At 46.4% G+C, this 71564-nt stretch overlaps 4 protein-coding genes and 1 pseudogene across 6 annotated transcripts; 2 read left to right on the plus strand and 3 right to left on the minus strand.

The window, feature by feature from the left end:
• The first annotated feature begins 11204 nt into the window (after nucleotides 1-11204).
• Nucleotides 11205-12049, plus strand: LOC117835297 (protein CDI-like; annotated as a pseudogene).
• A 2028-nt stretch (nucleotides 12050-14077) lies between these two features.
• Nucleotides 14078-19928, minus strand: LOC117838782 (electron transfer flavoprotein-ubiquinone oxidoreductase, mitochondrial). Of its 2 annotated transcripts, none has more exons than XM_034718940.2 (18): nucleotides 19563-19921; nucleotides 19391-19467; nucleotides 18870-18976; nucleotides 18700-18781; nucleotides 18520-18628; nucleotides 18253-18299; nucleotides 18087-18161; nucleotides 17610-17726; nucleotides 17104-17172; nucleotides 16882-16974; nucleotides 16456-16558; nucleotides 16054-16178; nucleotides 15851-15900; nucleotides 15700-15766; nucleotides 15500-15579; nucleotides 15017-15145; nucleotides 14829-14895; nucleotides 14078-14446 (listed from the first exon to the last, which is right to left on the minus strand). In XM_034718940.2, exons 1-18 carry the CDS (start codon nucleotides 19828-19830, stop codon nucleotides 14363-14365), a joined length of 1749 nt encoding a protein of 582 aa, XP_034574831.1. In that variant the 5' UTR covers nucleotides 19831-19921; the 3' UTR covers nucleotides 14078-14362. The 2 variants fall into 2 exon arrangements, 1 of the variants encoding a protein (XP_034574831.1); XR_004636722.2 differs by lacking the exon at nucleotides 14078-14446 and adding an exon at nucleotides 15232-15296 and having other exon boundaries at nucleotides 19563-19928.
• A 2963-nt stretch (nucleotides 19929-22891) lies between these two features.
• LOC117836828 (probable methyltransferase TCM_000336) lies at nucleotides 22892-23875 on the minus strand. 2 transcript variants are annotated; one of them, XR_004636168.2, is made up of 3 exons: nucleotides 23473-23874; nucleotides 23121-23388; nucleotides 22892-23031 (listed from the first exon to the last, which is right to left on the minus strand). XR_004636168.2 is itself a non-coding variant. In XM_034716339.2 (2 exons), exons 1-2 carry the CDS (start codon nucleotides 23815-23817, stop codon nucleotides 23197-23199), a joined length of 537 nt encoding a protein of 178 aa, XP_034572230.1. In that variant the 5' UTR covers nucleotides 23818-23875; the 3' UTR covers nucleotides 22894-23196. The 2 variants fall into 2 exon arrangements, 1 of the variants encoding a protein (XP_034572230.1); XM_034716339.2 differs by having other exon boundaries at nucleotides 22894-23388; nucleotides 23473-23875.
• Nucleotides 23876-36104: 12229 nt separating this feature from the next.
• On the plus strand, nucleotides 36105-37870 carry LOC117841022 (salt tolerance receptor-like cytoplasmic kinase 1). The gene is made up of 2 exons (XM_034721590.2): nucleotides 36105-36671; nucleotides 36772-37870. The coding sequence occupies exons 1-2, from the start codon at nucleotides 36302-36304 to the stop codon at nucleotides 37467-37469; spliced, it is 1068 nt and encodes a 355-aa protein (XP_034577481.1). The 5' UTR covers nucleotides 36105-36301; the 3' UTR covers nucleotides 37470-37870.
• A 12270-nt stretch (nucleotides 37871-50140) lies between these two features.
• LOC117837039 (cytochrome P450 89A2) lies at nucleotides 50141-52231 on the minus strand. The gene has a single exon (XM_034716596.2). It carries the CDS (start codon nucleotides 51917-51919, stop codon nucleotides 50366-50368), a length of 1554 nt encoding a protein of 517 aa, XP_034572487.1. The 5' UTR covers nucleotides 51920-52231; the 3' UTR covers nucleotides 50141-50365.
• Between the last annotated feature and the right edge of the window lie 19333 nt (nucleotides 52232-71564).

Below are 71564 nucleotides of genomic sequence, written 5' to 3' on the forward strand. Positions count from 1 at the left end.
GCAGTTCTTTCCACTTCCTTCAATGCTGATATTATTTGTGGGGCTTGATACCTGATAGGTTGCACACTCTTTATTCGACTCTCCCAATGAGTATTAGACAAGGGTTTGACAATAAACCTCTTAACATTATCAGTCAAAATTTCCACCTTTTAGTAGAGCGTGCAAACAAATAATATGTATTTTGTATAACACCGAAGAATAAAATAACTATCTTGCAAGATTTTGCCATATCACAAAGAGTGAGATCCAGACTATGAGATGCACATGGTATATATAATGCTCTTAGATTAATTTCAAGCAAACGTGTCTTCACACCTTGATGTTCTCCCTTCATATTTGAACCATTGTTATAATCTTGACCTCTCACATCATCAATGTTCAAATCAAGAGACCGAAATGCATCCAACAAAACATTAAAAAGCCCTAATCCGGAGGTGTCATCAACTTGTAAAAACTCCAAGAAAAATTCCTCTACTCTTGGAATGGTACTTGACATATTAACACAACGTACAATTAATGTCATTTGTTCTTCATGGCTCACATCTGGGGTACAATCCAAGATAACAGAGAAATACTTGGCATCATTGATAATCTTTAACATATGATTTTTCACAGTATCAGCAAGAATAGTAATTAACTCATTCTGAATATTATAGCTAAGATAATAATGATGAATTTCATTACTTTGAATGCGCCTAATATGTTCTTGCATTACATGATCAAATTCAGCAATCATTTCAACTGTGGCTAGAAAATTATTGAAAGAGCATCTAGGTCCCTAGTGAGTTTTGGTGTATTGAATGATAACATGATTAAAGGTCTAATGAACTTGTTAAGTTTATGAGCAGGTTATTTATATTGATGAACAATCTTTGTGGGAAGAATTGTATTAAAAGGCTCATACAATGAAAAGAACAAAGTGGAAAACTTATGTGAATCCCATGATGGTTATATGAGATAGATGACAAGCAAATTAAAGAAAAGATGGAGGCACGAGGGCATTGACATATTGGTTGGTCTCTAAATAAGATGTTGTAAGTAATTGGGATATAAAAGTCAAAAGAAGAATTGATCTCAAGTAAGTTTCACTCATGATGTCAAAGCATAGCTAGACTCAAATACGGCAGCGATTGGATGAAGAAATCAAGCAAGTGATTAGTACCGAGGGACTAGGTAAAGTATGGTCAAGTGGTGACTTGGGCCATAAGGTTTGCTAGGGTGAAGGGGCTAGTACTTGGAAGATTTTGAGGTATCAAATCAAGCCTTGCCGAGTATAGTAATGGGATGCATCAAACGTTTATTGAGTCATATGGAGAAGTGACTTGTGATCTAAAATTGGTTTTTTCACTCAGATATGATTGAATATTGATCCAAGTCACTAGCTCAAGGTTGCAGTGCTCAAACAAAAGAGACAAAGGTTGATGCAGCTCTTAAGAAGACATGATTATCAAGTATAGCATGATTAAAGAAAATGATGCTCAAGAAGATGAACATGGTATATTTATTTTAATCTTGAGTTTAGGTGTGCTGTACTATTAAGAGAGATGCACCATATGATCATTTGACATAGTCTCAGTGCTCAAGTATCCTATGTGAGGAAAGAGTCACAAAAGCCACATGTACACACTAACGGTCAGAAAGTTCCAGAAGTTTCCGGAAATATTTTGGAAAAAATCCGAAACTCAACTTGCAACGGCTAGTTGGTTTGAAAGCTGGAGGTTCCGGTTTTGGGAAACCGAAAGTTTCGATTTTGGTCTGACATGTCTAACGGCTAGTTTTTGGGGAGTGGAGTATTTCTACCCCACGACCCCCTCAGTGACTGGTTGCTGTTTTTGTAGTTGGTGGTGTGCTTCTTGCCTGTTCTAACCTGAGCCAAAGTCAAATAGCTCTCCCCAAACCCCCTTTGTGAGGTAGTGTGATCTTTGTTAAGATCTTGTGAGTTGGGTAGTAGAGAGGAGTTATTTGAGAGCACTAGAAAAACACTCATTCGCTTGAGCACGGATTTGCCTTGTCAAGTTACAAGTGAAGCATTTGTTACTTTTGGAGGTGTTCCTCCTAAACAGCTAGGCGTCGCCCAAGAGCAACCAAGGTGTGGTGAGCCACGAGACAGTTTGTGCAGGTCAAGCTTCGCCTCCGAAAGGGAAAAAGCTAACTAGTGAAGTGGGGAAAGGGTTGAGTGCAACCCAGCTTCCTTGGAAGCACCCAACGGAGATGTAGGATTCGCTCGATGGTGAATCTGAACTTCAGTGAAACAAATCATTGTGTCTCATCACTGGTTTGCATACATTTGCCCTGCACTTCTACTTAATTGTTGATCTCCTTACATTGGTTGATCTACTCAGGTGTTAGTGTTTGTGAAGTGCAGGAACTTTGTGTTTCTACTAAAGATACATCATCTGAGCATACTCTTTGAGACTGGTTTGATCTTTACATCTCTTGCTCAACATAAGGTTTAAGGGGTTGTCACTGCCAGGGATAAAACCGGAGGTTCCGGTTTCCAAGCAGTGAGATATTCTTCCGCTATTTAAGGCATGTGTTTCATATCTTCGGAAAATTTCGGAGAGTTTTTTGGAGATTCCGAAAGTTTCGTAATTCTCCGAAAGTATTTTCGAAATATTCCAAAAGTTGCTGATTAATTTGTTTTAAGTGGTGACGATTTTAGATTACGCCTATTCACCCCCCCTCTAGGCAACATCAATATCCTTTCAATTATCATTGTTGCGTTCATAAAGTTTCTCATTTGATCCTCGGAAGGCTAGATTTTGTTTAGCAAGAAACTTCACAGCAGAAACTATTCTTACCAGGACCTGTCTCCAATGCTCCTTTTCCTTTGTAATTTCCCATTGCCTTTCATCATCAATTGTTTGATTTTTGCTTAATCTAAGCCGAAGCTCATTCCATGTACTCATGTTTGTCAAATGCTCCACACTGTTCTCATATATTTTTAGTTTCTCACTGAGATGCTTCCAATCCCTTATTTCATCAGATGCTAACAATGACTTGTTCTGATTTGATTTGAACAACTTGCAGCAAAAACAATAAACCTTGTCCACATGTTTAGAATAAACCAACCACTTCATGTCAACAAACTCACCATTAGATAATTTTCTGGAGTAGTAAGCATAAGAAAAACGTCTGCCACTGGGATCACAAGGGAATTGTAAATTCATTTCTCTCACAGATCCTTTCTCAATTAATATATCTTTTTTTGCTATTATCAAAATTTTCCCATGTCCTAGGATCAAAAATAGTCAAAACTAAATCTTCTTGTTCATCAATATTTGCAGTTTCAGTATCATCTGAAGGCTGTAAAGTGTCACCTCCCGGAGCCTGAGTATGATCATTGACATCAGCTTGAGCATCTAAATTATGCTCTTCTGTAGCACCTTCATTGGCATCAACTTCTGCAACTTGTTCTCGCCATGATCTTGACTGACTTTAGCATTATTTGAAACTGGAAAAAAAATTATGTAGAGCACCTCTCTGCGATTCTACAAACTGATCTTCTTATTTTCTTTTTTTTCTTTTCTGAGCACCCGACAAATGCTTCTTAGGCAACATCTATCATATTCAAATAAATAAATTGAATTAGAAATTTTAACCCTAGCACAATTGGTATAAGCATTGAGCATAAAAAACAAATAAGAAAAATTTTGGAAATACTAATCAATCCGTGTGTTGCTTACTGTGACGGTCAAACGGAACGTTGCTTGCGGGCTACGACACACGGAAGCAAAAGGCACTGCTCCTTCAAGGTCTTAAGCGCGATTCTGCCAAGATTCTCCTTCAAGGCCGTACAGCACTGCTCCTTCTACGCAATTGACGAAGGATGGAATTACTACATGAATAAATAATATTAATTAGATGATTGCTTTTTTCTGGAAAAAGAAAATGAATATTGAACTTCAAATAAGCGCTCGCCTCTGACCCTGACGCGCTCGCCTCTGTCCTCTGACGCGCTCCTGAATCCCTAACACACTCCTGACACGGTGCTCGGCACTCGCCTCCTGCACCTGCGCGACGGTGGCTCTGATTGGATCGGCAGCGGCACGGAGTCAGGGACGGAAGGCACAGGCACGGAGTCAGAGCAATTTGGCAGGGAGCTAGGAACGGGGGGCGGGCCTGATTTGGCAGTGACGGGAAGCAGGTCGCAGTTGTTACGCGGGCCATTTAGAAAGGTCGAAACAAAGTTCACCAACCAAATTATATGTACTAATTACCTATATGGTTTTGGCCCCAGCTTCATGGGCCCGACGGTCGCAAATACGCCAGCCTTTTATTTTGGTTGACGTTTGCATTCAGCTGGACCAGCAAGAGTACATGTTTGGTTGCCCGCCTGCCGACGCGACCCGATTTTCCTGTTGCACGCCATGCATGCAAGCTCACGCTGGCCAAATCTCACAGATGCAGTAGCATTTTGTTTTGGTTGACGTCTGCATTCAGGCAGACCAGCAGGAGAACATGTTCCCTTACCCGTCTGCCGACCGCCAACCCTGTTGCACGCTTGTCCACGCGGGTTTGCTTGCACACGACGTAAGCTTAGCAAATCATGGCGGGTAACTGATTTTTAACCGAGCACCCAGACTTAGTTTATTATAGGCAACCAATCATGGTCAAGTTGTATCCGGTAATAAGACTGGATGGTCTATATATGGGGGACCGATGTATAGCTTGAATTGCATTGTTTTTCTATTAAGATAGAGGAAGTACCTCACAAAGTAACTAGTATTGATGGGAAAGTTAGATGTGAACATGAAGAAGGGAAACGCCATAGTTACCATTACAAAGTCACAACTCGAAACTTGGGCTCCCTCCGTTCCAAATTGTAGGTCGTTTTGACTTTTCTATGTGCATAGATATTATTATGTATCTAGATATAGTGTATGTCTATATACATAATAATATCTATGAATTTATAAAAACTAAAACGACCTAAATTTCAAATGGAGGGAGGGAGTAAGCGCTAATTGTAGAAAAAGAAAAACTTGGGCAGCTCCAGCATTCATTCCAGCAGTTTCCCTTGACTATAACGATGACGACGATCGATGACGGTGATGACACGAGGAGTTGGTATTGGCACACTGCACGCCTCCCCCCATCCCCCAAAGCATAGGGCCCGGCCAGCATCCAGTCGCGGGCACAAAGGCGCACGGCGGCGACGCGGCACCCCCCGATCCCACGCGGCCTACGCATTCCGTCACGTTCGACGCGCACATGGTACAATCCAAATGTCCAGTCCGCAGTTCCACATCCATCCTCGGAAATCCCACGGCGGCAGCCCGAAATAGAGGTATGCTACTATCCTTAAACAAACTGAAAATGAGCTCATAATAACTACTCCATCGATGGTCTTGTGACGCTCGGAGCATGCCCAAGTGGCCAACACTATGGCTCCATCGATGGTCTTGTCAGCCTACCAAGGTTCGAATCATACACAAAACTTTGGTGCTACGCAGATGTCCCACACAAGGTTGCTTAGGAGAGAGAAGGTTGAGAGATAGAGGACAATGTGTGCGTCTGGGAGGTCACCGAGTCTACGGGAAGGTAGCGGTTTGGCTAAGAGCGTGTTCGGATCAATTAGTAGTGTTAATAGTCAGTACTCCCTCTAATTTAATTATAGGTCATCATGATTTTTCTACGTGTCTAGATATATATTATATCAAGATACATATTAATATCTATGTACGTAGAAAAGCTAAAACGATATTTGAAATGAAAGAAGTACGTGAAAATATGGCATAAACATGGGTGAGGAAATGGGTTTGAAGACCGTTAGTTAAAAATGGTAACGGTAGTCAATAAAACCGTTACAAATAAGATATCTTTGGGTCTCGATCGAGGTACAACAAAGTTACGTTACCATTAAGAATTCAAAAGTAACGAACTTTGTTCCGGCTCATTAATTACTAAAAATATAGGTGACGATCATGGTATAAGTCCATTACCTTTGGTAAACTCAAAAGTACTATGTTTTCGCCGGACACCTGTATATTCCCTTTACGTTACAATCTGCTCCTCCATTTGAAACCGATGAAGTCATCAGAATGTTATCCATTCCTTTCCTAACTCTAAAGCATGATGTCCGGGCACCGCCACCACAAACAACGTTGACAGTATAAAGTTATTAGTGTTCAAATGACTAGATGACATAAGGACACATTGAAGATGACATCATCGGTTATTTTGTCTATATCGCCTCAGACAACAACGAAGGTACGTTAAGGATTCAAAGGTAACTAATTTCGTTACGGCTCGTTACTGAACGGTCATGGTATAAGTTTGTTTCCTTTGGTAAACTCAAAGCTAACGTACCTTGTCGTCATCGATATCTCTATGTTTGTCCAAATTATAAGATTCTCGTCCATTCTGAAACCGACAAAGTCATTAGAATGTTATCCATTTCTTTCCCAACTCCAATGTTGAAGGAGCAGGATACCCGTGCGCCTCCACCGCCGCTAGTGACGGATTCATCACCAAATCGAACAAGTGCAAGTAGAAAGGCGGAAGAAAGGGATCTGTTTCACCTTGCGCCGGGGTGTTATCAGATTTTAGCTAGGTCGAAACTGATGTCATGGTATCGCTACGCAGTTGCTTCAACCAAACGGTCCAAACATAACACCATAATCATGTCACCCTCCACACGACGAAATCGCTTTGCCAAATTCAGTTTGCAAAGTGCTAAAAAGATCGTTGGGCCAGCGCGGCGGTGATGACACGAACGGAGTCGGCACACCTCCCTCGAAGCACATGGCCCCATCCAGCATCCAACCGCGCAGGCGCACTGCACACCCGCTTCCAGCGACGCGGCACCCCCTGGATCCCACGCGGCTTGCACGTTCCGCCGCGTGCGACGCGCACACAGTACAAATGTCCAATCCGCATTCCCTCATACATCCTCAGAAATCCCACGGCGGCAGCCCGCAACCCCGTCGTGCACGCGCTCGGCGCTCCACACCACTGACATCTCCCCGCGGCTGGATTGGATTACATGCATACCACTGCCAGCGCGAGACCGCCACCGCTACCTCCCAACGCGATCCCTGCCCCCGTGCGTCGTTGACCACTAGACCCCACCCCTGTGGCGGAACCGCCCAAATTAACCTGGCTAAAGCACATTTAAGTCGCCTAACACGCGATCCTGCGCTTTAATCAAGTTAACCTGGCAGTCCATCGGATTTCATCCGATAAACCACTTCACAGGACCGAGAAAGCATAGCTCACACGAAGGTGAGTGGTTCCAGAGAATACAAGAGATCATCCAAATTAAACAAGTACATTAATTTATTACATCATCAGGTTCGAAATTCAAACATAATTTGCAGAGTTCTTAAGCAGCAGAAATAAACAAACGCAAGCTAGCGCCGATGGCGGACGTCACGACGAGGCCAATCATGACATCAATGATTCCCATCCTCGCCGTCCGAGGAGAGATCTCACTCGACCATCCACCCAGGAGGAAACTGGGGAGGCCAAGTGCCACTTGTAGCAAACTCAGAGACGTTAACATCACCTGAAAAGATGTGCCACAACAAGGCTGAGCGACTACGCTCAACAAGACTTAACCGACCGGTGGTACTACTCCACCAACTTCAAGACATGCAAGGCTTTCTGGCTGAGGGGTTTGTTTTTGCCAAAAGCGACTACAGTAGGTCCTTACTTTCAATATTTTAGCCACAGGTTCTTTGTTCATTTACCAATCTAAGTTAGCCACTATACTAACCAAGCAAAAGTTTCCAAGCAATTTCTTACTCAGTGTAGCATATCGATCAAGTAGTCCCAAACTGTGAGAGGCACACGAATCGATTCGAATTTCTTAACCATGCATGGCGAACCTAATCTCACGACATCCGCACACCATGAAGGGTCGCTTCCTTTGTCGACCATCCCCATCAATTCCCAGACCCGTGTCGGGCCCACTTCCCTTGGTACAAGGCTCCATAGACCCGACCTCTGCCGTTCTATGACCGCACTTGTCACCACATGCGGCCGCAAGGGAACTTCATTCTAGAGACATTGGATCGAACCGCTCACGTCCTGGTTCAATCAGGTACTAGGCTTCCCCATCCCATACTAGGTATGAGATTAGTACTTTCAACACTTGATCACGAACACCATCACCTTTCGACCTTAGTCCGATTTCACGTAGACAGATGGGGAAATCCACCGGCCACCAAAATAGTTCACAGAACCCTGCCCGTCCATCGTCCTTATAGTTGTAACAAAAAGGAGAGCAAACAACTCCTATACTCGCGAGTGACAGGAAATCACTCGACTTTTACCGAGTCCTATTTAAGCATTGCAACTACTCGGCCTATCATACTGGTGTTCAGATCAAAGGAAAACTAATTCATGCATCTACGGTTTCAAGCAGTTCCTAAAAACGTAAATGCACAATCAAACAACCAAATATATTGTCAGGAGTTAAAAATGCGAATTTATGCTCCAGGGCTTGCCTTCAAGCGGGGCGGTAGCGACCTGATCCTCAGCGGGCTCGGGCTCGACTCCTGCAAGCGGCTGCTCAGCTACGACTTCGTCTTCCGGCGCCGAGTGAAGCTCGTAGGTTCCGTCGGCGAGGTTTAGCTCTACACGAATGCAATGCAAGGATAAGCTACTTAGACAGGGATTTCAACAATATTTGCAAGGATTTAAACTCAAAACTGTAGCAACACTAAAGGAAAAGGTGCAAAATCTACTTTATTGGATTCTACTCAGAACGAGGATTCCAACCAAAGTGATTTCACATTTTTCTGATTTTCCTTGATTTAAGATGTAATTTCCAAGTTTCTGTCGATTTAAAACAAGTTAAAAGAGCTGGATCGGGGGAAAACTTACGATCTGACCCTTAGACCTAAGGAATAACTGTACCGGGATCCTCAGATTTAACACAGAGAAGTCCTCGGAATTTAACACAGATACCCTCAGTCAAAAGAAAAGACACAATCGAGCCTTCGGGCGAGGCGGACAGCACTCGGGTGAGGCGGACAAGGTCCAGTCGCTTTCACGGACGATTCAGGGTCGGGAAGAGTTGGAAAGGGGTTGGCAGCTCACCTCTGGTCTTACTGACGAGGTCTCCGGGTCAGGAAGAAACAAGCCGAGGCGGAACGAGAAAAAATGGCGGCTCGGGTCGGTGTCGCGGAAACTGGCGGCGGCGATCCGGCGAGACAGGGGCCTCAGAGGCTCCTTGAGCAGGTCGGCGAGCTCTTCGAATGGGTCGGCGAGCTCTAGGCGACCAAGGCGAAGTTGACGGTGAAGGAATCACTGCGCGGGGCTGGCCGGAGTGGCAGCTCCAAGCGCGACAATGAGTGCGGTGGAGAAAAATAGAGCAGGTAGTGCGGCAAAGGCGGTGGTTGCTAAGGGAACTTCGGTAAGAGGCTTCGGTACCTTTTTATAGATGCGCAGAAGTGTTCCGAGGAAGGAAACGAGCTCAAGCGAGTGAGAGGGTAAGATCGAGGGAGAAGGAAGTGCTCTGTCGCGGCGGCGATTGGTCAGCGCCTCCATTGGCGAGGTCGGACGCAATCTTGCCCTGGTTGGGCAGCAAGGATTTGGGGGTTGGGGCAAAGCGGGTTTGCTAGGCACACGGATCTGCTAGGTCTGCGCGGGTGTGGGGTCGCGTCACGCTGGTTACTGGGTGAAGGCATGCGCCGGTGGGCCGGAGAAGGGCGGACGCGTGCTGTCGCGGCCATCGATGGCGATGGCGGCATTGGCGGACAAGAGGGAGGGAAGGGCACTGCAGGCGAGGTGACAGGGCGAGCGGTGTGACGCGAGCATGCGCGGGACTAGCGGCTCTACCAGGGCACGCTACTAGCGAGGTGGGGCATGCTACTGGCGAGGCGGGGGAAGGAGCTGTCATTGCCTGTGCGGCGGTTGGCGGAGGCGGCAGCGTCGAGGGGGCGCGCGCGTGGGCAGCGCAGCCGAGGTGTGACGGGAGGGTCGTTGGGGCGCGCGGCTGGGGATCCGGGTGGGGCGGATGCGCGCAGGAGGCGAGGCAGCACCGGAGGGGTAGCGGCCGGTCTTCGGTCGCGGAGTGGCCGGGGCGGCGGTGGAGCTGCGGGCAGCGCGCCTGGCGTGGCCGGCGACTGGGCGAGACGGCACTCGCCGGTGAGGCCACGCCACGCGGCGGCGATGCTCTGGAGCACGGCGCACGCGCGCTCTGGCGCTGTCTGGCCGACGGATCCGCGAGATCCTTTGCCGGGCCCATCTTCAAGCCTCTGGATTTCCCGATTTTCAAACCGCACCACGTTGACTTCCTTTACAAGAGTTGTAGAACACAGACCAAGGTCCAACTTTTGTAATGACCGGGCTCAAAAACGCGGTGGATTTGAAGATTCAACGCTTTAAAGTTTGGAGGAACGCCTGTTTTTAGGACTTAGAGAAAAGCGGCGTTTTTTACTGGTTATCGGGGTTATGGGCTGACTTGAGCTGCAGATTTGGGAAGCTTCGGAGGTGAATTGGACCAAGGTCCAATTAACAAAGTTGTTGTAGGAACTTAGTTCTCCAACTTTTAAAAAAAGAGTTTTCAGATGTCCTGCTCAACATTTAAAAGATTTAAAAGATAAACCCGCCCTAAGGCGCCAGGTCAGGCTGATTTTCCAGACTTAGCCGGAATGGCTAAAGGAGGCTGAGTTGACCAGACTAGGGGACTTTGACCTGGATTTGGAAGGCTTTCGGGGCAGATTTCAAACTTGCTCCTTAAAGCAAGGTTGTTAGGAAAGTTGAGTTTCCCCCACTCTTAGTTGGACAGATTTTTAAGTTCCCAAGCGAAAATTTGAGTTATGGTTTGAGCAGTGTTTTAAGCTTGTGAAGGGCAAAAGAGTACTTTCACTTACCTTAATGTTGCCCAAGCTCTTCTTTAAGCACAAAGGACTTGTTTAAGATTAAAACATAGCTTAATTAATCTAGGTTGTTACAACCCCCTCCTGGTTCCACGCGTCATTGACCCATGCGGGTGGACGCGCCTTATTTTTAGGAGCGAGTGCCTTAGAGCGAGTGCCCACTGGAAACAGGCCGCGGCACCGGCACGGCAGATCCTTTCTCCATCTGCCGGTGAAACTGAAAGGAATCCCCTCACGCCCCCCTCGCCATCTTAAGCTCGAGCCCCACCTCCCAATCTCCGGTCCCCCGCCCATTAAAGGCCCGGCACCCCCGCACCCGTTTCGTCTCTGTCCCAATCCCATTCCACCCTACTCCACCTCTCGCACCAACCCATGTTGCCGGCGCCACCGCCGTCGCCGCCGGCTGGGGAGCCATTCCGCGTGTTTGTGGGTACGACCCGCAGGAGCACGAGGCGTACGAGGTGTGCCGCCGCAGCTCCGGCACGCCACCATCCCGCTTGACGTGCGCCCCGTCCGCCAGCTGGACCTCCACGCCGTGGGGCTCTATTGGCGGGCGCGGGCCCACCGAGAGCACCGAGTTCTCCTTCACGCGCTTCCTCACCCCCTACCTCGCGAGCTACCGCGGTTGGGCACTCTTCATCGACTGCGACTTCCTCTACCTCGCCGACGTCGCCGGCCTCCTCGCCGCCGCCGCCCCGCCGGGCGCCGACGCCGACCGCCTAGCCGTCGCCTGCGTCAAGCACGTGTACGAGCCCGCCGGGGCCACCAAGATGGACGGTGCCATCCAGACGATGTACCTGCACAAGAACTGGTCCTCCATGGTGCTCTACAACTACGCCCACCCAAAGAACGTCGCTGCACTCACGCCCGACACCGTCAGCACCCAGACTGGCGTATTCCTCCACCGCTTCGCCTGGCTCGACAACGACGAGATCGGGGAGGTGCCCTTCGTCTGGAACTTCCTCGTTGACCACAACAGGGTCGACCCTGCCGACCCGGCCACGCACACCAGGGCCATACACTACACCTGCGGCGGGCCATGGTTCGAGCGATACAGGGACTGCGAGTTTGCCGACCTCTGTATCAAGGAGGCAGAGGAGCTCAAGGCTGAGAAGGACAAGCTCAAGGCCGAGGAGAAGCTCAAGCTCTCATCGAGGACAAGGATGCCAAGAAGGAAGACGACAACAAGGAGAATTGATCGATCGATTGGTTGGTGATACTGCATTGGGTTGGATTGGTTCGTTTTGTGCTGCAGAGATTTCATTCCTCAACATTCTGTTCATTTGTCGCACCAATGCAGTTTCTTTCATCGATCTGGTCTGTTAATAGTGAGATGTCGGGAGATTAGGATTGGGTAGTATGTAGCCTATGAGTGGGTAGCTGGAGTTAGTCTATTGTGTAGCTGCAATCGGTCTATGAATCAATGCTCATCGTTAAGGAATATCAATCGTGTTTTTTCCCCTCAACTTTGCCCCGATGATGATATGACCCGTTGATTGATTCTGGTGTTGTTGTTTTCCGATGACATTGAACCTTCCCTGGAATAGTGAACTGGCGTTGGAAAATTTGGTTGCAACAATGGCAAGTATGTTGGTGTCGTTTAATAAATGGTATCGTCTAATAAATAGTCTCATTGACATGTAGTCTTGAGACAACTTAGCAGACAATCCGTACAGTGGGTTAAGTTGTGTGGTAGAGCTATATAATTTTTTAATTTGTGCATATGAAAAAAGAAATATTATGAGTTGTATGACAACAACAACTTGTGCAATGGTTGTTGAGTTGTCTCGTGCTCCTAAAATCTACTCATGAGGCGATTCTTTCGCGAAACTTCTTCTTTATCTCTCCTCCACATCATCAAAATTCCTACATGACGCTGTATGAGACGACTTATGAGACTGGTAACGTGTAGTGTAAAGTGGGTGGGACGCGGTTCCTTTTCTGCTCTGCAGTGCCGAAACAATGACGATTTGGTGCCCCACTCCATGCTGAATTTGGCTGTGTACATCGTTGGTGCCCTCTTCCATTGTTTAACTGGCAGTGTGCAGCAAACTATTCAGGAGATGGAATCTCCAACGGTGAAGATCTTCAGGTCCTGTACATTACTTATTTTACTGCTGGGAATGTTACCAGCAACTGTCAGAAGAGATATTTCTCTTTGCTTCTGTTTCATTTACAGAATCCATGTCGTCAGATGCAGGTGCTCATCTCCTGCTACAGCTACTGCTGCTGCATCATTTTCACATGTACCTTTGCGACTTGCCGTGTTCAGTGCTCGTTTCGGCTGCAGGGAGCCGGTGAAGAAGTGTTCTGGGACATCAACATGACCTCACTACTCAACTGAATAATAACACTAGACGGTTAAATTGGGATATCAACACGACACCCCCCACTCAGCTCAACACAATTCAACAACATAATTGCTGATCGGATCATCAACACGTGCTGCACAACATCATCACTCCGCCACAGCTCCTCAAAGCCGTTGAAACACCTATATCCCACAACACCCCCACTCAGCTCAACACAATTCAACAACAATAATTGCTGGTCGGATTGGATCATCAACACGTACTGCACAACATCATCACTCCGCCGCAGCTCCTCAAAACCGTCGAAACACCTCCGTAGCATCGCTAGCTGCCTGTGGAGCACCGACCTCACAGCACAAACACCACCGCCAACTGCTCTTTTTTTGTTTTTTTTTTCTTAATTTGAGAAAGAAAAGAAAAGGAACACCTCGCAGGTGACTGTCACAGCCAAGGGGGAGCCGAACAGCACCATACCAAAATTGCTTGATATTGTTTTCAAGAACGACACAACATCAAAGACGCCGTCGACACCAGCCATTTTCAAACCCCCCCAGCTAGCCACTCCTGGCGTGCCAAGCCTCTCCTCAACCACCGCCACGGCGGCTTCAAGTCACCCGGAGCAAATCTGGTACGCAAGAAGCGGCCCGGTGCCACCAGCCATGCCACCATGCCGCCACTGGCCCACCTCGCTTGGCCGCCACCGGCCACGCCACCATGGCACCACAAACGTGCAACCGAGCTGACTGCCGCCGGCCACACCACCACAGCGCAGACCCTTGCACCCATGACTGCCGATGCATCTGATGGTTGCCACTGTCGACCGGGGAAATGCCTTGATGATGCCTCAAGGAGGGGGATGGCACTCGAGGGCGTCACCATCGTCGTGGCCGGCAAAGGGCATTCACAGTACAGGAAAAGAAGGCTTCTTGTGTGTGCAGTCTAACGAAGTATTTATGATTGATTTCATTTCATCCATATGAATCGAGCTACAACGCACGAAGCCTTCCTTCCTGTACTGTGTGAGGATGTTAGCTGGCTGCACCACATGCTGATCAGTGATCAGTATCAAGTACCAAGCTCTAGGAACATCCTGTGCAGTGCGAGCTGCTAGTGAAGTTGCTTATTATACTAGCTACATGATGCAGCTTCCAGCTCTAATGAAGACAGGAATGGCTCAGGTTCGTGCTGAATGAACAGCATCACAGGTTTCCTTGACATCTACATCACAGTATAACCAGGGCCACCTCCGCCTTCTGGAACAGTCCACTCGATGTTTTGCTTTGGATCTTTGATGTCGCATGCCTGCAGTACAGTCAACATGTCATTCAGGTCCGGATGAGCAGCAGAAGATGGAAGCAGATAGCCAGGTACAGAAAAGAGGCAAGGCGAGCCTAAGAAGTTTGAATTCGTTGTGATTAAGATCACACCAATCACAATTGTGCATTGATTCATGAGATGTCTTAGAATTGCCCTGTCAATTTATACATGGTACAATACAGTCATGGGCATTGGGAAGATAAATCCATTCTGCATATGGTCAATTAAAGGAATGGAGATAAACTACGCTACCCTGCCTCTGTGGATATTCAATTCAAATGTATGATACATACAGATTTTTTAATGCAACTCATGCACATATCTAGGAGAATGCGAAGTCCCTCAACCACCAGCAAAAACGTTTTACCTTGCAATGAAGACAGTTTTGTGCATTTATGTGAAGCTTTGGATCACCTTTCTCGTCAGAGACATATCTGCAAGAAAACAGGACCATAGATAATGATCAGAAGAGACTGTTCTGTCCACCAAGCACTTAACCATCGCTGATGCAGATAGGGACAGCAAGAATTTCAACAGTGGCTAATTTTTACATACTCGTAAACTCGGGCTGGACAGTAACGTGATTCTGGTCCAGCATACACTGGAAGATTTACTTTTTCAGGTAGAGTAGGATCCCTCAAGCGGAGATGAGGAGGCTGATCATGCTCATGGTTTGTATTGCTCCTGTACCAAAGGAATGATGGATGATTAGAGTATAGAATGAAAATATATTTGGTAAGTACATTTCTAGCGGCTACGCCACCTCAAACCTGTAATAAGCACAATATACACCTTCCAAATACATTCACTCAACCGCCTCTTGAGGTTCAAAAGTCTAATTGAAAAATAACTTGTCATTAATGATCAATTGGGTAAGTCTCAGGGTGACACAAATTTGTGTAATCAATTCTATGCCATGTCTAGATACATCTAAGGCATTTGGTGTACTTCTAAACCCATGAATAGCAAAGCAATAGTTAACAGGCACAGATATGGAGAAGATAAAATCCTTTTTTTCATTCTTGCTGCAGGCAGTACCTGTATAAAGAAGTTGGAACATCGAAGGTTATCTGTCCATCTGGTTTAGGATATTGAATAGGCGCATGCATATTGGCTGCCTGTGCATAAGGAAATCTTTTATCATTCTCAATGGTGAGAAAAAGGGTTGATGCTGTGCATTTGCATGGTTTTTTACAAAGCACTCAGCAGTACAGGCAACAGCAGTGCTGCACACTCACATTTGTTGCTTCATGGTCAGGTTTACCATGCTTCAATGTATAAGGTGTCTTTCCTTTGAATATGTAGCTAAAAGTTAACAGATCAACATGAGTCAGCAAATAGAATATTTCCATGACTAAGCTCAAGTAATAATTTTAATAGGAACCTCACCGTTCCAGTGCAGACAAACCCATGCCCGGAATAAATCCGTATTCGAATGCCTGGGGGAAAACAGTAATAAATACATGTTCAGCTTACTGTGTTAAGAGAATGGCAGAATTTGCCTCCTTCATTTACCCCGTCAGTTTATGGGACTTGTTGACCAGATAGCAAAGACAAGGTTGTGGGAAAATTGGTATAAAATAACCACATACTGGTCTATAATTCCTAGCTTTATGAAGCTCTTCCCATATCCATGACTTCTTGAGATTCTCCCAGTACAGTTCCATGGAACATCCTTCAATGAGAGCCTTGAAAGTCGCTTCCGCCGCAAGCATACCTTTATTTACACATCCCTCACTTTAGTACAAGGCTTATCAATGTACTAAAAATTAGTACTAAGCTCAAAGTATGCAAATAATTCATAAATGAAATCGGTAAATAGAACGGAATTAGTGCTGAAGAGGATGTCAAAGCAAAATACATAGGGCAGGCAGGCACAGATATTAACATCAACCATGAAGCTGGGTACCAATTATACCAACAGAGCTGGCAATTAAGTACACCATAAATCTAGTTAAATTTCAAACAAACTAAACATTTCTGGAAAAAGATACCTGATTTCATAGCCGTATGGGTTCCTTTTATTTTGGGAACATTTAGAAATCCTGCAGAGCATCCAATAATTGCGCCTCCAGGGAAAACTGGATATGGTATCGACTGAAATACATTAACTTCATCAATGTCTGCATTATCAGGACAGTTGCCAAAAACAAAAATGCAAAGTAGGTACAGGTAACAGGAGTAAAAATTGCTTGAACAAATGCTGCAAATTGCAATGTGTAGCAATAACAGCATAATGAATGTACAGAGCTGTATTTCAGCTCACTAAGGCCATAGTGTGTAGTTAACCAATGATCCGATGTGAAATTAGTGATGCCATGTGCAATGACTAATAGAATGCTCAATATGGATAGAATATAAATCCTGTACATGTGTCTATTTGCTACAAAATAGCCATGTCTTTTCAAATGCCAGCTTACCTGGAAACCACCTTCATTCAGAGTACGAGCACCATACTGAATGGCTGTTCCACCTTCCAAAAGTTTTCTGACAGCAGGGTGCTGCTTGAATTTCTGAAATACGATCACAGAATATTTAGAGAAACGATGATCCTTTGTGTTTGTTAAACTGTACAGAATCTGTCTGTCTTCTAAACCACCCATCTAATGCATCAAAATGCATCTACAAAGAAAACCACATACCTGGAATTCATCGTATGGACTCAGGAAAGGATTTCGATAATTCAATGCAACAACCAGACCAATCGCTAACTGAACAAATGAGAACAGATAGTGGATTAAGTATAATCACTTACTACTTAGCCATCAGTAATCTAAATGTCTAAAACTCCAAATAAACATTGCAGGAAGCCATGAGAAGAAACCCATCCATATCTAGCTATCCAGCCTACAGCTAAAGGCCCCCATGAATCCGTGATAAGTGGTCAACTGATGACTTTAAAACTCCTTTTGAGAACAAACTAACCAAATGTTTTTCTTTTCCTGGTTCCTGCTAAATAGCACACTTCGCTAAGCATGAGCAGTGGGGAAACAGTATTAAAGTTGCTTAATTTGTGCAAATGCAACCTATGTCTTTCTCCTTTATCAGAAAAGTAAAACATGAGGATAGAATATTACATCTTTACTCGTATGGCAGAATGACTCAGAATACATCAAGTGCAAATTTGCATGTCTAACTGAAAAGTTACCTGTCGATCATCAAGGTGGTATAGGAATGATCCCCCATATGTTTTCTTGTCCAAAGGCCATCCAACAGTATGAATAACAGAACCTGGCTCATGCTTTCCTTCTTCAATCTCCCAAATCTAAGAATAAATTACTAACTCATTTACAAGTATTAGGGGGAAAATGTGAAAGTTGTTAAAGAGAGAGCTCATAAGTCATAATCCAATAAACTAAAATACAAATGGAACAGTGTAATTCCTGAAAAACATTGACCAGGTAAAACAAACAAAGATATGTAAAAATAACATAAATACAGATGACCAAAGCTGTATTAACATTCCTACAGCATATATGGCATATTGTCCGTACAACAATGCACGAGAGCTGACATAACTCAGGCAGAGAGGATCATGTGTTCATTATGAGGTATAAAGTTGGTTCTATCAAAATTTAAAACAAGGTATTTGAAAACTGGAAGTGGTATAACGAATATCAAATACCTCCTTAATTCCAAGAGCATATGTCTGATGCTGCCCTTGCCCTCTTTCTCTGAGCTTGTGGTTCCTTATTATTTTCTGAAATATATTAGGCTTTAGCATCAAACTGCAATCATAAAAAAGAATATTTAACTAACAAATTTGTGAAACTAGCATTCCGCATGCTTACCTCTGATAATGAACCTCGGCAACCCTCAGCAAGCAGTGTTATTCGCCCTGCATTTTCTAAGTAGCTGACGATGAGAAGAACAAACAGAATGGAAAATGAACTTATCAAATTTATAAAAATAATAAAAATGGATATTACCCTATCCAAATTCTAAACAAGAAAAAAAGGCCACGGACTAACTCAATACGCACTCTACATTTTAGCATATATATGTGCGGCAGATGTTTATCCCTGATCTAGTGATCGGTAGGAAGGGAAGTTACTTGCCTCTTAGTTCTACACCAGGTTGGAAAGTTTCCCTTTTGGTGCCATCCTTAGCAATACCAACATCATTGGTTGCGACGCCTGTAACTATTTGATTTTCATCATAAAGGATCTGTTAGACAAGAATTCAGACAGAAATTAGTCCTTCCACATATGACTTTCTACAATGAAGAATGATGGTACCTCGCTAGCAGCAAAACCTGGATATACTTCAACACCCAACTCCTCTGCTTTCGTGGCCATCCATCGCACCAATTGGCTTAAGCTGGACACAAGTAGATTTGTCAGGAAAGCCTGATCCTCCAGAACGTGGATCTAGATGGTGAACATTGAATACAGCAAAATGTTGGCACCTGATCACGTAGTTTCCTTTGTTGTCAAATGGAGATGGAAGTGTCCATGCTCGGTTCTTCGTTAACAACCAGAACTTGTCAGAAGACACAGGAACTCTGATTGGGGCCTGTCAAACACAACATAACCGCATAAAAAACCAGCACCTTTGTGCTTCCCAATCTAAAATTCTACACTATTCAAATCTGCATTCCCAACAAGAAAATTATTCAAGGAAAACCACACATACAGTACAGCAACACAGGCATATCCAGCAAAATGCCCTCCATCTGGGAATTCGATATTCTCAAAATGTTTGGATTCCCGATTATGTTATAAGTATATCCATATGACTAGCAATTGCAGTTGTTGTATTCTTGAATTGGAAACTTGATAAAAAATAGTCATGATCAGTTGAATGAATCCAAATCAAGTGTGAAGTGAATCAACCACATGATCACAGGTAACACTTCGTCCCTAAATACATGAGCCAAATAAAGAAGAAGTTAAAACTCATCATTGTTCAGAGTACAGAAATGCGTACATCCTCCTGCCTCCACTTGGGAATCAGCTCGTCCAACGCCCGGGGCTCGAACACATTCCCCGAAAGCACATGAGCACCTGCGGCGCAACCAGAAAAATTGCCCAAATCAGACGAAAGGCAGGGCACATCGCTGCTCCGAAAGTAAGAAGGGGACGCGCGCGAGGCGGCGTACCGACTTCGGAGCCCTTCTCGAGAACGCAGACGGAGAGGTCGGCGTCGGCGGCGCGGCAGAGCTGCTTGAGCCGGATCGCCGCTGCGAGCCCCGCGGGCCCGGCGCCCACGATCACCACGTCGTAGCTGAGCGCCTCCCGGCCGCTGCAGAGCCACCGGGTCGCGGCCCAGCCAGGCGCGCGGGGCCCGTGGGGAGGGGAGGGCGACGCCGTCGCCGACGACAGCGCACGCCCGGCGGCGGCCGCCGCTGCGCGGATGGCTCGGTGCATTTGCTCGGCGAAGCCGCCTCCTCCTCGGGACTCGGGAGCTCGAGGTGTTGGGCGCTTGGGATTTTGGAAAAGTGGGGAGTGAGGAGGAGAAGGCAGGGAAGACACGGAAGTATGGAAGCGAAGTGGCAGTTGTTGGGTTTTGTGTTTGGATCATTGGATGAGATCGCTGAGGTGGACGAAGACGAAGACGAAGACGAACAGCTCTCTTCTCGATGGGCCGGCCCATACTGCCATTTTGGGCTCGGATGCTCTCGGGTCGTCGTCAGAAGAGGAACGGGCTTTCTCTTCTAAAAAAAGAGGAATGGACTTTGTCCTCTCTCCAAAAAAAGGGAAGTGGGTTTTCTTTCAGCCTGATGCCCCCGGGTTCGTCGTGGTGATCTGTTGATGTCATGACCGGGAGACCAAATTAATATTTTTACATGATTTGAGGATACGTAAAAATGTAAATGAGATGCTATGACTTCGTTTCTCAAAAAGTCGAGTAGTTCGAGTTTAGAGAAGAGGGTTGTTACGTGCCGCATGCCTCTGCAGTTGTGAACTGTGAAAGGAAAATGAAACTAAGAGGAGAGGATCATTTGATTAGATTCCTTTTTTCTTGCACGAGTGTAACTTTATATCACGTAGTTCCATTCACACTTTTTTTCAAGCAAACGCTTTTGAATTTATGGATGACTGCGAATGCAAGCTACACCTCGTTCCACAAAGTAATCATGACCTGCACCATCAAGCAAAATCCAGAAGGAGGTGGCACCGTGGCAGGTGCCATGACTTGAAGTTACACCATGCACGCACGCGTGGCTCGTTTGTGCACGAGCTTCCTCGAACGACGCACACACGAAAAGGGTGACGGACCCCGACACGCCGATGACTCGGGCCGTCAGGCGACGGGCGACGACGAACACTAGCGTATCCGTCCTGCGGCTCTGCCTCCTGATTCGCACGCAGGCTGCCGGCATCTCTCGCTGGTTGACGACTCGATCGTACGCTCGCTCGATCTTCATGTCGGAGTCAATCGGATCCTTATACGGATTAGGCAACTTAAACGGGATTGTAGCGAGCTAAGAATCAATTAGGGAGTGGTTAACTAACCTGCTGTCCTCCAGGCAACAGGTCGCATCGCCGGCATTAGATTACGCTTCCAGTACACCGTGAGCTGCTTGCACGTAGTTTCCTCTTGTACTTGACTATTGTTTTTGTTTATGAGACCCCGGACGTTTGGTCAAGGAACAAGAACAACACAATGCAATACTACTGCATACTTAGTAGTGTATTTTTTCGTAAAAAATAAAGTACTAAAACAGTTGTAATACTAATATTCAGAGAAATCGGAGCTGGGCCGTACCCAAGTCCCAAGAAGACAAACACGTTTTCCGCTGCTTGATTTTCCACAGAAAAACTGGTGCGCAAGATCTGAGTTCTGACCGGACAGGCCCGAATCGCGGCGAGGTGCGATGCAGCCGACACCGGAGTAAACAAACGCCACCCCTGTCCGGTCGCCGGAACGCACAGGATTTTTAGGCCAAAATCTTCTCCGCACGGGCGCTCATGTTCGGTGCCGCCCCTAAACGCCGAATCTCGCAGTCAATGGCCGAAAAGCTTGCGAAATTGTTAATCCTATCGTCCTAAAGAATTTATGTGTTTATATATACGTGTAAATACGCAGTTTCAACGTTGCTGTTGCAATCAGGACAGATCGGATCCATCAGAGGTATTGTTTTTGTGTTGGGCTTTTGCAAAGCTGCAGCAGCTTAGTAGAAGACACAGTCTCGTTTCAGTTGCGACGTCGTTTGCTCCTCGCACGTAGCTTCCAAGCACACTGCACACTCATTTTAATTTCCCTTTTTCTTCTTTTGTCTCTGCATCTGCTGTTCCATATCCATTGCACCAGACCTGAACTTCGTTTGGTGCATGTCAAGGCAAGCAAAGACACTGTTTCGTATTTAATCATTGGATAACCGATAAGCATATACGATAACACATCTATTTGTTTGTTTATTCAGTCATATCCGCACGCACGGGTTAGGAAGAATATAGGTCCTGTCTGAATGTCTGATTCTCTCTAGTGCAGGAGGCTCCACACTCCTGTCTACGCGTCGCAATTCAGAACGCCCGCTCGCTCGCTTTACGCCTCTCTTTCGCTGAAATAAATACAGACAAGTCGCCATCGTTCGATCCCCAAGAGATAAAATAAATTCGCCTAATTTTCGCGTGGCTTATTCATCGGTTTTGCGTTGCCGAATGATTGCTTCTTCAGAAATGTTCGTCTCTAAGAAAGAATTCTTCAGAAATGCGACGTCAGCATGCAATTAGGAGCAGGTGGTCCGCAGGAGATCGCTGCGTTGTGCTCTCTTTTTTTGTGGAAGGAATTAAACGGGGACTGGAGCCAGTACGCTAGGACGTCGACTTCTACGTTGGGCCCGGCCGGCCGCTGTAACTGTACTCGCCATGGACGTCAATCCCATTGTCCTGATGTGAACTGTGGAAAACTGACGGACGATCGAACGACAAGCACAAATGAGCTCTAGCGCTCTGAACTCGACGATATTCCTATCAGAGCGGTGGAGCACGATATGGTTTTCTGGACATGCGTTGCGCACGGCGCAATTCAGCGCTGAACTCGGCTCACCAGTCGCGGAACTGCGGCAAGCAAGCTCCCTTCATCTTCAAGACTTCAACCATGGCTTTCAGCTCCACCAGTGGCAGTGCTTACCTAGCTTGCTGAAGAAATACAGTGGCTGATTGCCTGACTGATGATTGAGGACTTGAGGTCTAATGTAGCTTGCAGTACCATTCAACACTGGTACAACAGAATGGTCACTCGGAAAGGAATGGAATTTTTTGCGAAGGCACAGATGGCCTGGCCACCGCTATTTTCTCCTCCTCCTGAGAGAGACGACGAGGACGACGACCGTAGTGTCCTCCTCCGCGGCGGGACCCATGAACCGCTCCTCCGCCGCCCTGCCGTACGCGACCCCGATGCCCTCGACCCGGAAGTGCTGGACGAGCAAGCCACTCGTCCAGCACGCGCGTGAACCTCGCCATGGCCTTGCTCCTCGAGGGCCCTCTCTCCAGGATGCCGTGCCTCTCCAGGCCGAGGATCTCGAAGGATCCCTCCTGCTCCACGGCGCCGCGCAGCTCCTCGAGGCAGGGGCTGTAGAACGGCTCGTTGAACGGGTCCACCTCCGCCGCCGCGATCACCCCCTGCAAGTCGATCCGCCGTCAGCCAAGCAGGCATTGGCAAGCAAACGGATCCTACTTGCCGCCGTGCATTTCAGCATCTGTATGACCACCTGGGATGCCATGTCCTGTAGGATCTCGGCGATGAACTCCGGGTACCTGTCTTAGCTGGATAGATCATTGGCCGGCCTACCGCAGAGGGAGAGCACCATCCATCCGCCGGGGACGACTTCTTCCGCCCCCGCCGCCAGAAAGCGCTTGAAATCCTGCTCGAACTGCCGGGTGTAGGCTGCGTTGACCGCCGGCGAGCTCGTCCTCCCCGCCGAGACGCTTCCCTTGTTTATCAGCACTCCATAGTCCATCCACCAGTTCTTGCGGAACCTGCCAATCATTTATTACTTCACAGTAAGCTTCTCTTCTTTTGGCCGGCGAAACTACAGCGATAAACACTAGTTGCAAATTAACCTGGGAGAGCCAGTAGAGGCTGAAGGAGGAGCAGACCAAGTGCAGCGTCTCGGCGGGGAAGAGCCGGCCGTAGAACGACCCCGGCGCGCCGAACACCATGACGAGCGGCCCTTCGCCGCCGCTCTCGGCTTCCTCGTGCTCCCGCAGGAACGGCGGCACGTCCTTGAACACGGTGTTGAAGTCGTTGTTCGGGAGGTCGTTGAGGTACACGGAGATCTCCCGGCACCGCTGCTCCGCCACAGACGGCTGGTGGCGCCGCACGGCGTCGACGGCGGCCGACGCCAGCGCCAGCGCGTTCGGGCCCGACGAGCACCCCAGATCCGCTACCGGGAGGCAGCGCGGCATGGCCGCCGCGCACAGGTGCGAGATGGCCTCCTCGACCAGGTTTTAGGATGTTTGGATACATCCTGCCAAAGTTTAGCACCTGCCACATCGGATATTTAGATACTAATTAAGTATTAAATATATACTAATTACAAAACTAATTGCACAGATGGAGTCTAATTCGCGAGATGAATCTATTAAGCCTAATTAGTCCATGATTTGATAATATGTTGCTACAGTAATTATTTACTAATGATGGATTAATTAGACTTAATAGATTCGTCTCGCGAATTAGCATAGAGGTTCTACAATTAGTTTTCTAATTAACTCATGTTTAGTCCTCTTAATTAGCATTCGAACATCTGATGTGACACTGCTAAAGTGTAGCATCTAGTATCAAACACCCTTAGGGGTGTTTGGATACCCCATGCTAAAGTTTAGCACATGTTTTGGATGCTAATTAGGAGTACTAAACATAGGCTAATTACAAAACTAATTGCACAGATGGAGTCTAATTCGTGAGAATCTATTAAGCCTAATTAGTCCATGACAATGTAGTGCTACAGTAACCATTTGCTAATGATGGATTAATTAGGCTTAATAGATTCGTCTCGCGAAATAGCATAGGGGTTCTGCAATTAGTTTTATAATTAACTTATGTTTAATCCTCCTAATTAGCATCCGAACATCCTATATGACACTGTTAAAGTTTAGCACCTAGTATCAAACACCCTCTTAGTCTGCTCTGCACGCCACTCTGAGAAGATTCGGTGACCGTCGTCGTGTGAAGGGACGCAAGAGGAGAGCACGGGAGAAACGTGCATAGCGGAGTTCTTGGCGTAGCTCGTCTCTCCATCTCCTCCAATCATGCAAACGCTCACCGGGAACGCCATTCGCTAGCCGGCCGACTAGCTGGAGCTAGCTTGGAGGTTGAATTCTTTGCACCACCTGCAGTGCTACTAGACGTTCTTGGAGGTTACATGATCAGGCACGAGTACGTGATAGTGGCGTACGAGAGTGCTCACTATCGCCATCGGCCATCGGGGGCCTGTGCAGAGTGCAGACCGACATGTCATCGTAGTAGCGTAGCAGCAACTGCACCAAAATCATTTTTAAAAATGACGACCACTCTTGCACCATTTTTTTTTTAAAATGACGGCCACTCTTGACAAGTAGCCGTGACACCATGTCACTATGTCATGTTACTGTTAGTTAAACTAGTCCATCAACCCGTGCTCCGTACAGGGCTAATGTTTTTAAAACCTAATGTATTTAAAAAATAAACTCCTAATTAATAATCAAATTTTTTTACCTACTACTTTCTCATTTTTTTCAATACTTCAACATAATATTCATATCAATATGTATTTATCTTTGTCCAGTTGTGATTGATTTTTAATTAGTAATTACTATATACACTTTTTCATCCACATTCACACTTTTTTCATTTTGTATCGCACCTCCATACATCGTGTTTAACATAAAAGTCAATATTTTTCATCAATTCCTCACATACATGTATAAATAGTCAAAATGGTTGCACTCATCATCTATATAATCTTTAACTTAGTATTTCTATATTAACAATGATATAAATAGGTAATTTAGAATCATATATTAGTTTACTTTTGGACATTTTTGTATTATGCACATGAAGATAATTAGATTAAAATTTAGGTGTTTACTTTAGGTTATTTTTAATAACGAATATGTGGGTAACTTAGATAGATACAAATTAAAAATGGTATTTTAAGTTATGCTTTATATAATGATATGTATGAGTATATTGGATGAAAATTATGGGGTTACTTTATATTATTTTTTATAATGGTCGAGCTCAGTAATTTAGATATAGGTTTAGAGTTTAATTTTAATATTTTCATCATGAGAGTGGTGAGTAAATTTTAAAAAATATAATAGATCAAATGGCTGTGATTATTAGAGTTTACAGGATTGATTGATGTTTTTTTATTTTTATGAGAATTTCTAGGATTTATCTTTTTTTTCCTAGTGTGTCTCGTGGGAACTAATGCAAAGTCTCCAATGAAAAAAAGAGAGACCACATTGCTATAAAACTATTATCTTGAGCTACCTCTCATTTGTTAAATATTTAAACACAATATTTATATACTCCCTCCATCCCAAATTACTATACATTTTGGATTTTCTAGATGCATAACTTTTGTTATGTATATAGACATAATATATATCTAGGTGCATAACAAAAGCTATGTCTCTAGAAAAGTTAAAACAAATAGTAATTTGGGACGGAGAGAGTAGATATATATGTATTATCTTCATCCGATTGTGATATATTTAGTTAGTAATTAGTCTATAATATTTTCATCCATATTTATAATCTTTAACCATTTTACTTTTTGCATCGTAGGTATGCGCTTGAAATTGTTTAATGATCCTAATTTGGAGCTATAATTTTAACATAGAAATTTATATTCTCATCACTTCCTCTATATGTTTATAAATGGTGACACACATCATACGTATATATCTTAATTATTATATTTTATACCAATAGTGTAAGAAATAGATGTTTTAGAATCATATATTACTATATATTTTTAATTAAGATGATTTGGATTCAAACGTAGGGTTACCTTATGTGATTTTTAATATTAGCATATGTGAGTAATATATATGCAAATTTAAGGGTTACTTTAAGTTTTTTAAGTATTAGTGGTGGGCATTTAGTTGCAAATTTAGGGGGTTATTTTAAATATTGTTTATAATAGCACAAGTGGGTAATTTTGATGAAGATTAGGGGGTTACTTTGGTTAGTTTATATAATGGCAGAGGTGGGTAATTTAGATATAGATTTAGGGGATTACTTTAGACTATTTTTATAATGGCATAGGTGGGTAATTTTTTAAAAACATAATAGATCCAATGGCTATGATGATTTGAGTCTACCGATTGATGGCCAGGTGTTTTGCTTTTTTATGAGAATTTCTAGGATTTCTCTCTTTTTATAAAGTGTCCATCTAGGAATCCTAGGTGGCTTCACCTAGAGACTTCAAAAGGAGCCTCCAACTTGGATACGTTTTTCAACAAATAATAGTTGCAATAGTGATGGGCATTGTTCTTTACCCGTCACATATAACTTGTCAATAATGATAGACAAACTAATTTGTGTGTTACTTATGACCTAAGCTCTAGATAGCTCCACCCACGCTCTATTGTCATATCATATAAAACCCGACAAAAAAACCAAGTTAATGTCCAATGGCCATCCTGAACTTGCTTAATAACCCAATCCATCCTTCACTACCCAAGATATATAGGTTCGGGCTTATTGCGTTCTTACCCCTACTTTAAACTCCAATTGTGATTTTGCCATCATTTTTCTTTACTTTATGATTTTACCCTTTTTTTTAAAAAAATGAACATTCCATTGTCCCTTCACTCTGTAGTTGCATTCGGAATAAACAAGTTAAAGAAAATAGAAAAAAATCTTCAGAATATGGTGAAAAGACAAAGTACCTCTTACCCTTCATCCTTCACCAGTTCACGTCCCTCCCACCTCACCTCTCCTCTCCCTGTTTGCCGGCCGCCTCCGGTGGCCATTTGTACTCAAGCGTGGCTGCCAGACCTATAGCTCGTCCTTGCGTGCAGCACTACAAGAATAGACATTTTATAATTTGTTCTTATGAATATGTCACAGTATATTATACAGATGTTTTTTGTGGCATTTTAGAAGATGCCACATGTATTGAGACACCTCTTGAAACATTTTGAACCTTAAAGGCATTTTCTTAAGTTATTCTGTAAAATGTTGTTGACGCCGGATTTTGACACGTGTTTTGAATCGGCGTCAAGGGGAGGAAAAGATTGGCCGATGTAGCAGGCTAAAAGCTACAGTTAGGAATCGGCCGATTGGCGCTACAGTGTTTCGGCTGATTGGCGAACAGAGTTGATGAAGGTCGGCCGATTGGAAGTTGGAGTGGCTTGGCCAGTGTGGGCCTAAAGTGGGCCGGAGAAGAAGATTAGTTAAAGAAGAAGGTTGGCCCGTGGAATATGATAACCAACTCCGATACGAGTTGTATTTGTAAATATTTGTTATCATTTTAAATTAGAGATAAATCCTAGTCGCTTAGGAAATCAGTTGTAACAGGTTATAAATAGCTGTCTCTAGAGATTTGTAAAAAACACATCAATCAATACAACAAATCTACTTATTCCTCGCACTTTACTTTCAAGTCGGTGATTTTGTCAGAAACCTTTTCTTTTTCACGAGTTCGTACGAGTTGGCAAGACTGCATCGACACGATCTCCGGTCGATTTGTAAGTTCCGCTTATCGAGTAATATCTAAGCTTTAACTTTGGGTGCATCGCTGTTGTTTCGTTTAGATTTATTCACCAGTTATCGATATTAACTAGAATTATAGGTTTTATCTATTGCTCTAGTTTTATCACAAGTTATCTAGCTTGAGATTTGAACTGTCGGCTTTATCATTGTTATTCTCATATAGCCGATTAGATCTATTTCAAGTGTTGCATTTGTAGCGTTGTTTGAATTACTCTAGTAGTTTCTTTACAATCGCTACGTGATCATCGGCTGTTCTATAGACGGTTATCTCTACAGTAAATCGGCCGATTCGCTGATACGCTTCTTGTTGGGGGAAAATATTAACGACCTCTTGAAGCTCATGGAAACAACAAGACATAAAGGCCCAGGCCCACCTAAGGGACAAAGACTGCCGTCGCCCAACATGGGAGGCGAGAGTCACGCTCCGCCTCGCCCGACCCCGTGTCCCGGGGTCGGGCGCTCCCGACCCCCGGAAGACCAAGCTCCGCCTCGACCGATCGCGGGTCTGGGGTCGGGAGCGCCCGACCCCCCGCCGCAGGATTCCGCCTCGCCCGACTCCAAGCACAGGGGGTCGGGATAACCTGGGCCTACCAGACAAGTGTCCGCCTCGGGCGCGGGTCTCGTGGGTCCCCCTGTCGATCTTACCATAAATGAGCCGTTGTTCTGTCAGGAAGAAGGATATCCGCGTCCCCGACGCAACCGCCAAAAGTACCAATGCGCGGCCGCACAACACGAGCTACAGTGGCTGCGACCTCCTCCGATTCGCTATAGGGCAATCATGGCCTGCGCCGCCTGGAGCAGGCCTCGCCCGTTCTCGCGCCCCGCGCGTCCGGCGGCAGGGACGCGACGTCCGCCTTCCGCGGACCATCAGCAGGATGGCGGGATTCGCCGCCTTCCCAACAGACACCAAAGCCACGACAAAACAACATCATCGCGCCTGGCTGCGACGGCCACCGAGGAGATCGTCGACGGGACGCGACGGCGGCCGCCCTCCTCCGGCAAATGCGCCGGCAGAAGTCGAGGGCTAGCGAGGACGCCGGTGATCTGGGGACTTGGTTCCTCCCCTCGTGTGGTTTTTCACGTAGCTATGTTTATCTCCTTTACTTTTCCTCACACCCGGTCTGGTCTGTAACCTCGGTGGCCTCCTTACGCTATAAAAGGAGAACCGGGGGCCTGAGACAGGGGAGGCTCCTCGGACAACTCAAAGCACAACAAACGTTTCCCAGCGAACGGAACACACGGACACCCATCTAGAGCATCAGTGCACACCCAAGAGACCTGGGATCAGCTCCCTCTCTCGCACTCCTGTAACCCCTACTACAGAACCCCGCATGGGCAACACGAGCAGGACCCGATACTGGACGTAGGGCATTCCCTTGCCCGAACCAGTCTAAACCCCGTGTCTCCCACGCCACCATCTGAAGTCTTACGCACATAAAAGAAATTTACTAGTCTAAGTCTTGATCCGCTAATCTTGACAATGATACTTTTCAAGACAGATCGGAACTTTAGCCGATCGAAACTCCTGGAATTTGATACGTTTATTTTCTTGTCAATCAACAGGTCAGATTGACTGGCACGCCGCGTGAAACACACCAGAGCGATAACCTGAACAGGATTTAAGCAGATTCTCCCGGATCGTGTGTCCGACGCTGAGGATCATCGGCCGATTTTTTAGCGCCAACAAATGTCAATATAGATTATTAGGGGCATCTTTAAGACACTTTAAATTTTGACTTTTCCCTATAAAAACATAGTTTGATTCATTCTTTTTAATACCCTTGAGATACTGTCTAGATTATTGAAGCACTGTAAGAACTGCTCATAAGAATTATACTAAGTAAATATGCAATAATTAGTATGAGGTTGAATTGGCTAGCAAGTTGAGTGTTATGCCTCACACTGAGTTTTTTGAGTTCGAGTATTCATCCCCCAAAAAAGTATCATATTTTTACAATATATTTCTAGTGTGTGCAGAGGATAAAGATATATGCTAGTACGAGTTATCTTATAAAATGTAAAGACACTTAACAAAGTTGTCTCTTTGACAAGATAAAAATAGTACACTTTTGTTCTAATTGTAAGTCATTTTGAATTTTTTAAATACAAATTTTTTGCTATACACCTAATATATATTATATTTAGGTACGTCGTAAAATCTATACATTTTGAAAAACTAAAACAATCAACAACTTGGAGTGGAGGGAGTGCTCCTATGTGCGCAACTGCTGGAAGTGCTGCTCGCCCTCCCGCTGTCACACGCGCGGGCTGCTGGAGCCTCGCCCTCCCTCTGCCAACCAAAATTCATGATCACTGAACGGATACATATATGAATACCTTCTTTTTTCAAATAAACGCTTTTGAGTTATGAATAACTGGGAATGCAAGCTACCACCTGATTCCAGGAATGTAATCATGGGCTGCACCATCAAGCAATGACTTGAAGCTACACCATGCACGCACGCATGGTTTAATTTGTTTGTGCATGAGCGTCCACGAACGGCGACGCACACACGAAATGGCAAAGCCTGGAGAGACAGACGAACACTTGCGTATCCCTCCTGAAGGCTGCAGCCCCGTGCCTCCTGATTCGCATGCAGACAGCATCTTCATGTCGTTTGATGGAGATGATGAGTCGTTGACGCCTCGATCGTACGCTCCCTCGATCTTCATGTCGGACTCAACAGGATCCTTCTACGGATTAGCTAGGCAAGTTAAGCGAGATTAGCGAGCTAAAGAATCAATTAGGAGTGGGTAACTAATAACCTGTCCTTATGGTCTTAGCTCCTGCCAGGCACCAAGCATGAAGCATTAGATTACGCTTCCAGTACACTCTGAGCTGCTTGCACGTAGCTTCCTCCTGGACTCTATTGCCGATGAGACCCAGAAGTTTGTCCCAGTACTTAATCCAGGGAACAAGAACAACACAACAATGCAATAGAGTAAAAGTATTTTTTTTCAGTAAAAGTAAAGTCCTACTAATATAGTTGTGTTACTCCGGTTCGTTTAAAAAATTATATATATAGTTGTGTTACTAATATACAGAGGAACCGCTGCTGGGCCCAGCATAAAAATAGCCACGAGTCGTGCTCGCCAAAGAGAAGAGCACAGGCGTGTACAGATACGTGCACCCAAGAATACGAACACGTTTTCCGTAGCTTAATTTCCGTAGACAAGCTCGTGTACAAGATCTGACCGGACAGACCCAAAATCGTGGCGAGCTGCGACTCAGCCGACACCGGAGTAAACAAAAACTCTGCAAACGCCACCCCTGTTCGGTTGCTGAACGCACAGGATTTTTCGGGATGGATCCTCCACACGGGCGCTCGTTCAATTCCGTGCGCCCCTAAACGCCGAATCTCAGAGTCAATGGGCTAAAGCTTGCAAGATTGTTAATCCTATAGACCTAAAAAATCTATATGTTTGTATACATGTAAATACGCAGTTTCAACGTTGCTGTTGCAATCACGACAGATAGGATCCATCAGAAGTACTATTGTTTTTTTTAATATAATGATGAAGTACTATTGTTTTTGTAGGGCTTTTGCAAAGCTGCTGCAGCTTTGTAGAAGACACAGTCTTGTTCAGTTGCGACGTCGTTTGCTCCTCGCACGTAGCTTCCAAGCACACTGCATGCACACTCATTTTAATTTCCTCTATTTTCTCTCTCCTTTTTTCTAGTCCATACCCATTTCACCAAATCTGAACTTCGTTTGGTGCATGTCAAGGCAAGCAAAGACACTGTTTCGTATTTAATCATCGGATAAACATATACGATAGCACATTTATTTGTTTGTTTATTCAGTCGTAGCCGCACGCACGGGTTAGGAAGAATATAGGTCCTGTCTGATTGTCTGATTCTCTCTTGTGCAGGAGGCTCCACACTCCTACAGATACACGTCGCAATTCTGAATGCCCGCGTGAAGCTTCTGGCTTGCTTCACGCTTCTCTTTCGCAGAAATAAATACAGACACATCGCCATCGCTTCGATCCTCAAGACGTATAAACTTGCCTGATTTTCGTGTGGCTGATTCATCTGTTTTGAGTTTCCGAATGATTGATTTTTCAGAAATGTGATGGGATCGGGGGGCCATCAGCAATTAGGAGCAGATGGCCCGCAGGAGATCGCTGCGCTGCGCGCTTGTGAGATCGGACAGGACAACTTTCTTGACGGAATTCGAGATCTTTTCAATGTTGGAAACTGAACGGGGATTGGAGCCATTACGTTAGGACGTCGTCTTCTACGCTGGGCCCGGCCCCGCCGGCCGGCCGGCCGCTGTACCTGTACTCGCCATGGACGTCAATCCAAGTCCTGATGTGAACTGCGATCAGTGCGGTGATACGTTTTGTACATCTGATCGTCTGAAAACTGACGGACGATCGAACGACAGGCACAAACGAGCTCTAGCGCTTCGTGCTTTCCATTCAGATATTGTGTCTGTTTGTCTGTCCGTGTATCAACCATTGATTCAGATATGTGCAATTCTTTTCTGAAGACCGGATGAATTCAATACTCTTTCTTTTTGTCAAGACTGGATGATTTCAATATTCTTTTTGCTGAAGAATGAATGATTTCCACATTTTTTTCTGAAGACTCGACGATTTCAATATTTGAGCTGAGATTTGTGGTCTCGGTGACATGTCAACGGCAACAGCAGACTGGTGGTCTCTGAATTTTTTTGTCGGTCCCATTCTCATGCATGCATGGAGCTCATCACTTTGGCTTGTTCATCTCCTATCCACGAGTTTTCACTAAACAACTGTTCTTGTTTATTCAGTTGCTTAACCGTGGAACAAAAAACTCGAGAGTGCTTTGCGGTGGACTGTCAGAAAAACTAGCTACCTGCTTTTCACGCATCAAAGTCGTTGGCAAACTCCGTCGATCCGTCGCTAGCATGGTAGCGTTGCCAAGTATATTATATATCTCACGAGCCGCAACCAAGTGGAAACGAGCTGACGCAGAAATCTGAATTCTATTCCTATCAGAGCAGTGGAGCACAAGACAGTTTCTGGACATGTGTTGCACACGGCGCAATTCAGAGCTGAGCTCGGCTCACCAGGAACAAGACTGTGACATGCAAGCTCGCTTCACCTTCAACCTCACTTTCAGCCATTGCTTTCAGTTGCAGTGCTAACCTTTTCCGGCACCAAACCTTGCTGCAATATTGTCGAGGCAGTCAGTCACAGCAAGGAGAACCATGCGCCTGAAGAACGTGGATAGAATAGACTGCAAGAGAATTACAGTGGCTAATTGCCTGACTAATTGAGACCTAATGTACCACCAACTATGTAGCTTGCAGTACAGCTCTAAATCGTACTGACAGGTCGTCCAAGTAGCAATGAAAGATTCAACTTTTTTCAGCGGTGCAGGACACTGTTCCCCTTTTCTTCGCAACTCCAGTCCTCCATTGACACTGTTCTTCCATCCAGCTGTTTCAGACTAGCCACTGGGATCTATAATTCTATTCATCTATAGCTTCTTAGCTTAGGCCTACTACGGGTTACAGCGGTTCGTCCTTGTGTCCCTGAAGAACATTTAGACGCATTGCTTTATTCAGTCAATAACAAGGCGATTGTTTGGCGTCCAGTGAGGCGTCCGAATCAGCGCCAAATGATTGCATCTTGGCCTACAATCCCTGTACCCGATGACATAGCCTCAGCGACCTTCTGCTCCCAGTACGAGCCGGCCTTGATTTCAGCAATCAGAGGCAACGGCAGCCGTACACGGTACGCCCGTTCCCCGTCTCCCTGGAAGAAAGAAACAAAATGGCCGATGAAAACGCAGGGCCCTGACCGGTGGCGCGTCACACCGAGAGCTCGCGCCGCCGACGCACCGCCAGACCCCGGTGGGTCGGTGCAGACGGCAGACGACCCCATGAACGCCCGATCATCTCGGTGTCAAGTGTCAACCATTGAGAATTTTCAGATGCTACGCGAATTGAGTTTCCAGAACTTCAGATGCGTCTGAAACGGCAATGCGTTTGTTTTCAGGATTCATTCAGAGGGGCAGCGTGGCGAGCAAGAGGGGTACACGGGCAGGCGTAGAAGGCACCTGCTACCCTTTGGCTCCAGCGACCTGTCACATTCTCCGTGTCTTGGCAATTGGCATGTTGGATTGGATCAGAATTCAGAATCCATGACGTCGCGTTGCAATTGCAGTATTTGCATTGCATCGCAAGGGAGATTGCAGAACGTCTCGTTCGCCGGTCATCGACCCATAAAAGCCGGCCGGCGGGCGAGGGAGGGGTGGCTTGACGCAATAAATCCAGTACATCTCCGTCCCACCTTTTAAAACGCTCGTACGCGCGCCCATGCGGAGGTGTTGAGTTCACTGAACGCGAGCAGGCCACCAGGCCACCACCACCCCCGGAGTTCTTGTGAAGGTTCAGGACTTCAGGTCTTCAGGAATCCGATGCGCTTGTGTGCGCTCCTGGTTGATGCCCCGTGGAAAAGCTAGCTTGCTTGCCACCTTTAACCTTTGGGCCCGGCTAGCTCATGGTCATGGCTCATGGAGTAGATTACAATGCTCTGGTAGTCGTATCGCACAGCTCAAAAGTGACCGTATGTCCTGAAGAAACCTGAAGCCCGTGTACAAATCCTGGCGTAAAAGAACCCTTCGAGTCGAGTTCGTCCGGAACGCACGAGTCTCACGGGGAATGTAGACGGCAATTCCTGCAGGGCTCATGAATGCATTCCAAACGAGGAGGATTCGCAACAGGGTTTGGGCTTGACGGAACACCAACCGGATGCATGAACGCTGTTACGCTGATACGTACTTGCAACACACCCAGCACGCGGTGTTCGTTCCGGAATCAAGAAGGCCGCATCATCAGAATTCAGAAGCAACCAAGAACGAACGCATTTATCACGCAGCCGGCTCTCGGATTCGTCCTCCTCCGACCTCACCTCCCCGCAGGACGGAGGACGCATCGTCATACATCTCACGGCCTCCCGCCCGCCCGCGCGTCGGCCTCGCCTCCATTGACCACCGGGCGGCCTCCCTCCTGCCCGGCCCGGGCCTGCTCTGCTCCACCCGGCGCGGACCACGGCGCCACCACCACACCAGACCCCATCCCACCCAACCACGCCGAACCGTCTCCATCCCACTCCATCACTCTCGCCTCCGACACGCCGCTTGGCGCGACGCGCTTCGCCCACGCTCTCCTCGCGCCGTACCGCGGGAGAAGAGAATTACGGGGGTCCCGAATTACGGGGCTCCGTTCTTCACCTAACGGCCGCCGTAAACATCGTCCTGACGGTGGTTAGATCTCCGATGGGATCGCGTAAATTTTCGACGAGCGGTCGGGCTGGCTCCTTTCTCTTCTGATTTGAGCTGATGATCGGAGCTCGGCAGCGGCGGCTGACGTGCCACTACTGAAAAGCTTCCGGCTTTTCTCGTGGAGGCTAGGCGTCTCGTGCCATCATCTCGCCCTGCCTAGTCGACCGATCATCGATCAGTGGTGGTTGCCAGACATCCTGGATCGTCAAGGAACCATAACTGTTCAGCTCGGGGCTTGGGTTTCTGCAAATCATGCGCGGCCTCCAGTGGTTAAGCTTCATCTGTAACCTAATCCGGTGGAAGCTCCACGCATCATTGACACTAACTCACTCACCAAAGACATGTTATATTAGCATCATCATACATGTACCAGTGTACTGGTCCAATTATCCGTCTAAGAAGGGACACAATTTCGATTGTAATCTATCGAACTCCACAGATAATGGAGGGCTAGAAAAAATGAAGAAATGGTCGTTTCATGGCCTCCAGAAGCATATTAGGTGAGGGCCATGCATAATACAGTAGCAAAGGGTGACTTGTGAGTAAGGTGGGCCCCACATGGCAGGCAGGCACGCCATCATGCCTACCACTGCTGCATAATTTCCTCGCTTGCTTACCTCATCCCCCTCCACAGCTCACATCCTAATGTTGGCACTTCACAGTTCGCACCCCCACCAAATCTTAATTCCCCACTCCCGCCTGTATATAAGCCCTTCCCCCAAGTACAGAGTCGCAATACCGAGAGGGAGGAGGCACACCGTCGCCCTCAAGCCTCAAGTCTTCTCCTCCCCTCCCCTCCCCTCCTCTCCTCTCCTCTTCCCTCTGCTGCCATCTCCTCTTTGTGTGCAAGAAACCCAAGGGAGAGGTAGGAGAGGTGAAAGCAAGAGACTTTCTTGACGGAGATGGGGGTGCAGAGGTACAGGTTCTTCTGCTGTGGGTGCGGCGCCAATGCGGCGGCCGGCGACCGCGAGGGCGACGACGACGGTGATTTCGGCGTGTTCGAGGAGAAGGTCGAGAAGGGGGCCGAGGCCGGGCCGCGGGGCCTGTCGTGGGCGCAGGTGGAGGCGATGACGGGCGGGTTCACCTCCGCCGTGGTCGGCGAGGGCGGGTTCAGCACCGTGTACCTCGCGCGCCTCTCCGGCGCGCTCGCCGCCGTCAAGGTCCACCGCAGCAGCGAGCGCCTCCACCGCGTGTTCCGCCAGGAGCTCGACGCGCTCCAGCGCGTCCGGCACCCGCACATCGTCCGCCTCCTCGGCTTCTGCGACCAGCAAGGTTGGTGCTCTGCTCTGCTCTGCGTTTCTTTGAGGTCGCTTCTGTTGTGCTGGTCCGCGACATCGTGCTGAGAGGTTCTGGATTTTGTTTCGATCTGCAGAGGAAGGCGTGCTGGTGCTTGAGTTCGCAGCGAACGGGAACCTGCACGAGCGGCTCCACGGCGGGGGCAAGGCCGCCGGGACGATGCCGTGGGCGCGGCGGGTGTCGGTGGCGCTGCAGGTGGCGCGGGCGCTCGAGTACCTGCACGACCAGTGCGAGCCGCAGGTGGTGCACGGCGACGTGAAGGCCTCGAACGTGCTCCTGGATGCGTCCATGGCCGCCAAGCTCTGCGACTTCGGGTCGGCGCGGATGGGGTTCTCCGCCGCCGTTCGCCCGCGGTCGTCGGCGCACACGATGCTCGGCTCCCCGGGCTACGTCGACCCGCACTACATCCGGTCGGGCGTCGTCACCAAGAAGAGCGACGTGTACAGCTTCGGCGTCCTGCTCCTGGAGCTCCTCACGGGGATGGAGGCCTTCTGCCCCGAGGAGGGCCGGCTCCTCACCGCCGTCCTCGCACCGCGGCTCAGGGCCGGCGCCGGCGCCCCGACCTGCGACGCGCGCGGGCTCGTCGACGAGAGGCTCGGCACCGCCTACGACGCCGCGGAGGCCGCCGCGGTGGCAGCGCTAGCCGCGGCCTGCGTCGGCGAGAATCCCAGCCTCCGGCCGTCCATGGCCGACGTGGTGCGGACCCTGGAGCAGGGCGCGCAGGGATCCATCTCCGCCGTCGGGAGGAGATCGGACGGCCACGGGAAGGTGTGAGTCACGAGGGGCGAAGTCGTCGCGCCCTACGAGGCGCTCAGATCTGGCATTCTGGCTTTGCCGAGTTGTTAACTTGCGGCGGTGAAGTGCGTGCGGCACAAACGTGGCGCCCGGCTACTGGTTGCTAGGAGAACAAAGCGTTATTAGTGGGCGAGCATATCAAAAAACGAATCCAAAAAAAGGGGAAAGAAAAGCGTTGATTTAAGGGGAAAGGTTTGGAGGAGATAAAAAGGCAAGGGTTCGTGTGCTAATGGGGGAATTTCCATCGTATTACGCCAAAGCGGCATCCATTTGGGAGAGATGGAAAAAGAAATGGATCGTACATCGCGCGATTCCAAGATTTTGTTGATTCTTGATTTCTTCTGTTACCTTTGTAAAGTACATTGGGTGCTCTTGACTTATTTGCCTCTTGCTGTTCCAATTTCTCCGCGCTGTTTGTACCTATAGTTCAGCTAGATTTCATCTGCATTGGGTTTATAAAGAGCTTGGTCTGTGTGTGAAAATTATGTGCAGAAACTTTTTGTTGCAAATGTGCCCTTGGAGGATCCGCAGAAGGGCAGAGTAGTAGATGAACAAATAACAACAGTCCTTGTTCAAAAATAAATGGGTGCTGATACGTCTTTATTCCGCTGTCAGAGCTTGTGCAGGGCTAATAATTGGGTCTTTGCATCTAAGCGTTCAAAGCCCAGTTTTGAACGCACACATACTCGCTCCCTTCTCCGTGACAACTCAAGTCCATGCTGCTCTCTGACCGAGTATAATACCAGCCCATCCACCCCTACTTGCCATAAGAAAATACTCCACATATTCTTGGTCAAAAAATATATTCATTCTCTCCTCCTTTTCTTTTCCGTATTTTAGTTCAAAAATGGGTGGATCAAAAGGAAATCAACTTGTAGCTAGCCGAACAACTCCTCCCATTTGTAGAATGGTAATTTGTCCATACTAGTATAGTATGAAATAGGGGGAAATTAGCCTAATAATGCAAGGCAAATGATTAGTATATACTGTACATGGTGTGTATAGAAGAGCACAGATGACCAGCCAGAGCAGAGCTTGACTTTACCAAAAACCGTTGAAAGGGACACATGTGCCCCCAGATACCCAAACCAAAGCGCTTGCATTGTTTTTTTTTTCTCTGAACTGGCACGGATACATGACTAGATGGGTAAGGCCTGCTGGCTGGCCCGAGGCCTGGCCCTAAAAAGCCCAGCCCTAACATGGCTTGGCACGAGGGCGTTAGTGCCCGGGCCGGCCCGGCCCTATGCTCAGGCTAGTGCCTAGGCCGCCACTCAATCTCGTAGTGCTGGTCCAAGCTCGGCATAATTTTTGGACCGGCCCGATATTGACCCACTAATCTATCACCATCTAATATAAATACTTGAAACCCTAACTTCTCTCACATTTCTTCCCTCCCCGCAGTCGCACCCTCCCTTCTTTGGTTGGCTCCCTCCTGCGCAGGCCTCAGCGCCTCCACCGCCAAAATCGCGCCGGCCACCTCCGCCTTGGGACCAGGGCCAAGGCCGCACCGGCCTCCGCTGCGGGGTATGGCAGGTACCGAGCCGGACTCCACCGTGGGGGTAGGGCCGCCAGCCTCCGCCGCGGGCAGGGCAGTCGGCCACCGCTGCTAGAGGCCACAGCCTTATCCACGATGGGGTTTTTTTTTGATGGATTTTTGTGCGATTTTAGGTGTGTATATTCTTGTAATGGATCCATAAACTTTGTGGTTACTACAATAATTTTCTTTGATTATTCGATTAATCCTCATTCGATTCCTCCTTTTGCTTTTTAGCGCTCGGCCCAACATTAGCACGCTAGTGCATGCCGTGCCAGTGGGCCGGCCCAGCCTGACAAAAAAGGTCATAGGATCGGGCTTGGGCCGACAATTCGGCACGCAGTGCTAGCCCGGCCCGACCCGACACGAGTAAGCCTCCGTGCTAAGCCTAGTCGGGCTAGGCCAAATTGGGCTAAGGCTGGGCAACCCATCTGGCCATCTAAGCGCATTCATTATTGGCGCGGGAGAGACAGTCAGAGACTCACAGGTCTCGCGCCGGGCGGCCGAACGAGACAGGGCCGAAGCTAAGGGGGCGTTTTCTTCCACTGACTTATTTTTAGCACGTGTCACATCGAATGTTTAGATACTAATTAGGAGTATTAAACGTAGACTATTTACAAAACCAATTACATAAGTGGAGGCTAAACGGCGAGACGAATCTATTAAGCCTAATTAATCCATCATTAGCAAATATTTACTGTAGCAACACATTGTCAAATCATGGACTAATTAGGCTTAATAGATTCGTCTCGCCGTTTAGACGAATCTTATGTAATGGGTTTTGTAAATAGTCTACGTTTAATACTCCTAATTAGTATCTAAACACCTGAGAACCGGACGTTGACGTGCGAGCCTGCGAGAAGGAAAACGCCGTGCTGGCCGGGTGGCCGGCCCGGAGCCTCGCACGTCGCGGCGAGCGCCGTGGCGCCGCCGGCGCTGCGCGGGTCAGGTATACGTCGGTCGCCAGGAGGCGGTCACGGGCGGGCGGCGCGTGCACCAGTGACGTGCCGTGCCGCGCCGGCCGGTGGCGCGTCCCGGTCGATGATCGCGCTCGCGCACCCGGAGCGCCCGCGGGACACTGGCCCGCCATCTCCTTCGGCAGCCGCCGACGCGACGGCCATCCGCTCGATGGAGTAGCGGGTTATGACGACTTGTGAGAGCTCGCTTAGGTTAATTAATTAGTTAATTCATCTCCTGGCGACTGCTTTGTGTTTGGCCACGCGTACAACATTTGACCAAGTAACTGTGTGTTTTTAAATAAGTGCAATCATCAGATTAGTTTATGAGAAATGTATACCTACTATGGAAGTTATATTAGCTCTCTACCATGAAAAACGAATAGATAGATTCTGGTCTCGAGAGTGGCACTCTCGTAATATTATCAATGTCCTTTTTTGACGTGATTAATTTTGCAAGGTTTTCTCTTGGCGTAAACATTTCGCGAGCCAATCAGCATTGACTGGCAGCAGTTGCACATGAAAGTTATTAAAAGTGTGTCGATGGTTCACTGGAGCCGGTGGCGGATCTAGGACCGATATGAAGGAAGGATGACTTATTTTCTATTTTTCTTCTTTCCTCCTCTCTTTCTCTTCTTCCTCCTCCTATCCTTTTCTTCTTCCTCCTCTTCATCCATGGCTAAAATTTTAAGGGGGTATCGGAAGGTTTCATGGACTGTGCAGGGGTAGGGGGCTCTAGTCCCCCAACCCTAGCCTCGATGTTGGATCCGCCCTTGCCTCGAGCATGGTCAGTGATACCAACCGTGTGGCCACGACGCCCTCATCTTTGACCCACCCATAGGAGGATGTGCACTTGAAACCATCAAATGAAGAAATGCAAGACCTCAATCATGGTCACATATTCGCATAAGTCTTCCATTGTAGAGCAGAGGACAACGGTTGTGTTACATCAACAGCATCCATTGCCGAAACACGTTAGGTAGGATCGGAACAAGTTGCTGCTCCTTTGCAAGAGCTAATTTGTATTCTAACTGAGAAAGTGTGACGCATCTTGCCCTTTGAAGATAACTACCACATGTACACCTAGGACAACTTCAGTGCATGAGAACTTGAGGTCCTTGGCAGCTGAGCTCGCCCACATCCTCAGAGCCATCCTGCAGTAGTGCCAGTTCTTGTTTAGACCAGAGTCTCATCCATCCGTTGTTTAGACCCCGAGCCGTTAAAGCTTGATCCGAAATCCATGGGTCAGGGTCAACTAAATCTGAGATCAGAAAAGTGATGGTACTGCTACTTGACTTACAACTACGTCAAAGACTAAGTACTGTATATATAACGGCAGGTCAATTCTGAAGGTTCAGTCTGTGGCTGTGCAACATACTACAGCATTACACATGCTAGCTCCGTTGTTAATTCACTGTCTTGAACAACATCAAAGTGAAGCTCGCTGTATGTTACTCCCTCCATGTCCACTTTTATGCGTGGGGCATTTTTTTTTGTTTGAGATAAATTAGCCGGAGCATATCTCACCTGGCAGATAATACTATATACTGTAAAATAAAATATCTCCAGATCTTGTCTTAGTCCGTCATGCATGCTGTGACATCATGCTTAGCGAGAGAGAGAGGCTTGAGGCCGTTAAGATCAACCAGTCCTGTCCTTCCCACATGGCATACCCTCTCGTTGGCCTCGGTGTTCAGTTGTTTACCATTTCCCTTGCCTCGTTTACATACACGGACACACGGTAATAAAATTCACGCCCATTTTGCAATGGAACAACACTGTCGTGGCCCAAACAAAGCCCTGCATCCATCCGTCAGTCGGCAAGGCTTTCGGACACAGCCCCGAGGATCAGGGCAGGCACGAGCTAGCTCTGAATAATTCCTGCAGGTGAGTGCGAATTATGCACGACGGAGCAGTTGAGACAGTTGGGCACGGTAGATACGATAACAACTAAATTCTCTCTGATCTCCCCGGTTTTTTTAACAATAAAGAACGAAGCCAAGAAAAGACTGGAGCCGCCTGGCTGGAATGTTGGCTGGATCATATGCTCGATCATATGCGTGTGCCAAACTGCCAATGCAAGAAGAAACGCTCACCATCGGCTTTCTCCCGTCTTCGCCGCAATAATTCGCAGCCACGAGCGGACGAGCTCGTCCAGGGCGATCACGCGCCTATTCTAATGCCGTTTATCTTCGTATGATGGTTTTCTCAGGATGGCAGCATCGTCTAGCTAGGTTGTGCCATGATAAAGGGAACGAAATAAGTGAGTTGGTTTTCTTTTTTTGCGCTCCGATGAAAATTTTCTAAGAAGATTGTGCTGTTATGGGCAATCTCCATGGGTCCATTTTCAGGAGAAAAAGAAAGAAGGGAAAGGAGGAGAAGTAGCTCTGCTCACATGGAGGACAGGTGCAATGAAATGCAGGGGAAGCAATGTTGTGGGCACATGACTATTCCTAGCTACCAATTTCACAAGAATCCTACTGGCCAAGTTGTAACCAAACGAAAAAAAAGAGATTGAAGAATTTCGTTCCAAGGCACCTGGAATCATCAATGTATTTTTTTGATAGAAGAGCTATCAGTTGTGGATAGCAATGCAAGGAACCGCACACACGCCTTTTTCTTAGAACGAAGAGAATGTTACTTTGCAAGTTGCTTACGATTCCCTCCAGATTTTCGACACCCCAATCAGGAGCACATCACATGCGCAGCGATGGAACTGAAATCACATTCGAGCACATCGATTTTGCTGGCCTTGGAGTTGCAATGGCATGGTCACGAGCACGTCGTAGTACTCGCTACCAGCAGTACAAAATCAGAATCCAGAGCACTTGGATGATGCTGTTCTTGACGTTGCCCAAAGATGGTTGCCTTTTTTCAATGTAAAGTTAGTGAAATCCTTACCTGTAAGAAGGGACTACCTGCAGAATCAGATCTCTCTCTGAGCTGTGAACTGTCCTGTGATGATGGCTGCTGGAGTACATCTTACCAACAAGAGAGATGAGGAAACTATCAACACTCAACATGCAAACAAAGATGCCGATATCAAACGAACAGAGCAGTACAGGTTGTTCGTTCATGAAAAAAGCAGCTGCTGGAATAACACACGCCAACCATCCTAACCCAGATTGTACTACCGGTTCACGGATTGCAGGGCAGAGAAGAAAAGGGACCAGGCCTTTTGCATGCACTTGTAAACAACAAATAGGGGTTAGTTAATCAACGAACTTATCAACTACTGCAGTGTCACATCTACCAACTACAGCTTGCGTCATTCTCATCCATCCATGGATCGGAGAACATACATAGCACATGCCAAATGCTAGCATGAGGTTGACATCTGCAGAGGTTAACTACTACCCATAACTATGCCTTAAAAATAAACCTAAACTCAACTACCATTACATCATCAACAACAACACAAGGAAAAGGCCATAGCCCCAATATCAAACTGCTACTCCCTCAACTCACGAGTAGATGATGTTTTGGACATCAACATAGTCTCCAAAATATAGGTTTGACTAGTTTGTATAATATATTTATGAAACACAATGAAGTCATACTTTTATAAAAACTACTTCTCAAGGTAAATCTAGTTGTACCATTTCAAATATCCAGACCCAAGATAAAAAAATAAAATTTATAACCAAGCTTCAGAATACTTAAGTGTGTTGGAACCTAAAATGCCACTTATTTGTGACAGGAGGAAGTTCTTACCAAGCAAATAATTCGCGTGTGGTGTATGCTACTCCCTCCATTCCAAATTATAGGTCGTTCTGATTTTTCTAGATACATAGATATTATTATGCATTTAGACATAGGGTATATCTAAGTGCATAACGAAGTTTATGAATCCAAAAAAAGCTAAAACGACTTATAATTTGGAACAGAGGGAGTACATCCACATGAATCATGAATGATGTAATATACCGAAAAAACAATAAAAAAGGCACACAAGAAATGATTCCTGGTGGCCATAAAGGATCGGAGCTAACCATCAACTAACACCCTTTGATGAACAAATTTATAATTCATCACATCCATCTATCGGACCATCTTCCCTGGCCTAACATGGAAGAGCAAGGCGCACCGATATGTGCGTGCATAATGGAGAATAACCAATGCGAGAGGGGGGCACGGCACATGCGAGAAACACTTCACGTCGGGGCAAGGCAACGCTGTGGTTGGCATGCGTGAAACTGTTGGAGGTCGATGGCTGTTTGGACAGCCATATGGGGGACAGGGGAGGACCTAGCTAGGCAACATCATCTCCTCCATCTCATTGCTGCATGCATGGAGTATCTGCATTGGTCACTTGATGCGTATAGGTCAACCCAACAAAATGTATATAGGATCAGAATATATATTACTACTACTAGTAGTATTCATGTGAAGAATATATGTATGTATATTATATTGCCAATAGTTAATAGCATGAAACTTGCCCATTAACGATAATCTTCTTTGTATACATGGATAGAATGAATTAACAGTCATTCTCAAGGATTGGTCAGAGACATTAACAATGCCAAGCGACCTCTGAACCCCTAGTACTTAAAGAACAATTAATCACGCAAGCTCGTTAATCATTCATTCTTGTTAACGATAATGATCGAGTACTACTGCTACCACTAACTAGTAACTACTACTAACTATAGGTTCTCGATCAAATCGAGCTGGCAGTAGATACTAGCAGACACCGATGAGCCAATAAGCTAGGGAGGGCATGCATTTTTTTTAATTTTCTGATTTTTTTTTCCAGAGCTAACAAGCTAGGCAGTGCATGCATGATTGTTGCTAGAATGGTAGAGTCCATACGATGTTAGAACGGTAGCTGGCAACGTGCTCCATAATGCATGAATGCGCGCGCGCGCGCGCGTGTCTGTGGAGCAGCGTATGGAACTCCATGCATGTATCCATTTCTCCAAGCACAAGGAAAGGCGCTGTAGATGACATCCTCGACATACCCTTCACGAGCACACCACCTAGGCCACCTACATCATGCACGCCCCAGCCCCTCAACCGTAGCCCTCGCATATCTGTCGCGTCGTTGGTTGGGCGAAGCAGGATGATGGGCTATGCCTGCGCCGTCGTGTAGCTCAAATGCTCTGGAGTCTGGACCTCACCTCTCGCTGGATCACACCCCTTATCAGCCTTATCCATGGGCGCGCCCGGCCCTGCACGGCGGTAGCTCCTCATGATCGATCGATCCAGAACGACGATGAAGCAATTCAATGGTCCCCGTTTGATCCACCACGGCAGGAACATTCTGCGGTCGCGGCACTGTTTCATCATCGGCACCAATACGTCTAATAAGCGCTGGTGCTGTCGACGGGGGCGCGTGCAGGCCATGTGCATGGGATGTGGCGGCCGATGCAAGGAGACGAACACGCCTCGTGACGATGGGAATGAACGAACGGCTTCAGGGAGGGTCCATGATGCATTTGTGGCCTTGTCAGTGCTTGGTTATATGTTGTTGATCCTGACGCGAACGAATGCGTCGTCTCCCTTCTTGTCTGGCTAGCTGTTGGCGACGATGAAGGCAACACACAGCTCGTCCCGTTGCTTTGCTTGGACATGTCACGCACAGCTCGTCCTTGTTCGTTCGCGGCGTGCTGGTGATTAGTGAGGCGATAGGGTGGGACAGTCAGAGAGTGGTGGCAGTGGCGGACACTGCCTTAAACAGCCTTCAATTAGCTTACCAAACATGGTTAATACAACTGTATAAACACAATTGTTCACTGTTCGGCAAGCTGCTGTAGCTTGTGCTGCGGCAGCAGCCGATACAACAATCGAATAGCCGCTACAGCACCTGTGTTGATCAAGAAGGCTAATACACCTGCCGGCTAAGCTGCTACGGCAGCTGCTTGTGCCAGCAGCCGAACGGCTGGCTACCACCTGCTGCAGCCGCTGTTAAGCTCAAGCGAGCAGGAATGTGTTTGGTTTACGGCCAGGATTCAGTCGGCACAGCGGATTTTAACTGTGTCCAAGTTACAGTGTCACTCACCATAACCAGTGACCAGTGAGCGATTGCCGATTGGATTCTGTACAAAGCGTCAACTCCTCTGCCAATGCTGCCTGCCTCTGTCACTCAGCGCATGCGCTGGATCTCTGACTCCGCGGGTGGCGTCACGCATCGTGGCAGGTGGGCCCCCACCCTGCCGCAGGGTTGGCCCGCCAGCCTGGCACCACAACTGTCCTCCACTCCCCTCGGATTGGATTGGATCTCCCGAGAACTCACACTCCTGGCTGCTTACCTCTGCTGACGTCCGCCCGTGCCCTACCCGCAATTTGAATTTTGGCGCCCGCCATCGGTCATCGCCGATTCGCCGCCACCTCCGCCAGGCCGGGCCTGCGTCGGATACGAGGGTGACGATCCTTGACAGGAGGGGCCCGCGGCACGTGCCACTCACGGCCGCCGTCACGTGCGGGCCCATAGCTCGCGCTCCCCCGTACCCCGACGTCACCCCACCTCGGTAGGCAGTGGTATAGGGCTATAGGCTTAGCTGGATCTTGGGAACGGCGACCTGCCCCAGCACATATCCATGATCCCGTCCACCTAAGCATGGGAGAAAAAATGCACAACGGACCAGCAGCGAGCGAGGATGATTGGCACGTATCTAACCACTTCCTCTGTAATGCGCGCGAGCGCTATACTCTATGGGTACAAGACTACCAGTGTATGTGCATCGGATTGCAATCCGTATGGCGCTTTCAAAAGTTTGTTGCACCGCGCTGCCGTTACACTTCCGGAAAACTACAAAAAACAGAAGAAAAAAACAACGTGCCAGGCCACGAATATCATGGGTGTGCAAAAGCTGTACAAGCGCACCAAACGCAGCAAAACTACGAGCACGAAACTCTAGAAAAGAGAAGAATGGAAGGGCCCATACAATGCGCCTTGCTCAATCGATCGATCGAACCCCATGCCATGCATGATCACTCCCGGCCCAACTAACCGGGCTATCACCCAATCATCGTCGCCAGCGCCACCATCTCATCCCGCCGGCAGGCCCCGCGTGTTAATGATGCATGCCGCGCCCGCCCGCCCGCCTCCGTCCATGTGGCCGGCCGGGCCGCGACGCGCTTTACAGCCAGCAACGGCGACGGCTGCTGCCGCTACGACGCCCGCGCGGTTGTGCGATGCGCCATGCCGGGGGTCCGAGTCCGTGGCCGGCTCGGCGAATGGGCGATGGGGCGATGGTCAAGCGGAGCAGCCGGCAAGTCGGCAACCGCAACGGCATATCTACGTACATGCACATGGCGTTGGCATGGGTTTTGTTGGCCACGGCGCGCAAGGGCAAGGCTGCCGCGCGATCGAGCTGAAAAAGGGCGCGCGCCTTTGCGCCCCCCTTGCTTCGCTTTGGCTTCACCTTTCCGCTTTAGCATCTGCTCCGATCTGGGTTTTCGGATTGGGACAGTTCGTGTTGTTTATGGCTCAAAGAGAGGGCGTGTGTCGAGTGGGTATTGGATAGGGTTGAGCACTTGAGCCGCTGCCAGATCGATAGGTGCATCGCAATCTCCTTCTGAGGAGACAGCAGGGGCATGATGTCATGAACACCGCACCACTGTTGTTTAGTTCGGTGCGGGCACTCCTGTTGCTCCTTTTATGTCTTAGTTCAGTCGGTTTCAAATTATAGATCATTTTGACTTTTCTAAGTCCATAAATATTATTATGCATTTGAACATATACTTATATCTAGATGTATAATAATATCTATGAATATAAAAAATAAAACGTCCTATAATTTGGAATGTTATAATTTGGAATGTAATTTGAAATGAAGGGAGTATTTTCCTATTCCGTCGAATCAGTGTTGGCGTCGTGCGCGGTTGAATCTTCTTGTTTCCCCTGCTCTGCAGAGGTCGGCACATGTTTTCCTAGGCCAAAATCATTTTTTTTGAAACATCAAAATCAAAATCAGGCTATTGCTTACAACGAGCTGCGGTGCAACTTTTCAGAAGCGGGACACGAGGGCGTCGCATTTCTTTAACCGCTGTGACGTCTTTACAGGCACGGCCCTCGATGCATACGCATCCGGTGTGGATGACGCAACGCCGGAGGGGGGCACGTGTCGCGATCCAGGGCCGGGTCCGAGTATGTTTAACGGCCAGGCGCAATCATTGTCTGCAGTGCACCAGAGCGTGCCCTGCCTCGGAACGCTGCACCCGAAGGGCGTCCCAATACGATGTACAGTGGCAGCCTTTACTCGGTCGCCGTACAGCATCAACGTGCACCGCACCGCCGCGGAAGGGAAAGGGATGGGCATTGGGCAGGGGCATCCCGTGTCGTCGAGGAGCTGCTGCGCGCTTGCAGGTTTCACGTGCCGCGTACGAGCTGAGTGCTCTCATTCAGTGCTATTGGGTCAAGTCAACATGTCAGTCAGTCTCCCAGCCCCAAAAAGAAAAGTCAAGAAGGTCAGCTCATCCCCCCATCAGGCAGACCCGAGCTTATCAACGAACGGGCCGCCATGTGATGGGCCCGCCTGGCTGGGCTGGCTGTGCCCAGCTCCATCATGCTTGGGGAATAATTGCTTGCTGAATGCTGAAACAACAACATATAATAGTCCCATATAGTTTCTAAAAGAAACATACACAGGCCCATGGATAACGTTCTCCTCCATTCTGAAAGTCGTGTGGCCCAAATAGCCCCCGGGCGTCCGAACTGTTTACCGAGCGAGAGCAGGCCAAGCCCAACAACGGTTAGACCAATGGTTTGGTTTTTTTTTGCCCAGGCAGGCCGAGAGCCCCGAGCGCCGCCGTGTGTGCGCGCGCGCGGGCGGAGTCTGTGATCTCTCGCACGGCGCGCGACCTCGTTCGTGAGTTCGTCGTCCCCTCCCGGTCAAGCGACGTCGACACGTCGTGCCGTGCCCCACGGTGTGGGCGCGTACACGTTCGTTCCGGTGAAGCCAAAACCGCATCCAGTACTCGTCTCGATCATCCATCTTCCTTCTCGAATCTCGATGAATCCATCCAACTTGGTTTCCCTTTTCTTCCGTCTCCTTCCCGGCTGTCGAGCGCGGGAGCAACGGTGGACGACAAGTAGCCGCGCAGCCTGCCTGCATGCATCCCGGCATCCCGCGGACAGCGTGAAGAGAAGAAGACCTCTTCTAGTCTCCTCCGTCTTCCACCGCTTCCAGCCTCACGCTTTCAGGGTTGCCGCTAGCTTCCAGGCAGCTCCCCCCCGAGCCCATGCTTCTGCAGCTTTCGTACGGTCTGGATGCCATATGGAACTTTCAGCCAACACGACTCGATGCACACCGTTTCAATGCTTCGCGGAATTGAACCTTGTCAACACGACAGCGACGGATCGAGACTGATTGTGGACGGGTCTCTGGGTATGTTGTTTAGTTCCCTCCAAACTCGCAACTTTGACACTATGCAAAAAGAAGATTTCCCATCACATCAAATTTGCGGTACATGCATGGAGTACTAAATGTAGACGAAATCAAAAACTAATTGCACGGTTTTGTTGTACTTTGCGAGACGAATCTTTTAATCCTAATTAGTCAATATTTGGACAATAATTCACAAATACAAATGAAACGCTACAGTTGCGCATTTATAGCAAAATGCCAATTTTGCTACTTCCAGATTGGAAACTAAACAAGGCCGAAGAATTTAGACATCGTACAGGGTAAGCCTGCTAGTACAAGATACAGCATCGAAAAGGCAGGTTACGACTTGTACAACCATAGCAGTCCCGCTCCGCTGATGACTCTTGACGACCGTTCCGCGTCCCGTTTACACCGCTAAATGCAAACGAGCAGTCGATTTCGAACTACAAGGCACGAGAAGGGCATCTCGTCGCGACCTTGCTGATGACGGAGCAACACTTCGAGATCAACTCAAGACACACACCTCTGAACAGTTCAGCTATCCGGGAGCACTGTGTTCGTCCAACTGGAAATGCAGACTTTACAACGCTGAACAAATCATCCGCAGTCTTCATTGTGATGAAACTGAACAGGAAACAGTACAATTAGAGTCACTCTGCTAGTGAGGCTAAGCAATAACCGGAAATCTCAACAGCTGCTACAAAACTTCTGATTGCTCAACACGGAAATGGGAAATTGTGAATCGAGAGCATCTCAACTCTGAAGACACATGCAGCAGCAATTCAGTTATCCAAGAGTATCTCTGTTGTCTAATAACTGGCATAGTTTGGCTAGTCTGCTAGAGATCTTCCATTACTCGCGAAATCATCCACAATCAACACGAAGATGAAATCATGAAACCAATCTACGAACATTACAATCTCCCTGCCAGTTATTGAAGAACTGTAATTCTTGACGGCTATTATTGTGTAGTACCCTTCATCGCTATTTACATCACGAAGCAAGAAACTACAGAATCACTCTGCTACGTATCGTGGTAATTCTAGATAGCTAGTGAGTACTCATACTCTTTTGAGTCCTCCTCGGCACAAGGCGCGGGCGTAGCGGCTTCATCATGACGGTGGTGAACTCGTTCTTCTCGGCGAAGTCCACCTCCTCGCCGGGCACCTCCTCCCACTCGAACTCCCGCACCATGTTTGCCACGAAGTACTCCAGGTGCAGCATGGCCATGCCCAGACCCGCGCAGATCCTCCGGCCCGCGCCAAACGGCATCATCCTGATGCCCTTGGTGCCCGTCACGTCCACGCCCTCGCCGTCGCCGCCAGGAAGGAACCGCTCAGGCGAGAACTCCATCGGGTTCTTCCACTCCCGCTCGTCCCGGCCCATCTCGGCAACCATGAAGTTCACCGTGGTACCCTTGGGGATCAGGTACCCGCCGATCTCCATGTCCTCCGCCGCCTTGTGCGGCAGCACGAAGTGGCCCGGCGGGTGCTTCCGGAGGCCCTCGAGGATTACCGCCTTGAGGTACGGCATCTTGTGGACATCCTCCTCGGAGACCTCTTCCTTGTCGTCATTGGTGGCAGCTTTGATCTCGTCGTAGAGCTTCTCTTGGATTTTTGGGTTCTTGACAAGCTCCGCCATGATCCACTGGAGACCGGTGGAGGTGGTGTCCGTCCCGGCGTTGAGGAACTCGGAGCAGAGGAGGATGATCTCATCGTTGGTAAGCGGGCGATCGCCGTCCTCGTGGAGCTTGATGTCGAGCAGGGTGTCGACGTACGAGTGCTCGAACGTGGTTTCCTTCTTCGGCTCGCCGCCCCGCTTCTTGTACTCGCGCCGCGCGTTGATGAGCGGCAGGTAGAGCTCCTTGATGCGCCGCCGCAGCGCCCGCGCCTTGTCGAGGCGGGCGCGGAAGAGGTGCTTGGTGACCGCCGGGAAGAAGGCGAAGACGGTCATGTTCCTGGAGAGGTAGATGAGCGACTCCCGCTGCGCGGCGGCGATCGCGCGCACCGCGGGCTCATCGAGGCGCTCGCCGAAGCACATGAGCACGAGGAGGCAGAACATGGCGTACTGGAACGTCTCCACGACGCGGGGCGGCGCCGCGTCGGGCCCGGGCTCCTCGAGCTTGTCGACGAGGACGCGGCGCACCCAGGCGCGGGCCGGCGCGAAGAGCCTCACCCGCGACGGTTGCAGCGTCTCGGCGACGAGGTTGCGGCGCAGGAGGCGCCACACGGGCCCGTAGCTGGCGCGGGTGATGGTGTTGTCGTTCTCGCCGAGGAGCCTGACGGACGGGAGCCGCGGGCGGTCCGCCAGCGCGGCGCCGCGCTCGACGAGCGCCGCGTGGGCGAGGCGGCGGTCGGCGACGAAGACGGAGAGGCGCGCCCCGACGCGGAGCGCCACGATGGGGCCGTGCCGGTCGAAGAGGCGCCGAAGCAGGGGCTCGATCTCTGCGGGCGAGTTGGTGAGCCACACCACGCTGCCGAGAAGCGGCAGGGACGGCGGGCCCGGCGGGAGGCGCAGGCGCTTCCCCCGCGCGCAGACGAGTAGGAGCGCGGCGGGGAGGAGGAAGAGGAGCGCGCCGAGGAGGAGGTGCTGGGGCGCGTCCATGTCTGGCGCGTGCTTACCTGTGGATCCCCGCCTGTGGGTGCTCTTCGCGGAGTCTGATCAGGGCGCCGGCGCCGATGATGGTAACCGCCGCGCCGCGTTGCTTGGGACGGAGGTGTGGAGGCGGGCTGTGCCTGTGGGGCGTCGCTTTATAAGGGGAGTGTTCCACGTGGAGGTGATTAGCGGGGGCGCTGTGCGATCCATAGGGAGAGAATTGATCCCAATGTTACACCTCCTTAGAGCAATTTCAACCTTAAAAAATTCTTCCCCAAAACTATATATTGGGGCTCTTTCAAAAAAATTCTTCTCCAAAACTATGTATTGGGGGCTCTTCCAAAAAAAATTTCCCCCCCAAAACATATCACCCCACAACAGATCGCTAATAACTAACCCCTAATAGTTCAAAATAGTCCATATCATCATAATTGGACCCTTAGCTTTGTTCGGACGATGCACAACCCACTAGCCTGGCGTCGACAATGCAAAACGAGCCCGCAAACCTGGCTAACTACAAACGCAGATGAGATGCGTTTCCGTGTAGCAGGCTGCGCAAGGGCGTCGGTGGCCCAGCCGCCCAGGCGATGCTTCGGGTCACCTCCTTCTCTGTGTCCACCGCATCCATTTGTCAGCGCCCGATATGCCGGTCATCTTCCTCCTTGAGACAAGTTCCTAGTAGGTGCCGCGCTTGTGCAACTCGAGGGCCGAAGCTCCACTGTGGTAGTGTGGTTGCAGCCCGACTCACCTCTGTCTTGACGCACACGGTGATGCCGAGTTGCCGTGCCAAAGGTCGTGGGTGACGAGTTGTCGAGGAAGAGGGGATTTGCGGATGGTGGAGTTCGATTTGAACATGCTGGAACTCGATTCAACCTTTGCGGTCGTCGATTTCCCCTCCTGAATCGAATCCAATCGAGCTCCAACTCCAATCAAATCGAAACCCTCCAACTCGATTGGAATCGTGCCTGCGGAGACTCAGGTGCTTGTCGTTGGAAGCCAAAGGAGGTGCCTGTAGCCATGCACGCCCGTGCGGAGGTAAGAAAGGCGAGGCGGCCACTGCGCAGCGCCGCCGGCCGGCGCCCTGGTGCGCGCGCCCAGGAAAAAAGGTGGATTGGGGAAGAGCGCACGTCGCGAATATATGCGCAGCGAGGGTGTTTTTTCACGTCGCCAATCTTTTGGGAGTTTTAGGTGGACTGTTGGAGTTCTTTTTTTTCTCCTTTTTCCCCTGAAGAAGGGATTGGGGGTAAGATTAGCAGCCTTTTGGAGTTGCTCAACAGTCCATCCAAAACTTTCCCAAAAGATTGGCGATGTGGAAAAATGCCCCCTCACCCCGCATATTTTCGCAACGCGCGGTATTCCCCAATCCTGCTCCCCCGCTCATTTTTTTTTCTGCAGGTGCGCTGGCCACCGCCTGCTCGCCCCGTGCAACTCCCCTCCGGCTCTCCCCCTTCACGCTCCAGACTCATCATCATCCGCCGCTGCCGCTCTCTCTCCGCGCCCCTCGGCGATCGAATCCCTCGCCAGATCTATTAGGTTCAGTTGCTTGGCCGCGGAGGTAGTGACCCGCAAGCGCGCGGTGCCCAGTGGCAGTGACGCCTTTTCCCCGGCGGGCGGCGTGAAGCGGGTGTGGTGGGCCCCGATCGGAAGGATCCAGGTGCCCGGGGTGGGTGAGCAATGCAGATGCTGCCTGTCCCTATCCTCATCTTCGGATCACTACCCCCTGGCGGCGTCTCCTCCGCGTCGCGCCGCATCGCCGGAGTACACTCCGGCGACCCCAACGAGCGGCACCTCTTCAGCTGCAGAGTACACGCCGGCGACGCCCTCAGAGTACACCCCAGCTACACCATCGGAGTACACACCGGCGACACCATTGGAGTACACACCGGCGACACCGTCGTCGAGCTCTGCCCCCTCACCGGACTACACGCTGTCACCGTACCAGAAGAGTGCTGCCAACAGGTGTTCCTCACGCGCGAGCAGGATCAGTGCCGCCCGCATCCAGCGCTAGCTCACCTTCTCCTACTGGTGCTACTACTGATGCCGTATACTAGGAGTACGTCTAGGACGTGTTAGATTAGTCAATTGCAGTTCTAGTCTTTGTATATGCTGTGTTTATGGTGATGCCTGATGATGACTTCAGAGAACACAAATTCTCAAATTCTTATGAAGTTGTAATCTTATTATTTCGTTGATTCATAATATTTGTTAGCTGAGACCTGAGAGCGAGGTTCAATGTTGTTCTCGCTCTTTGTTCCATCTTTGCAAACGATTTTGTAATAATATTTGTTGGCTTGAAGTTGTGGCGCAATGATCCTTGTTTAACTGATAATATACTGTATGTCTCAAGCATCTTGGATGGTCCTCTCCACCATCTCCGATACTACAGGGTCGGGTTCTCCGATTTTAGCACTTAGTACTAAACTGAAAGATTAGGATACAACCAATTTAGCTGTTCAATTTGGATCGGGTGTAAATGGGCCTAATTATGATGATGTGATCTTTTTTGAATTATTGGGGATAATTTTTATTGTTCTGCTTTGTCTGATATGTTTTTGGGGAATTTTTTTTAGCATAACCCCCCAATACCTCATTTTGAGGAAGAATTTTTTAGGGAACTCTTGGAGTTGCTTACCCCTCATAGAGGGTCCATCTGTTAGGCCGAAGGTGTGACGAAAGAGCCAGCGGAATGAAATTTTTTCATGATTCTAAAATGTTTTTGCCGTTTTGCCATTATTTTTGTCACCGCGTGCTCGCGCTTACCCACCCGCGTGTACCCGCACTTCCTCTCCGTTAATCATGCGCGTCTACCTTCTCTGCCGCACCCTTCCCTTCTCCATCGTCACACCGCCTCAACTTCTCCCGCACGCCGGCCAATCAGTGATGCTACATGGGTAATCCAAAAACCAGGAGTCAAGTAGATACCTTTATGTCCCTAGGACATAAACTTTATAAGGTCAACTCATCACTCCTGTGAGGCAATAAAGTAACATAGCACACCGATCAACATAAGAACTGAGTACAAGGACAACCAGGACTGGAATATGAAGTGTTTCACCTCAGACCATGCCAGTCCTCTTACCAAAAAAGTCATGTGTTGTAAAGACACAGCACAATGCTCCAACACTACAACATAATAAAATTCATAAGCAGCGCATTCTACACACACAATACAATGGAGAAAAATCATCTCAATAATTTCCCTACAATCAGGACTGGTGAATGGACTTCGCTTTATCACAATAAAAAGCAAGCAGTTTTGCCTAACTTTAAGTGAGAAGCAAGATCTGTAGCTCCGTGAATGTTTGCTAGTCTCCTTCATGTACTTCTCCCAGTCCAGCAACTCCTCCTTCTCCAGCTTCTTCTTGACGCCCCCATATGCAAAATAAAACCACAGTTAATTTGCGACGACATGCACAGCTTGGAGCACATCCAGCCCGGCTGCCCCGACTATCATCAGTGCTCCAGGAAACCGATCAACATAACAAAAGAAAGCTCCATGTATTGAAAGGCAGAGCTCCTGGCACTTACATTAAAAAAACATTAATGTGCAGCTCGGAGCACATATGTCAGCATATCCCTTTGGCCTATCTTGTCTGCTCAGGGTTTAGGAGCGAGCTCTCATCTGTATCTCGCATCTGCCGACTTGGGCACAACACCAGTTCCTGAGCACTTGGGAAACTGTCGACACAACACCAGTTCAACACCACCTAGGAGCGAGCTCTCATCTGGATCGACCCTGATGTCAAAATTTATATAGATCACACCTGTCCCATAAATTCACCAAATATTAACTACAAAAATGCTGACGTCCAAAAAAATTATCATGTTTGACAGTCATCATTTTCCAATCCTTGTAGCTTGGTATATACATTTTTTTTGTAAAAGCTGGAAACAATGTCATAAAGAACATCACCTGTTTTCATATGACCCTAATACATGTGCTACTACGCTGCCCTTAACAGGCATCTGAATAAACTGTTTTTGCATCTCACATGGCTAGAGACAAAAAACAAACAAACAAACGATTTCTGCAGCTAGGATCTCATACACATATCTTGTATATCCAGATTAGGGTTTAGGGTTAGGATAGAATCAAACCATTAATCAGAGAATCCCTTCCTAACCTGATAACATATTTTGCAGTGATAGAATCAAACATTATCCTTGCTCATCGAAATTCAGTATAAAGTCTCAACATCTAAAATATATCTTAATTGATGCTCATCAGTTTTGAAACAGTGCTACATTGCAAGCTTCTGAGACTTGTTGTCCGTCAAGAATCCCTTCCTAACTTGATAATGCCCAAAATTGTTAGAATTTCTAATCCAATCGACCAAACCATTAGCTGACAAGTATCTAGAAATAGAAACTGCAAACAGTAAAATTTGTACCTTGGCAACTCAAGTTATTGCTCCTGACCATTTGGACATGGCAATCTCATGCTTCTCCATGTTGAATGACACTGGGTAGCACTTGAGCAATAGGAAGTCCAGAAAATTCTACCTGATACAAAATTTCACCAAAAAAACTAAGTGGCATAAAAAGAATTTGGTTTGCATATCCAATCTTCCCAAGAAAAGCCATAAAAACTTTGGTTAAATGGTAGGATAATGTAATTGGCCTATTATTATAACTCTCTAAACTCCGCTTCTTAGCAGCAGCAGGCATTCCATTTGCAGTTGCTGCATCATCGTTTTGCTGGCCCTTTATACTAAAAAGGTGTATCATTTTCCTAACAAAAGGAACTAATCAGTTATAAGTCCACAGATGGGTTAATAAGCATGGCTCGGCTTCATCTGAATATGCCTATAACTTCCAGGGATCATAATGAATGTTCAGGTACATCATTACTCCTTTAATTTTGAACAGATATGAATGATTTTTAAGAAATTTTTTGAATTGATATGAATGATTTTTTTAAAAGAGAAAAATCATGTGAAACCTCACAAAAGTTCAAACAAGAAGCACATCATGTATTTTTTGTCAATGGCTCTTCTCTATATTCTATAAACACATCTATTCATTTCCTCTTTGATGGATATTTTTTAATGATATGATGATGCCATGTGCTTGAAAAATAAAGAAAAAACAGTGACAAAATTCACCGTGCTATATCCAATCACGAGCATTATTTGCCGAAATCACGAACCCGTCCATAATGTATACTTAGAAGATTAATTACCTTATTTTGTGCAGCCAACAATGAGTAGATCTGATTGACTCCATTCAGGGATGGTTGAAAGAACTTACCCCTGCCATTGTTAATCATTGATGTCTTTGATCTCACAAACTCTGTTAGTCTCACAACCTCTGCTAGTCTGAAAATAGGAATAATTATCAAACTCAACTCGTGTTAGTCTGACAAACCTCTTGCATTTCCAGCAACATTAATCTTATCATGAACGCAGCCTATTGTCACTGATCAAAAATCCGTGTCGGTTCTTTTCTGAAATTTGTGGCAAACTTTATGTTCAGACAGATGTGTTTAGCAAGAATCAGGCATAGCAATGTATAAAATCCAAACATCTAATGCAGACCTTTCACATTTGAGGGTAACGTTTATATGCCATAAAAGTCACAATCAATTCATACAACTCCAGTCAATTATCATTTTGTTTAGCGCTGCAAGTTCTATCAATTGCACTGGCAACCAAACAACAGCTTTGGCTACTTCGATTTGGAGGATCTGTGTTGTATGGCTCAAAGCAGTCCAATCCTTGGTACAATTTTTGTCTTAACTGCTGACACCAGACCCCATAGCCAAATGAGCCCAACAGAAAAGATAAAATAGCCCGCAACAAAATATAAAAGACAATAGGGAAATATCAATGCTTCATCCCCTTTTCTCAGAATCATCCACCTTAAGTTTTGCTCAAGATAAAAGCTCCCAAAGAAAGATTTGATGGCATATGCATACAGTCTCATACAATACAAAATAGTCTAGAATTGTGGTTACAAGTTAATCAGCAGAAGCACAAAGCTACATTGAAAAGAAATAAATTTGGAACAGAAAACATACAGACATTGCTGATTCGTTAATGTTTTGAAATACTGCAATATACCTTGGCAATATGCATTGCTCAACCATCAGCATAGATCTAGAAATGACCATTTTGGAATTTCCAACATATTAACCAAATGGACAGCAGAGGTAGACAAAACCATCCCTAGAATAAAAGCCATAATTGCTGAGGACAAATTTCTATCAGAGAATGATTTGACTGGGAAAAGATAAACAAAATCACAGGAATTTGGAATTGGAACTGAATGAAGAAGACAAATTAAAGGAATGAATCGGATGAATCGGAAAGGAAGGAGACCTACCTGGTACTTTTCTAGGCCGGCTGTGGGCTTGGTCGAGGAGTCGGCACTCGGAGAGACTGGGGATGAAGTCGGCAAGGCCCTCATAGTCTGAGCATGGCCTTGCTTCGAGCGGCGCATCGACGCGCACCCTGGCGCGCACGAGGCGCCGGTTCCGCTTCCCGATCTTGAAGACCGGGATCTCGAAGCCAATCCGCTGGTCGGCCGCAGAGCAGTTGGCGGCAGTGGCGAAGTAGGCCGAGGGACCCGTGGTCAGGCAGAATGCGGGCGGCTGTGGCGTTGCAGGGCGAGGGAGTAGACGACGACGGTTTGCGGGCGGCGGCGGTGTTGTAGGCCGATCTAGGTGAGGCGTTGCGGACTACTCGCGGCGGCTGCGATGCTGGGCGAGGGAGGATTAGGCGAGTGAGGGGAACATCGGATGGCGGAGCGTGAAGCGCGGGGCGCGAGGAGGGGCAGCGGATAGCGCGCGCGGTGGGCTTCAAAGGGCGTTCCATCGGAGGGCGGACCGGGTTGCGCGGAGGAGGCGGGAGCCAGCGGACGGGTGAACGGAGCGGAGGGGCAGACGACGTACGAAGTTTTTTTTCTCCTCTTTGGTTTTTTAGGAGTAGAGAAGAGAAGAGAAGAGATTCACGCGTAGCCGTGTTATTATTCGCAGTGATAGGTACTGATTTTTGTTGATGTTGAAACTCGCATCATGGATTGCAATATGATCTAAATAATATTAGTTTGAGAGTTCTTGTAGAAGGGCACATTCACATCTCATTAGAATTAAGGTAGTACCTTAGATTAGAATCGTTTGTAGTGCTTAATACTGATGGTTTTCGACTTAATGATTTTTTGTATGTCTGTACATATATATTTCATGGAGGTGTACGCTGGCTCTATTTCAGCAAGACTGCCTTATTGCTTGCATGTCTCTAGAGATTGTGTTATTGACGATGAAACCTCAGCACGACTGATTGCTTTCTTTTATTTTGGCTTTGTGTTGCTTTTTGCAGGATCTTTATAAGAAATCGCTCTTGCGGATGATGGCTTGAGAAAACATCACTTGCATTGTTCTGTGCGAGGTATGGCAGTCTATATGCGATGTTGCTTAGTTGATTAAATTCATGTTGTGTTTATGCGCTCCATGATTCCATATGCCTCACGTGTGACATATTCAATTAGATTGTCGTATTCTGCTTCCTGGGTTAAGATGGACAATCGAGTTCCACTTTGAAATATTACAAACACAATCTATACTTACATGCGGTTGTGATTACTTGGTAGGTTTTATACGTATTTCATCTCAATTTCTACTCCCATTGATGCAGGTAGAGACGATGACATCACATGCTAACTCTGTTTCTTGCCTGTAGGGCAGTGACTCAAGTGTTGGCATTGTTCCCGATGAAGAAAAGCAAGAAAACACTCTCAACTTTATCGCACCATATGGTAATTACATTATTGCCGATGAAGAAAAACATGAAACTATACTCGATGTGGTCCCATCAGATGGATCCACTATCATCCAAAGCCAGGTACAATGCCATTTTAGTTTTAGTCTTTAATGTGATTGTTCAGTGGTTGCTATACTTTATGATGGATGTGATTTTGTTTGCCACGTTATAGGGAGAGATTGAGACATTAGATGACAATGTGGTTCCCTGCGGAGACAACACAATTGATGCGAAGGACATTGTTACCCGTGAAAATCTAGAGACCACCATACGCGTGGATGCATCAGATGCCATCGCTACCAACCAAGAGATCAAAGCTGAAGATGACATGCTGGAGTCCGAAGACGGTAATAACCTTTTGGACCTCATTAATAGCATTGATGCGTTGGAGAATGCTGTTGACCTGGAATTGGAAGATCCCAAAGTGTCCCGTCATAACAAACTAAAGAAGGTTCACGTGAGGGAAGTGCAACCCCAAGGTACTTGTTAAGTGACTATTTTAAATAAAAATTTCTTTTGTATTTCACCTCCGTCGTCACTATTGCATGTTTCCTTTTCCATCTAATACAAATTATACATGTGACGAGTAAGATGAATCCATTATTAAATCAATTGGTGGCTGCCGAGAAGAGCATGTTGTAGTGAGGGTGGATGACATTTTTGTTAATTACAAAACCTTCAAATGGCTTCTAAGATGTAATGCTTATGTGAATGGAGACATGCATAATTTATTTGATGCACACTTTTATCTACTATATAATATACAATACTTATAAACAATATATGTATTTATATTGCAGGTTATAAACGCCTACATAAACCTAATCAGGGCTGAAAAACATCTACTGTGTAGGGAAGAATCAATGATTTACCTAGAGAATACTTTGATTGTTGGCCTTCTCCAACGTGATGGTAAGAACAAGGAAAAAATTAAACCAAATATTAAAGAGGACTCCATCCTTGAAAGGGTGATGAAATACGTGGCACATGACTTGGTAATTTTTTACTGTAAATTTTTTCGAAGGTGCGTTTGGTACTTGTATACTTTTTACATGTGACATGTCATGCAAGCTATTTGATTGCATCATGTGTTTATTCCAATTAATATCGAAGAAATGCATTGGTACCTTGACGTGGTTAACCGCAAAAGATGAGAAATACAAGTCCTCAACTCATTGGGACCAATGAGCCATGATGACCTATGTCATGTTGCAAGTATTAAATTCTACTAGCACGGTAATAAAGTGCATTTATAAGATATCTGATCGTTTCTTTGAAAATCACAGTTGGATGGCCTGCAGTTACAAATTGATGCAGCATTAGGAGTTAGGGATATTACAGACTACAAGTGGTCTGACCTACAAGTTTCTTCGTGACCTTTTGTTGAGCAATTATATCATAGAATGCATACTGATGGGTATCGTTTCAAATTTTTTATCTATACTTAGGTACTCTGTTTTTGCATGTAGGGTGTCATGTGGTTTTGTCACATCCGGTTTTAAAGGCAAAACCAAATGCATGAATCACATGTGCGCCAGGATCAAGTTACACACATGCGACGACTTCAGTGAATAACAAAGACAATGTCATAACGTAAAGAGAGTATATAATTATTACATGACTGATAGTCTTTTTAAACGAATAGCAAAAGAGTATTTATTATTGCAGCGGATCTTCAACGAAAACGGCGACTCCACAGGCAGATTGGAGGAACACGTACGCCTAGAACTCCTCCTAATCTTGAAGAACCTCCTTAAAGTTGACCGGTTCTGAGCAGCAGGTTTAGCAAGGGTGAGTACACTTATGGTTGATACTCAGCAAGCGTGAGGAATGTGTAGTGTAAGGCCAATCAAGGATAGGCTATGGTTTAATAGAAATTCAGTATTTTAATTGGTTGGTCAAGTTTTATTAGCGTTTACTAAGTATAAGTTTATACCACCCACATTAAACATGAATATAAATAAAGGTAACAACAAGTAAATAACAACAATTTAATTTGACTTTCGATAATTTAATCATGTGAGGGTACATGCCGCTCTTGACCATGAGCACGGATGATCGATCAATTTTACACTCTGCAGAGGTTGCACATCTTTACCCAAAAGTCATGTAAAAGTTGAAAAGAACTTTAGACCAACCATGCGGTGCGGGCCAGGCACAATTTCACACTTCCGAGGTGTGATTGCATAGGGATGCTACGAGGCCTTTACAAAGATTTCCTAATAAGTGGTAACCCGCTAAGCTTTCGGTGTCTGGCGCGCATAAACCTCCCTAATGGGCATAGTGTCTTAGCAAATGCCACTTCCCAAGAGGACTGGGTTATACAACGAGTCAGTCCCCCCTCTTGCCCTTTCGGTAAGATTACCCCAAACTAGAGTCTCTAATTAATTAGCCAAGATCAAAGCCATTTAGTTCTTGTGGTTGTACTGTTTTTCAGGTGGTTCTCCATGTCCAATTAATCATGGTGATCTTGTATTAATGAAAGGTATAGCGTAAATAAAACAAGTTTAAATCATTGAGTTCATTATTACCATCATAACCGGGTTGAGCAACTAAGCATGTACTACCCAACATTATGTAAACTTAGGTTGATCAAGGTACAAGGAATAAAACTAGGCACTCTTTAATGAGGACCCATCATGTTTAGGAACTTAACGTGCATAGCATAAGTGTTATTGAACATGAAAGTAAAAGTTTCATAGGATTAAGTTGTGATCAATGGCACGACTTGCCTTCTTGGACTTGCTCCGAGTACTCGTAATCTTCAAAGTCTTGACCTTCAAATCCCTTAAGCTGTGGTCCTTCTAAACACATCACATGAGCACATACAAGCCAATAAAGGAATAAAATAAGGAAAAAAATCAAACAATAACAACAGAGAAAAACAAGGTCATAAAAATAATCCACGCGTGAAGACGAACTCATAGATGCAAGACGCACTTAAACGGACCTAAGACGCTAAAGATATGCACTAAACAAGTTGCAGGGGCTTGCTGGCAAAGATTTAAAACTTCCAGGGGCTAAGCTTGAAGAAACCGAGGGCTAAAACAAAATACACATATAAATCAAAGTTTTAACACACAAAAGAGCAAGGCTAGGATGGCAGGCACTATTTTGCAAAAGCTCAGGGGTTAAAACAGAAGAAAAATGACCTAGATCTAATTACTTTTGAATTGCGCTGGACTTCGGGTGCAAAAACCACGAAATCCAGAGACTCTTTAGCAAAAAGCATGGCACGGCGCGGGGTTTGAGTGGTATTGACTGGGTCAGATCCAATCCGGGCCGTCGAATCTAGACCTCACGGCTGCGGACATCTCGTACTAAATCGGCCACGTGCTGGCGGCACGTAGTGGTGACTCACCGGAATCAGCTCGAAATCGAGTGTTCGGGCTCAGTTCTCGACGGGAACTAGACCAGGAGAAAGAGGGGTTCACGGCGAACACGTCTAGGATGTCAACGAGGTGGATAGTGTGGCGGTGGTGATGCGAGGCTCGGCAAGGCGACCCAACGGTGAGGGCGGTAGCTTCGGCGAGCGTGTCTGTGCGGAGGAAGCCACAGTAGCACATGAAAACTCCACAGGCGGCCTCCTTACCTCCTTGCGCATCTTCGGGTGGTGTTGTCGATGATGGGGAGGCGGCGATGGAGGAGATCGATGACGGCGGGCGGTGCTTGTGCTCAGCTCGGGTGGCGGCGGCGTTGGGGAGCTCAAGGTAGGGTGCTAGGTTTTGGTGGGGCCTCAGGGGTGCGGCGGCGGCTGCTTATATAACTCGAGAGGGGCACCCTTGGCGTGCGGGCTAAGCGGAGGCAACGCGGAGGGTGGCGCGGCTAGCTCGGACTTGAACCTGAGTCCGGTGTAAAGAAGACGGGAGGTAGGGGATGATGGGCGGGCCCTGGGTCTCAGCAGCGGAAGCGGAGGAACGGCGCGGGAGCGGGACGGCACGGAAACTGGGCCTAGGCGGAGGTGGCTGATGCAGTGCGGGAGTGGGCTGGCGTGAAGCATTGGGTTGAGGTGGAGGCAGGCCATTGCTGGGCTAGCTGGCATAGTGCTGCGGTGGGCGGAGGAGGAGCGGGGCGTCGGGCCGAGCTGGGCCGAAAGAGGAAGGTGGGCCGAAGAGAGAAGAGAGAGAGAGAAGATGGTTTTTCCTATTGTTCAAAAAGATTCAAACAAATGAGTTCAAACACAAATTTGAACTCAAGCAACCAAAAATAATGCACCAGCATGAATGCAACAATGAACTCCTATGATTCATTAATTTATTTTGAAAAGATTTAAATGGCCAAGGAAAATTAAATGCAACCTTAAAATCCTTAGACACATGCTTTTAATTTCTAACAAATTTTATTAAATTGGAAAAGTTGAAAATTAGGGTGTTATAGGTTTGTTTGTATTAAACTTTATCGAATAATGGACGGGTGAGAAGCTATCTGACACTTTTACGCAGGTAAATATTATGAAAATTTTTGTTGTATATATACTAGCTATAATTTATACTACAGTAAAAGTAAATTACAAGATATATACTACTGCGCAGAGCGACATGACAAACTTCAGATTGAAGCTCGCTGCCATTCTCTGTGATTCAACACTTAACATTGTAAAGGAATTACCGGATGACGGCATCATAGATGACTATACATTTGACACCACTAAATTTGTCATTGAAAATCAAACACAGCTGTCCCAGCTGACGTGCATTAGGTACAAAGATACAGCTGCAGTAGTTTGTGACTATGTCTTGTCCATTAAAGATGTAGATGCTTTAGTGTAAGTCACACGTATATGAATGACTTTGTCACTAATTTGTAGAAGTGTCAATTAATTATATCTATATCTACAATATCTATATCCATAATAGATCTATGTCTTTCATAATCCTGGTCTCTCTCTCTCTCTCTCTCTCTCTCTATATATATATATATATATATATATATATATATATATATATATATATATATATATAGTTCAGATCCTTATCCTATAAGCTTAAGTTTGAAAAATCTCCAAGACATACTTGATGTCAATAGATCTATGGACGTTGATGTATTCAACCTAGCAATGCGCATGCTTGCATGTGATATGGCTACGGCGCTGAGGGAACCAAAGAGTCACTTTATGGACTTGATGTTTTCCGTAAGTTATCTTCTAATAATAACTAATAATAATATTGATTTGCATGCTCATATTATTTATTTGATATTGTTTTGTTTTATAATTCTGCCTCTCTGCAGTACATTTGTGGTTATAGACGCCATCCTCGTAACCATGTCAAGCATGATCCTAAGTCGCTTGCAAAGTTCTTTAATGATTGGCCTTGCCGTTGGGTTTCATTTTCTGAATGTCGGCTGGTAAGTTGAACTCAACCTGTGTATCAGCTAACGTTGAATGGAACACATTTTATGTTAACATCTACCAATGTAGGTTGTGGTGCCTTACTATGCATGCAGAAGTTTCAGCATGTTTGCATTCGACAAACATGCTAGAATGATAGCTATAATTGACCCTTCTCTAGTTCATTACAATCTTGCGTATAATCATCCATCCTACTACTATCTTCCTAGAATACAGAAGATTGCTAGAACGTATGATCGTGACATGGATGAAATATATCCCTCTTGGAATGATGACATTTACGATTGGAACCATGTATATCCGTGCCTTGTTCCCAAGACATGTGATAGGTAACAATACAACTTTACCTCATAAGATGAATAAATCATTTTTTAGAGAAGTTTAAATTTAAATGTTTCTCTTAACTTGCCCAGGTACCTGACTGAGTTTTTAGTAATTGACCTCATGAACATGTGGGATGGTGAACGGTTTCATCGTTTGCTCAATTTGGTTAGTATTGACATTTCCTTATCCATCAATCTCCATCTCTACTTAATTTCCTGAGTGTTGATAGCTAATTTTGTTTTTTTCCTTATTGAAAGGATTCAAGACTCCTCAGGAAGTGGCTTCTTATTGAAGTCCTGAAATGCAACTTTAATGAGAGCGTAGATAACATACCAGAAGTGTAAGAGTCGTTGTTTGCTCCATAAGGGCCACAGATGTCGAGAGATTCATCTAGATGTAATATTATTTGTTTCTACTGCTCGGAAGCGTAGCCATGCACAGCTGTAACTGTTTATTTTCCCAGCATGGCCAATTACTCCTAGATGAACATCAGTCGATGAACTTGGATTTTTATTGATCCATCTATGTATCCAATTACTCCTAGATGAACATCAGTCGATGAACTTGGATTTTTGTTGATCCATCTATGTATCAATAATACAATTAGTTTTCTCGCCCGGAATTGAGCTTTTGTACTGCCTCATTGACGAAAGATATTCGAATAATTGTTGATCCATCTATGAATAACTGGACGTGGTATCGCATGTGTAGCTCTGACACATGCATAATGCCTTCCTGATCTTGCATGCAATGAAAATTTGCTAATTATAAACAGGATTCATGTAATTGACCAATAGTTGTGGTAGCAATAAGTCTATATCTCATCTCTCGCTGCTCACAAATTCAAGTACTTATCCACCATCACCTGATCCTGCATGCTAGGAAACTTTGCTAATTAAGCAGGATCGCATGTAGTTGATCAATAATCATGGCAGCAATTAGTCTATCCCTCTTATCTCATTGCATACAATTTTAAGTACTACTTAAAAGGAACTTTATGCTCAGAGATCATGTAATTTTATTCACACAAGTTTGTGTTAGTCAAGTAATAAACAAGGTAAGTGAAAGTAAATCACCAATTATATGTTGTATGGAAACTAATATTCAGCATATTACTTCATTGATTGAAAGTAAATCACCAATTCATTGATTAGTTTCCTAATCAATCAATCAATTGTATGGTAGGAAACTAATCTACCAATCATATTACACCGCAAAGGAAATTAATCAATCAATTTTGATAGTCAGCTAAAAATGGTTACGGGGAAAACTATATTTAAGATTTGTATACGTCATAATCACAGCCAGTTTATTTTTCCCATCAGACACAAACTTTCAATGGAGCTGGCTGACAAACCGCCTTCTCCCTCTAACAGGAGGATCGAAGAGCTGCTTGAGTCTGCCACGCATGGCAGCAACGCGTCGACTGATGTAGAGTATCATGAAGAAGAAAGCACCAAGGCAAAGCCAACAGATGAAGTAGAGGATGGTGAATGGGTTTTGGAAGAGGATGAAGAAGAGGACACTGATTCTGAACTAGAGGAGTGCAGAGAAGAAGATGATCACACAACTGCACCAGAAGAGGAGGAGGAGGATGAGCACGACGATGACTAGGACAATGACGAAGCAGAAAAAGATGAGGAGGATGGGTACGATAATTATTGGGACAGTGATGAGGCCAAAGAAGATGAGGACTATCAAGCAGAAGATGAGGCCAAAGAGGATGAGGATGACTACGACGAAGAAGATGATGAAGAGGAAGACAAGGACAAGCCACGTAAGAGGAGAAGATGTCTAGATCAAGATGGTGTTCAAGAGATGGCTGGAGCAGTGCATGAGCAGCCACGCAGCGAGAACCAGGGTTCCAATAGTAAGGACAACGTGGACAAACTAGGTAGCTCCAGTGAAGAGGGCCATGAGGAGAGCAGCGACACTAAAGGCACAGAAGATATAGTTGATTAGGGATTGTTGGATAATATATTAATTCTTGAATTTCCATTAGTTTGGCTATACTCTGCGTGTTTTGTTGAATTTTGTTTCTAACTATTTCGTCGATTTTGGATATATTAATTCTTGAATTTCCATTAGTTTGGCTATACTCTGCGTGTTTTGTTGAATTTTGTTTCTAACTATTTCGTTGATTTTGGCTAATTCTGTGTGCCGTGTCATGATTTAGATAATTTGAATGGACAATTTGCTTTATTTTGCCCCTAAAAATGATTTTTCCTTTTTGAGATTAATAACTATATATAAGACAATATTATATCCAAGATCTAATGTCTTTTTAGTAGTCGCATGTGTTCAGAAAGAACTGTATTGTGTAGTTGCCAGAAGCCACGAAAGGACCACTGAGTATTGGCGAATCATTGGAATGAAATGACGCAACTTATCTCGATCGGTCACGTTGTTTCACCATTAATAAATATGCCATTGCACTACCGCGGCGATGCATAACCACGACATTTCCTCCTTGATAGTTCCATTCCTGAATTGCACTGTTCCTTGCAGTGTAGGAGGTGTAGAGCCTCACACGTACGACAACAATGTCAACCCCGCCAAATCGATCCTTCAAGGCTGTGGCCTCCCAAGCTTCCGTAGGTTGTCTCAGATGACGAGGAGGAGAAGGACTCTGCCGTAGTGTCATCTGATGGTGAGTGTGGGTCCTCGGCCGATGAATTCTACAGCATCAAAAGTGACGAAGACATCAGCGAAGGTGTTGACAATGACAGCAACAATGACAACGACGAAAGTGATGATGGTGAAGATGACGACAACGCAATGGCCGAAGACAATGACAACAAAAACGATGAAGACAATCATAGCAACAACAGCAGACCACCTAGCAAATGCTGTTGTGTGGACGACTCGAGTGAGAATGGTGGAGGTCCCGGTACGACGACGCCATGTAATCTCATGGCCGACCTTCCAAAGGTTGTGATATATTGGATTAATTCCAATCTTCTTTGTAAATATAGGTTGTCTATCTGTAGTCGGAATGCCTATGGATGTCGAGCAGAATTACTTACATGTATTAACTGTTGTTTATGAAACATGTAATCGTGAATGGCTATACTCTGCACATTTTGTTGAATTTTGTTTTTAACTATTTCGTCAATTTTGGCTAATTCTGTGTGTCGTGTCATGATTTGGATAATTGGAATGGACAATTTGCTTTATGTTTCCCCTAAAAATGATGTTTCCTTTTTGAGATTAATAACCATATATAAGTCAGTATTATATCCAAGATCTGATGCCTTTTTAGCATCCGCACGTGTTAAGAAGGAAAGCATGCACGAGACACATCAAGTAAATCAAGTAAATAAAGGAAATTAACCAACATGTTGCGGCCAACATAAAATCATACGCAACAATTAGAGATGGATCCGCATGCATGCAAAGAAGGAAAGAATATAACATTTTGCTACAATTAGGCATGAGCAATATGGCATGCTAGCAAACTTGGCAAGTGCAAACATGGAAAAGAAAGAAGACGTGCTGGTCAGCAGGCAAAAATCCGGGCAGCAATGGACAATTGTTTTATTACCAATTATAAACCTTATACCCAATTATATATATGCGAGTCCTATGCTATTGAGGCACTTGCTAGCCCACTCATACCCGTTCGGTTTTTTCAGTGTTGCAACACTGAAAGTTGTGTTATCCATTCATTGCTGCTCTTGCACAAGAATCCAGGATGGTGAGAAGTGCTCCGTGCGTCAATTCAATTGTTCAGTTTAGTTTTTATATGTTTATTTATATATTTATAGACATAGATTATAGAGGTAGAAGCTATTTCAAGGACCTGTTATTTTTAGATTAGTTGAACACTCATGCTATATTTCATCTGATATTTAATTGATCTTTCTTCTTTGACTATTGTAAACCTGATTACTCACGCACGTGCACATCCACTACATCAACATCTGTTATATATTTATTCAGAACAATTCTGATGATTTCATGAATCTGGTGACTGCGATGGCTCTATCTCATGGGACTGAGGTAGATGTAGTAGCGGTGGTAGCATTTGTTGGTCCAACAGACTACAAATTACTTCATCCATATGGAGCAAGGGAGATCTGTTTGGCGGACACAAAGTTAGTTTTATTTAGTTACACATTTATTTAAATAAGAGCATGTCTTATTCTATAATTTTGTATAACCCATCTACATTATAAACCATCTCTCTTAAAGTACACTAGCATTCCTCCGTTTGGTCGTCCATCAAAACGATGTTGATGGGCATAAACAATTTGTCGCAGCAGATGTCCACAACCACATTGCAATGGTTGCAAAGGTTGTTGTAGACCAGAATATGCGTAAGTACCAACGTTCCATCTATTTTGTTGTGGATTAAATTTATTTTGACTTATGATGCATTTTGATGTTACCATGATCTCCAATTACAGGGTGGCTGGCGGAAACTACAGCGCACGTGTGGATCACATCACTTGAAGGTAAACCATTATCATTATTTTGATATAATTCCACGAAAAGTAATGCTTGTAAAAAAAATGATGTTATTTTTTTGGCAGATGTTAGAAATTCTTTACAAATGGACTTCGAGGTTCATGAATGCGTTAAAGAGGTAGTGGTTGCTCGATCTGACTATATTTGTACATACTTTGATACACCACCCTTGAAGTCTGATATAAAATACGTCAGATCTTTGAAGTATATGTATGACTATATGTTTAGGTCAGGTGAAGAAGTCGACAAATGCATCCGCGTTTTGTAGCCCGATCTGGCAATTGTCCAAATGTTTCATTTTTTCAAAGTTTCAGTTTTTCATATCTAAACTTCTAGTAAAACAGTGAAGAACAAACTACACGTCCAATTGCTTTGCATATAGAGTGCATTCCATGAATATGATTACAGTTAGTTGATGATATTTGTTAATATATGCAATGTTAACCTCAAAGACAACGTAATGTTCTGCGGCAGGTGGATATTATAGGCATCATGAGAATTATCAAAATACATACATGATTGCAGTGCCAAATGTAGCTAAATAAATTCTCTTTATAGTATAATAGATATATAAAAACAAATATGATGACCTGATTAAGTATATAAATTGGACGGCAACTCAAGTTCACATAAACTAACTTTTAATTCTGGTTGCTTTAAATATAAATAATTATAATGCCATTTTTGAATTATATTAAAATGCATGTCATCTTTGAATTAATACAACATGAATATGGAAATATGGCCACCAAAGCTCGTGATTGGATGCAAACCGAGGGGTGCACGAAGTATTTTTCGGTGATGCCAACAACGAGGGTGATCGTGCCGCAATCAGCATCGGATCATCGCAGCCGGCAATAGCAATGGTTGCGTGTCCCATCAAATGATCACAGGCCAATCCTGTAAATGATTGTGTATCAAATTCATTCGCAAATTAAATAGGTCACAAATCAAATTGCGCTGTAGGTGCACGTGGAGACCAATATATATAATAAGGAATCAAATAGTATGTTAGGAATCACATGATTGTTTTCAGATCGCACGATTTCATTCTGATCATTAATCAAGCTTTACATATGTAAGGTATCTAATTCAAACACACGTGCCGGTACAAACAAGAATGTCATGGTGGTTAATGAATTGGTTGCCATATATTAATGTTTGGTAATGTTTGAGTTGGTTGCCATATTGACAAAATGATGGATCGGATTGCATGTAAGTATGATGCACTATTCAAACCAAAATTGTTTGCTTCCATATAAAGCCTTCCTGATCCGATTGCATGGTTAAATATGACTTTGCTTTGTCATATTTAACCATAATTGGAACATAGAGATTATGGCGATTCCACTTTAGTTTCCTTCCAAACACAATTCTGAAGGCTCGGTGTGAGCGTGAGCCTCTATATAAACTCGTGATAATTGCAATCACAGATCCACATATTCAGATTGTACTCTATACCCAACGAAGATGATGACGATGATCTCATCTGCCTCGTTAGTGGATCTAGCAGATGCTATGTTAGAACCTCACGGCACCGAGGTAGACATCTTTGCAGTTGTTGCTTCAGTTGGCCCTTGGGACTACCAACAATATAGTCCATTTGGTACTCGCGAAATTTGCTTGAAAGACACAAGGTTGGGCTTCCTGTCTAAACTTCATGTAATTGATTATGCATTTTCTTCACTAGTTGCAATATTATATCACTTTCCCTGTGTAGCTGTTGCATCGCATTCCTCCAAGTTCTAAC

The sequence above is a fragment of the Setaria viridis genome, chromosome 9, assembly GCF_005286985.2.
Source record: "Setaria viridis chromosome 9, Setaria_viridis_v4.0, whole genome shotgun sequence".
Taxonomy (NCBI): domain Eukaryota; kingdom Viridiplantae; phylum Streptophyta; class Magnoliopsida; order Poales; family Poaceae; genus Setaria; species Setaria viridis.

Coding starts and splice junctions, on each gene's coding strand:
- LOC117838782 (XM_034718940.2), bottom strand. CDS start 19,830: ATGCACCGAGCCATCCGCGCAGCGGCGGCCGCCGCCGGGCGTGCGCTG. Junction 17,727..18,086: donor ATGCTCTTGGAATTAAGGAG/GTATTTGATATT, acceptor ATTTATTCTTAG/ATTTGGGAGATTGAAGAAGG. Junction 15,580..15,699: donor CTGACCATGAAGCAACAAAT/GTGAGTGTGCAG, acceptor CCTTATGCACAG/GCAGCCAATATGCATGCGCC.
- LOC117836828 (XM_034716339.2), bottom strand. CDS start 23,817: ATGCCGCGCTGCCTCCCGGTAGCGGATCTGGGGTGCTCGTCGGGCCCG. Junction 23,389..23,472: donor GCCTCTACTGGCTCTCCCAG/GTTAATTTGCAA, acceptor AATGATTGGCAG/GTTCCGCAAGAACTGGTGGA.
- LOC117841022 (XM_034721590.2), top strand. CDS start 36,302: ATGGGGGTGCAGAGGTACAGGTTCTTCTGCTGTGGGTGCGGCGCCAAT. Junction 36,672..36,771: donor CGGCTTCTGCGACCAGCAAG/GTTGGTGCTCTG, acceptor TTCGATCTGCAG/AGGAAGGCGTGCTGGTGCTT.
- LOC117837039 (XM_034716596.2), bottom strand. CDS start 51,919: ATGGACGCGCCCCAGCACCTCCTCCTCGGCGCGCTCCTCTTCCTCCTC.